The sequence below is a fragment of the Rhipicephalus microplus genome, chromosome 8, assembly GCF_043290135.1.
Source record: "Rhipicephalus microplus isolate Deutch F79 chromosome 8, USDA_Rmic, whole genome shotgun sequence".
NCBI lineage: Eukaryota > Metazoa > Arthropoda > Arachnida > Ixodida > Ixodidae > Rhipicephalus > Rhipicephalus microplus.
Window position 1 is genome coordinate 37971186 of NC_134707.1, and position 72089 is coordinate 38043274.

General features: G+C 44.2%; 3 protein-coding genes, 1 long non-coding RNA gene and 2 other non-coding genes across 7 annotated transcripts; 2 read left to right on the top strand and 4 right to left on the bottom strand.

Annotated features, from left to right (window-relative positions):
• Positions 1–5580: 5580 nt before the first annotated feature.
• On the top strand, positions 5581–5664 carry TRNAL-CAG (transfer RNA leucine (anticodon CAG)). Its single transcript has one exon. It is a non-coding gene; the product is annotated as a tRNA-Leu (tRNA).
• Positions 5665–10343: 4679 nt separating this feature from the next.
• On the bottom strand, positions 10344–14039 carry LOC119165778 (uncharacterized). Its single transcript, XR_005109004.2, has 2 exons — positions 13595–14039; positions 10344–12006 (listed from the first exon to the last, which is right to left on the bottom strand). It is a non-coding gene; the product is annotated as an uncharacterized LOC119165778 (long non-coding RNA).
• Positions 14040–14673: 634 nt separating this feature from the next.
• TRNAL-CAG (transfer RNA leucine (anticodon CAG)) lies at positions 14674–14757 on the bottom strand. Its single transcript has one exon. It is a non-coding gene; the product is annotated as a tRNA-Leu (tRNA).
• A 7442-nt stretch (positions 14758–22199) lies between these two features.
• LOC119164390 (F-box only protein 3) lies at positions 22200–44158 on the bottom strand. 2 transcript variants are annotated; one of them, XM_037416571.2, is made up of 11 exons: positions 43996–44158; positions 34186–34275; positions 31807–31967; positions 31161–31275; positions 30725–30806; positions 29670–29841; positions 28424–28508; positions 28055–28177; positions 25662–25777; positions 24918–25031; positions 22200–22687 (listed from the first exon to the last, which is right to left on the bottom strand). In XM_037416571.2, exons 1-11 carry the CDS (start codon positions 44103–44105, stop codon positions 22572–22574), a joined length of 1284 nt encoding a protein of 427 aa, XP_037272468.1. In that variant the 5' UTR covers positions 44106–44158; the 3' UTR covers positions 22200–22571. The 2 variants fall into 2 exon arrangements, with proteins under 2 accessions (XP_037272468.1, XP_037272469.1); XM_037416572.2 differs by having other exon boundaries at positions 31813–31967; positions 43996–44156.
• A 959-nt stretch (positions 44159–45117) lies between these two features.
• LOC119164392 (NADH-cytochrome b5 reductase 3) lies at positions 45118–53245 on the top strand. The gene is made up of 2 exons (XM_037416573.2): positions 45118–45831; positions 52490–53245. Exons 1-2 carry the CDS (start codon positions 45250–45252, stop codon positions 52826–52828), a joined length of 921 nt encoding a protein of 306 aa, XP_037272470.2. The 5' UTR covers positions 45118–45249; the 3' UTR covers positions 52829–53245.
• Positions 53246–60930: 7685 nt separating this feature from the next.
• Positions 60931–63402, bottom strand: LOC119165348 (neprilysin-2). Its single transcript, XM_037417527.2, has one exon. The coding sequence runs from the start codon at positions 63400–63402 to the stop codon at positions 60931–60933; it is 2472 nt and encodes an 823-aa protein (XP_037273424.2).
• Between the last annotated feature and the right edge of the window lie 8687 nt (positions 63403–72089).

Here is a 72089-nt window from a genome sequence, read left to right on the forward strand (position 1 = left end):
CGTCTGCCTTTGTGTTACAACTTTCTTCAAGCTTAGATGCCTCGACGACATCTAGGCAAGTTTTATTGGAAACCGGCTCACCAGTGCCCTTGTCGATAGTGCCCATTAGCGCCGGCAGGGGGTCGCAATAGGGGCACTTGCCCCTCTCAAGCTGCGACAGGCTACTTGCCCCCACCCAAGCTAAACCAACGCTCCGCCCCTGCCTCACCAGCAGTGCAAAACGAATTTGCACCTCTCAAAACAAAATCCTGCCCATACAGATGATAGTGCCTGCATTGTGTCTTCTTGTGTACCCGTTCAATCAGTGCTATTTCACTCGTCATGAATATGTACCAACCAGCCCAAATTTCAACAGTGTCAACTGGTTACTTCCGTTTAAACAACGATCTCGTATTTTATCGTTCGCCTGGCTTTTAAAAAAAAGCGTATTATTTCTCAAACCAAGGGCAAACCGTGGCTTCAACTTTGCCGGTGACTGTGATCTCCAGCACTGTACGAAGAGGCATCGAACCCATGATCACGCGAAGGTAAACCACCAACAAAACTTTCGCGTGCCGCTCTTAGTGGTTTTACGCTACTTCCTTGTGGGCGTCGTCATGTCAACTATTCGATCAGGTGATGTCAAGATCCACGAAATGTGCAAGTGCTGGCCACCCTCCCGGGGAACCTTCCAGAGCCTACACGGCCAGAGCACAAGGGGCAAGGTTTGTGATAAATGCCGCCAAGTTTCAGCATCCAACTGCGTCGGTTGTATGCAATTGATTAGACGCGCTACCAAGTACCGTAACAATAACCAACTTGATCGCACACAATGACAAACACCCGAGATCCACACCAGCTATGGCCATCGTGGATCATATTCCTACGTAAACAGCTATCGTGTGGTTCCAGATGGCTGTGAATCACTATACCATATTACACAATTGATACGGATAGCATGGGAGACCAATTGAAACTAGTCGCAAAGGGGACCAACTGTATCGACTGCCCACTGATCCCAGTTCAACCACATTGTGGAACTAATCCCCGTTTGACTAGTTCCATTTGTCCTCCATTGCATCAGGGCCCGATTAAGATGGGAATCGTTTCATAAACCAGTTGAGCTATAGGACATGTTGGGCCATGTGTCAACATCCGATTTCGCACAATTAAGGCTAATAACAGTTGAGACCGACTGAAACAAACTGCAATGGGAACCAACTGGGACCGTCCTAGCAAGTCCTAGTTCGACTGGATCATGCAGCTAATCCTTGCTCATGAGGTTCCACTTAAGCGATGAGTCAATATCTTGTTTTGCGCAACCGCGACCAGTATCAGGGGAGGCCAACTGGAACAAGCTGCAACGGGAACCAAATGGGACTGTCTCAAGTGAACTCAGCAAGACTGGATCATGGAATGTAGTTCCTGTTTGACTGCTTACAGTTGGTGCTCATTGCAAATGGGACCAATCACATTTGGCATTGCACCATAAACCAGTTAAAATGGGACCAGTTACACTCCCAGTTGAAAACTTGCTGTTTGCTAGTGTGATCAGTGATGGCCAGTGAAAAGATAATTTGCCGTTCGCAGAAACTGAACCTACGACTTTCTAATAACGAAGGTCACGGGTTCGGTTCCTGCCCACGGCAGATCGTCTTTTCTTCCTTCACATTTATATCACAATCATGTCTAATAACTTTCCCTATACTTTCCGATGGAGGCGGAAATGTTGTAGGCCCGTGTGCTCAGATTTGGGTGCACGTTAAAGAACCCCAGGTGGTCGAAATTTCTGGAGTCCTCCACTACGGCGTCTCTCATAATCATATGGTGGTTTTGGGACGTTAAACCCCACATATCAATCAATCAATCAATCAACCAACTTTCCCTATACTTTCCTTCCATTATTATCTCTTAGATTTCATTAGTATTGTGTCTAACAAGGAAAATAAAAACGAGCCTTTAAGTATACACTTCCTTCCTTTATTCATTGGTGAGGTCTCGTTCTGGCAGACTTGGTGCCTTTAGGTAGTATATGAGGGATTGTTGGTCAGCTCACAGTTCGCAATGATTTCACGTGTTACGTGGTGCCAAACAGGCTGATAAAGAGTGTTCGATACTCGCCGTCATCGCTACTGGTGGCACTGACTGACACTGCCACATTCAAATAAAGTGGGTGAGGCTATAGCCGCCGTGGTAGCTCAGTTGGTAGAGCATCCAATGCGTTACTCGAAGGTCGCAGGTTTGGTTCCTGCCCACGCTAAGCTATCTTTTAATACACTTTTGTTTGTTCGCATTTACATTACAATTACGTCTAATAACTTCCCCTTTACTTTCTTTGCAACTATTTGCAAGCTCTCAATAATAATAATGTTAATATATATATACTAATCCAAAATTAGATCTTACAACGTGTCAAAAACACGAAAAAACGAGCCCTTAAATATACGCTTCTTCTGAGAGAGAGAGATTGAACACGAAGCTGTAAAGTTGAATCAAAGCGGCCGCAGTCGTTCCTGTCGTAGCGCGGAGGTAATAGGGGCACAACGTCGGGGAATCCAACGACGAAAGGCCGGCAAAAGTGGAGCGCAGACGCCGCGACGGCAAAATAAAAAATATATTACTAAGAGGCCTCACAGTTCATCCCGCCCCCGCTGCACACGCAGGGTCGCGTAACGGCCAAACCGAACAAGCTGCTCAGGCCGCGCATCTGCCAAGCTGGCCGTTGGCGTTGCCTTCCTCACTTTCGTTGCCTGCCGGAGCTCAGAACTATCGACAAACAACTATTAACGGACAACTGTCGCCATCTGGCGATCATTCTGGTAAAGATCGTCACGCCGTCGCTAGCCCTACTCGCCGTCCAAACCTCTCGTCGCTTCCAAGGGCCAGCCGGCTTCAGACTCCCCTCCTCCTCGCCTTACACACTCAAAAAAAGCCTAATGTGTGCACACAGAGACACGACTCCCTCTCCACCAAGCATTCTCCACTGTCAATAGCTCCAGTCTAGCGAGATTGTTGCCAGACAAACCGGGCGATCTCTCTCCTCCCGCGCGAACGTATGCTAATAAAATAAAAATGGTGGAGGCTGCAGCAGCTACGCTTGCGTGCGTGTACAAACCATCGGAAAGTGTCTGCCCCCTGCAACTATTTTTTTTTTCTTAAGAAAGCGACTGGCGCCGGTTTATCTTTCCACCTCTCTTACCTTCTTCAGCTTCTATCTGGTCTTCCCCTCTTGGATCTCCTTCTTGCAGTCCCTCTTGTTTTCTTGCCTGTTCTGACGGCCTATTTCCCTCTCCGCGCCTGATTCTTTTCCGGTGCGCAGCGTTCCTTTCTTATTACACTTTTCTTTCTGCCTCTCTCCAAAAACTACTCCGGTAGAGCTGTAGAGCGTCGACAAAAGTACTCGGAACGCTAAGGGCAGCTGTCCTTTTTTGCCTTCTGAAACGCCGCACGTGGGCCTTCTTCCGAATGCCCCCTCGTTCTTTGAACAACTCGCCTCAACCGCTACCTCCTTTCCTTTATTTCACTAAACCACACAAGCAACGTCTGCCTACTCGCTGTAATCTTGGCTTTTTCACCTCGCCGCCGCGCGCAGCCGTTTTCGTTAGGCGCGTTTTTTTTTTTTTTTTGAACCGCCGCGCAGTGCCGAAGCGAGGAAAATGGCTTCCGCTCGACAAGCGGCACGTTTCTTTTTTATCGTCTCTTTGCCGGCGTGAAAGGTACTAGTGCGGTACATTGTCTAATCATCGCTTACAGAGAAGGTTTAGCGACGTCAACGGGCGAATCGATTACTGCTCCTTAGCGTTGCATTTGGCTGCTGCTGAAGTATTTCGGGCCCGTGCGTGACTTCTTTCATGGCTGTGCCAGCCATGCTTTGCGCGAGTTAATTATTCGTGACAATGATTCCACTCGACATGCGTAGTTATACCTAATTGGTGCAGTTTATATACGGGGCTATACCTAATTGGTCTGGTTTATTTATTATATTTTTAGGGCGTATAGCTTACGGCGAACGGTATCGACACGTGCTAAGCCTAATAGCAGTTGCGAAGGTTGTGACGGAAAACTTTAAGAAACTCAACCAACACTCATTTCCTAGCTCTTTTAAAGACAAATTCGTTTTCTAGAAGGGCGTTGATAATACGATTTCGTTGTAAGACAACGAAGGTGTGAGAAACTGAGAGGGGGTGCGTTAATTTTTCTGTTTATGTTGTCTCATCCGTTTCGAAGGAATCGACAAAACTACGGGGGGCGAGATGAAATATATCCCCCTCCATAGGAACTGTATGACTTCGAGGGGATCTGTACACATTACCTCTCTCCATATATGTATGTGTGTGCGCGTACAACATATATAACCGCATGTAAAAGCCCCCCTCCGCCCCACCATCTCACCTGTCGCACCGTCTACGCCTGAGGCTGCATGGTGGTATGACGCATGATTTCTCCATGAAATGATTGCGCACAACAAAACTAAGGCTTAAATATAAATAGGAGGTCTAAGAAAGCGCGTACGGATTTAAAAACTGTCCAGAATGCAGCAGTTCTGCGTACATGCCCAGTATTGTATTACTAAACACATAAACGGCTTAAACGCAATTTGCCTGAGGAGCGGATTATATTGAGAAGGCGTCAGGCTATCCTTACTTGACAATAAGATGAAACACTTAAACAAAATAAAAAGAATTTGCAAAAAAAAAAGAAAAAAAAATGTAGCAGAGCGTGGTTTCGATCCACGGACCTCTGGGTTATGGGCCCAGCACGCTTCCACTGCGCCACTCTGCTAAGTGGAGGATGCGGTGCATTTAAGCTTTTTTAAACAGTAGCATTACGTCTCAACCATAATTTCAAAATTTATGTGCGTGTATGCCTATGATATATTGTTATTCCACGTAAACCACTTTGTGGTTAACTCAAGTACCTCTTACTCTATATTTGGTACGCTGATGCAAGAGCGTATGACAATACCAGGAATGTATTGTCAAGGGCTTGGACCTTTCGCGCCTGCAGTATTTACTTTACCTGTGAGTATAGTCGCGAATAACTTCTGTATCACGTGGGTTTCTTCTTATCGTACGAGTTTTGCACCGTCTTGTTCTATAATCCTGGTACTAAGTCATCACACTGGGCGATTTTCAAACTAAATACGTTATGTGGCCTTCAAGACAAGCGCACATCGTGTTAACACATCAGCATCGTGCAAATGTGAACATATGCCTTTTTGAGTTGCCTTTGGATATCGCGTGTTTGAATGGTGGTACTCAATGTCCAGTTCCGTCTGTTAATCATATGTTTTGCGCGAAGCATAGTTAACTAATAATGGCTCACTAATTATTGTTGTAATTATTCACTATATGTATCAGATTTGGAATATGTACAGTCGGGTATGGCGAGTAATCTGTGCATCTTTAGCATCAACTTTTATCCATTCTTCACGTGTTTAGATTTCGCTTTTTAGGGTTACACGATGTCGTTCGTGGTAGAGTACGTGCACCAGTGGTTTATTTAGAAACAGGCTTTTATTTTTATCTTTCAGCTTGTTCATGAATGGTTTTAGTACAGCTGTTTCCTCACACGGTTTTCATGACTTTTCAGTAGCACGTTGTCAGGATGGCCGAGCGGTCCAAGGCGCTGCGTTCAGGTCGCAGTCCGGTCTTCCGGGCGTGGGTTCGAATCCCACTTCTGACACACGTTTTTTTTTATCTTTTTATGTAGGTTTTTTTTCTCTCACAAATCGAGTTTTATGATCACTCTTCTTATCTTACGCACTCAATTTGAGTACAGAGGATCTAGTGATACACGCCAAATCACGTCGCATGTATTGCCAGGCAAAACTTCTGATAGTTATAACAACAGTTGCTGATAATAATAGTAGTGCCGGATTTTTCATTTCAACAGCTAGGAGCATTTATGTTTAATAAATTTACCTGGTTACATTCTTCGTTTTTGTGGTCGTGATGAATTAATATTTAAGCGTTTAACTGTATCATCGTTTCACTACGATTGCGTGTGGACATGAGAGAAGACTAAAATGTCCCTTCAAATTTGTTCTACGGACATTTGGGATACCGCGGATGGATGGCGTTATTCGTTAAGCTAGCTGCCACGTACGTTAGCGGCCGGCACGTCAGCAGCTCGCCCGCTATTACGTCAATCGTGCTCAAGTAGGCTTCACGATGTCATCCGCGGTAGAGTATCTAATAGCATGCTTTGATCGGCAGTTTTGCGTGAAAGTGTTTGTCGCAAAATCAGGTCACGCGACAATGGGCGTGATTGTGGATTTATTGAAGGTGCAGTCAATCTGAAAAGTTTACGGGCCATGAGATCCCATTAAATGCTCAGTTCCCGAGCAGCCAGTGACTGAAGCCGGTAAAACTGAATACGATCATGTTAGCATAAAGTCGAGACCACAAATCCAAAGTGCTTCGTGACGTTATATAACGTGTTTAATCGGGCGGTTTTTCAAGCGAAGCTCTGCGCTATGTGTCTATATACGCACAATGCACGTGCCACGTTCTAGGTCCCTCTTATTCTTTTTGCTCAGATTAGTGATTATAGCTATGCGTTTATGTACTCCTGTTTTTATTCATAGTGCATGCGATTTTATATTGAAAGACATTCGGCTGCGTTTAAGAAGCATATCACGATATCACATGTAATGAATACCACGCTTAGAGGGGTTATTTTTTTTTTTTTGTCACAACTGTACGGAAATAAAAAGGCAACATAAATCACAGGAAGCAACGTGGACATTCATCGTTCTATTAATTACAAATCAGTAATTTAATTCCAGCTTGAAAAATACAATAGGACCGGAAGCTGCCGAGCTGATCAACAGCTTGGTTGAGATGCAAAACCAATATACAAGGAAACAGCAGCAGATGGTTCAACGACAAACAGATTCATAGGTCAAACAAAGAAATATTAAAATACATTGCAAAACTGACAAATAATTAGCAAATAGAGACGTCTGGTACTTCACTTACGGACGCACAGCGCAAATCACTTCATCGAACACAGTGACACACATGTGAGACCGTCATGTGCTAAGTAGAAGCGCGAAATTGAGACAGTCTGAAACATCTGATTAACGCAAATGGAGAAGAACGCTAGCCAAGACGAGAACATTTGAAGCACGTCATTTACGAACATGGATCCACGACGTGGCAGCCATTTCGGCGCCCTCTTTCAGGGGTGCTTGTGTGGCAAGATGTTTGGGCACAATCACCTCGAATCGGCCCAACCTCCTTTCGCAAGCGAGGGGCTCGAATTTAGCAGTCTTGATGTTGACAGAGACTATCGTTGGCCTGTCGCCCGCTTTTAGGCGTTGACGTGTTATTGCAACGCCATGATCTGCGTTTTTTTTAAGGCGTCTCATGTTCGGTCGCAGCCTTGATGAGATACACCATTTGTGCTGCACAGATTATTTTCGACCACTTTAGCTTCCTTTATTTAATACATTTCTACGTTAGAAAAAAAAAACATTAAAATTATGTCAGTGCTGATTGACGGTGACAGATGAATGCCTCAGTATCACTTTGATAACCAACATTAGCTAACCACGTAATTCTTCCATTCCATGATGTGAATGGATTCAGTATATCACACGTTAACAGACGCCTTCACACAATATATAACATTTTTTTGTGGTACTTCTAATGTGAACGTACTAATGACAAACTGACTCACTGGTGTCACGCTCCTCAAACTTTTTATTCTGTCATGAGAGGTATGGCTTATAGCAGCTTTGTGAGCCAATCACAGTAGACAAAAGGCGATAATCCGGACAACATGGTAGAACTTCAGACTGCCTTTCGGGCTGTTTTTCTTGACGCGTTTAAATGCTGTCATATATTTTCCAATATCGTAAAGGCACCGTTTCAAGAGAGGCCCTGCAGCAACACTCTGGCGCTGGACCTGGGTCAGTCAAAGCTGGCAAATGGCTGAATATTACAACATGGCGGAATTCGACAATGTCAATATATGCAACCAGCTCCGCATTGTCTTAATACGAGACGGTGATGATGTTCTGGATATTATGTGGCCCCTACACACTCAATGGATGATTGGCCAAGAATCGGCAAGACGTAAACTTGGTTTTGGAAAATCTCTATTAATAAACTTTGAAACTTTCGAAACCAGTTTGGAATGATATTCTGTTGTTTTGCAGTCAATTTGTATCAGGCAACGAGGAAAGTAGTACTTGGCCTATTTGAATGCATTGCGTTCATGTGGTACGATGATTTCTGGATTGTTTTCAGCTTGTCTCTAGTATAAAGCTTGATCCTAAATAACTGTTGGCCATCGGCTGGGCAAAAATATTGTCTTCGTTCTATTTCGATTCCCTGATTAAGCTGTCTACTTAGAGGTCTCTTATAAAGACAGTAACTTACCACACATATAGGCGTTTTACGAAATCACCACTTCGACTGGAACATGCATGCTCAGTGCCTGACTGAGAAGCTGTTAAAAACAAGTTATAATTTGCAAGCTAACAAAAGCTATTAAATTGATGTGTAACGATTTTAGTGCCACTGTATTTTGCATGCTATAAGCTAGAGTCCTGTTGCATACAAATTACATGCTATCATTTTGTTCAGTATTATAATCTAACCATAACGAAGGCTATGATCCAACATGTCGTTAAGCCATTGTGTAACTATATCCTGCTTCTAACTCTTTTCGTGATATAGTGGCATGGATACATAATAGCATTTTGCTAAGGTTTCAGATGCTTTTGACGTGTTTCTGCTTCCAAGGCTATGAAAACGTTAAATGCATCAAAAAATATCATCACGCCCTTTGAACGCACTGCCACGAACCAGTTGCTATAGTAACGCTTCTCCTGTCGCCTGTCAAGCGTTCGTCTTTGCTTATAGCGTTAAGATGGAGCTGCCAAGTGTTCACTCACTCGCCCATCGACAAGGTTCTATTACAACTTACCTCCTTTTCTCCTCGTTGTGGTGCAGAACTCAAGATCTGGCAGGTCTACAGGCTTGCAGAGGAAAGATCCCCGAGGCAACTTAACTTTTCATTGCGCAAGTCCTGCGGTGTATGTTCTTTTATTGACCATACTGCGGAGCCGGAAATTCCATCTATATTGCAATTATTTATACTACAGACTTCGCACATTCGCTGAACGATAAATATCACGAATTTTAGCGCACATAACGCTATCTTCACAGTGCGTCGCACTGCACAGTTAGTGTATTGTTCATCGCAAAAACACTTTGGTTTTTCTAGAGTTGGTACTGCATATATATATATATATATATATATATATATATATATATATATATATATATATATATATATATATATATATATATATATATATATATATATATATATGTGTTTAGGTGTAGAATGAAAAACAATGGAAGTGCGCAGCATGTATGCCCTTGCGTCATGTATTTGCGGCAAACGTTAAGTCGTATACAGTGCCAGCCAACAGTATGTTTCGTGTTGAAGACACTTTTACATATTGTGCAGTGTGATGTGCTCACTGTGTGCCTATATGTGCCGATATTCAGGCGGATCGACGGAACATTTATATATCACCACACTCAATGTTCAGTTGTAATTAAATTTCGTGTCAAGTAAGCTGTGGTTTCAGTATTGTCACCTTGAATGCGCTGCTGCACTGAATTACTCTACTTAACATCGTGAAATGCAGAATCACGTTTAAGCTCGCATGCTTGAACCTGGCTAATATACGCATATAACAAAATCGCCAGCTGTGGTTACTTCTACACCTAAATCACTCAACCGCAACAATATGTTTTAAGTATGCGCAGTCACACTTGCGCGCACTGATGCTTGGGTTACATTGGAAAATTACGACGACGATGATGCTACCTCTATTACGGCTCATACCCACTCAGGGGGATCTGGCGAGAATTGATTACACGAATTATTAGGCCCGTGTATTTCTTTTTCTCTAGTACAGAGGTTCCCGTGGCTAATAAAGGAAAATATATATTTTTTTAATCTGCCCGATTTCTTCATTCGGCATCCTTTCTCTGTGTAATATCCAGAACAATCCAAATAATTGCCCTAATGAAATTTTCGGCATGCCATTCTGAGGAGCGTTTTTTTTTTGTTTCAAAAATGGGCTACAACTAGCGAAACTTGCTCAAATAAGGTTGTATGGTACACACACTCTCAACTTTCTTTTGAAGTATTATTAATAAATTGATAATAAATATTAGTAATTTATTAATACTTTTTTAAACGACGTTTAAGAGTATGTATGTGCCAATAAAGCCTCATTTGAACTAGTTTCGGTTCAGGACTTGGCCCATTTTGAAAAAAAAAAAAAAAAGAAAAACTCCTCATATGTTGCTGTACGGAATAAAATTTGCATATTTCGTATAATGTTTGTATATTTTCGGTATACTTGGCACATATTATTTTTGGAAAATATACGAAAATATTAGAATGCCATACAGACTGGGCCAGTAGGGCCGAGCTGATGACCATACTATTTTTAAATTCTATATATTATACTTTACACGAACACGACTTCCTTGGGAGAAGTTCACTATCATTGAGAAAAAGTGGATCTTAGAACCTCGTATTTTGAAATTTAGCGTGTCACATGACATGACTACAAATTTATGACGTCACTATTCGCGCAAAAAGCTTCAACGGGGCGTCGCTAGCTGGCTTTAGACATATATCTACATCTTCTCTACTTTTCGCGCCGAGCTTCTACTGCTGCTAAGTGTGGCTGGTCTTTATTATAGAGCAACAATTTACTATAACGTGTAAACTTTTTTGTAGCACATTAGGCTCATGATGCAGCCATCCCAAGTGGTAGAGACAGCGTATATGCGCAATGTCTGATTATACGCCATGTCTGTGCATTGGCAGGCAACGTGACTATGTTGCCTTTTAATATAAAGTCCCCTGTAAAAGCGGCCTTGCATTCAGTGGAACCCTGCGAAACTTATGTCGTAATTTGACGAATGAATGTACGTGCCAGCCGCGCACGTGTTAGCAAAATTATTTTTTTTTTACGTTTATAAGTGCTCGCTCGTTTGCTTTCCCCAACGTGCGACAGACCTTTTCTTTGTTTAGACATTTATGTTACGGAATGAGCGAGAACTTTTAAATCTTAGCCCTATTAGTCACTGGCATAACGTGATCGAGCTTTTTTTTTTTACGTGTTGAAGAAGAAGCGAAGGTAGACATGCAGATTCCCTCACCACTTGGAATGATTGCTAAAGACACACCATTCCTGGCCCCTGAGGCCTTTAACAGCAGAAACTAGAAGCAGCGTGATTTTCAGCCTTCGTTTAGCGTCTGTTCAACGCGGACGATTTAGTGGTTTTAGTGAGTTTCGCAGCTAACCTGTTTGAGTAATCGCCACGTCGGAATTCCGGAAATGTAGACGTGAGCACCATAGATGGCAACGTCATCTCGTGGCAACACGTTATACGTCATGTATTGTGATAATTAACGAGATGTTCCACGCTTGACTTCTGGCCTAAGCGATCGCCTGGAGGGTTTTTGCATCATATACATGTGTAGACAAACTCTCTCTTTTTTTTCTACTGTACAAAGACGGCGTTGCATAAAAGAAAAAAAAAAAAACTTGTCTTGGCGGGGTTCAACGAGCTGCCACTAGATGCCGCCCCCAACGATCGCGCTGCTGTCTACGTCACCAGCCTATGCGCTCGTCAATTTCGACGGCCACTGCATACACGAGAAATTGCGAAACTACACCGTGGCGATTGTTGCAGCCCGTACCAACTTTATACGCGTCGTAGACTACTTTAGAGCACCGATGTTATTTGCACGGTCAAATGAGACGTGCCAATACTAACGCATGAAGTACGCTGCATGTAGTTACTGCCTTGAAAGTTTCATCAGTTCCAAGATTTCTGGTTTTTCCCCCTGAACGCTTAAACTATATGGTATATAAATAATATAAGTAATCTGACGACGCTCAGTCCTCGCTTCCTTGCTGTCTAACGGCTCCTGGAATCGCTGCCGGTACGGGTGAAGGCCTGGCAGTGGTGTCACCTGGATAAAAAAGAATCAAATAAATGACCGGAAAAATATTACAAACTTGAACGCTTGTACGCATGCGTGCATACTGCATGGTATTTCTCTTCAGAAGCTTTGTTAAGAAACGATTCTCTTTGACTTAGATTTTTGGTATTTGTAGAATGGTGTGAAATGACATGCGAGTATGTGTCTCGCTGATGACAAAAAAAAAAAAAGAATGAAACAGGCGCAAATAAGGAACGCTCATGTACTGCTGTCCTGTGAAAGGTGTCCCCCTTGAAAACAATGAGTATGGTTACTTTAAAATGTGGGAGGGTGTCGAATGATACTGTGGTATATGTAGACTATTTTGCTTTCAAAGCATGGGCGTCACGTGTGTGGCTATTAAACGCATGGTCTCTTATGTTTGTATGCCGTGATTGAACCTTACGGTACCTTACGAACCATTTCATGGCCTAATAAGGTCACGGACAGCCGAATTATTCACAAACCCAACCATTTCCATGCGTATGCGTCTATGGTAAGCACTGTTCATTTAGTTATTGGTAAACTTGCAAGAAAGCGACGTTAACAACCAAACATGGCGACACCGAGACCCATTCGTAAGATAGCTCGCACGTAAGTAGAGAATTCAATAAAGCAAGTTTTTTGACAAATGACGGAATGCCAGTCTATATGCAAAAATGTCACGGTATACCCCCCATTTTTTGTTTAACATTTTTCAATAGCAATTATTTCCTTCTGAACAGTTGCTAAAATTGTTAGCTCAACATGCTGGTTTGCTTGCGTGCATGGTGTGCTTGAAATATCGCGTCTTATTTATAACAAGACAGAAAAATGAAGCAGCCGCTGGCATTCTTAAAAAAAAAGAATGCAAGTTTAATTATTGAATAGTTTTACCCGCAAAACTTCATAATGCGACACGACTGCACAACCCACGCTACAGCGCTCAACAGATGTTCGAAGCAGATGCGTTACATAAGTGCAATCACTCGAGCTGCTTTACGATTCATCGAGGGAAAAAAAAATGAAAGAGCAAATAAGCTTTAAGCTATAGAAAAATGATCGAGAGGTCTCAAGAGTACTGACGATAGCGATCACAAGGGCGGCAATGTAGTAAACGTGTTAGGCCTGCTGTTCTGTGTTGCGCTCATGCATATATATCTGTGGCGCAATCCAAAGCTACACATCATAAAGGCTGTAAAGTTTTTTTTTTTTTTTTGTGCGAACCTGTCATGTGTAATATTGATTAGACCTTAGGCGCATCGTGATAGCCTGACGTGTACTTATACGTGTTAAATATATCAAAAAATACTCCTGTCAAAGACTTGGGTTGATTATCGACGTACAAAGAAGGTAACCCATGAACTACCTTTCACCCTGGCATTCTGTGGCATTCACATACGATGCGCCGTCTATCGCATTGTGAAGAATCGTATCTTCCATGCATTCGCGAGTGTACACTTAAGCCTTGCATGCAGCGTAAGTATGGCAACCGGTGGATGGCGGGAGCAAAGCGCTTCGGACAACAAGGCCAGCGCTCATATTGCCCGACAAATCAATATTTAGGGAGGAAAAACAAAAATAAAACGTGCAACTTCACCGCATTCGCGTCCGGCCAGCCAATGACGTCTTTTGTCCAGCGGAGCTTCGAAAGCGATCCGGTTTCGTTTAAACTACTGCAACTTCGACGGTTGTGTATCTAGATCCGATCCAGCTACGCTCGTTAGGCATTCGCCATTTTCATTGGTGTCGCCGCCATTGCTACGTCTCGGATGTCTGATCCCATTCGGCCGCCATTCCAATATGGCCGTTTCGCCTTCCCACGAATGCGGCCACGTTTGTTTTATGTGTCTTTGCTTCAAATCGTGGGGTCACGTGGCAGAACTTTCTGGACCGAGGACTGCGTTATCCGCAATTCACTTCACCATTAAAGCTGCGAATTTGTGATTTGAATTGTGAATTGGCGGGAAACTGGCACGAAAAACCTATTTCTCTGCTCCGGGCAGCCATCTTGAGCGTAGCAGACGACGTGGTGCCCGGATGTAGCCTCGCGAAAGGCTCGATGGCGCGCCAACGCCTAGCCTCCCATCCGGGGCTGCTTCGTCGTTTCCATGACGACGGGAACCTGCGCGTAAAAATTGAGTCGTGACGTCATGTCACGTGGGTGGTTTTGAATCTGATGTCACGAGTTGAGCGGGAGGGACGGACGAGGAGACGGAAAAAAAAAAAAAAAGATTGGAGAAAAATGCAATGCGGGGCGTGCTGCGTTGGCTAATCAATAGCGACTGTGAGGTTTGATACTCGAACCTTCGCAAACTAACCGCAACCTGTCTCGCAGTGATAAGTGCCTGTGATGCCACGCCGCTAAGTAGCGGGGTTAGGGTTAGTGCGGAAATGATGGCGCGGTAGCCTCCATGCAGCACGCATGTGGCGGATGCCGGAGCGCCAGGTTGCGTCGGCCATCTTGTGTCGACGGTGATGCCTGGGCAGTGCACCCCTCCACCTCCTGTCTGCGCGGGACTACCAGATAAACAAAGCAACAAATTCAAGCAAATGGCGGCTGCGCGCCAGATGAATGTGGGACCGGCGTGTCATGCGTTAGCGTAGTTGTTATGTAGCAGGTTGGCACATACGGACACAAATAAAACAAAAAAAATGCATGCTGAATCAAAAATCTTTTGTCAGAAGTGGGATTCGAACCCACGCCCGGAAGACCGGACTGCGACCTGAACGCAGCGCCTTGGACCGCTCGGCCATCCTGACAGACAGGAGACGTGTTTGATAAAAAATTGTTATATGCGCAAAACCACAATTTACTGAAATTTGTGTTAAATAAATGTGTTTTATTTCCAACATCCTTACGGCGTATAAACAATAGTAGCTTATTTTATTTACAACGGGGTAACAAAAAAAAAAAAAAAACTACACTAATGCATTGATCGGGCGAACAGCGATTGTAGTGACTTCTCGTGGATAGTTGCCAAAGAAAAACAAACATGGCGCACGTGGATTAAGCGCAATACTCGCGCTGCTTAAAATCGGCCTTGTACGAAGAACGGTTAGCCCATAGGTCTTTAGAGACTGAGCACAGTTCACTCTAGATATATTTAGTTTCACGCCCGATTCACTCGCGCTTCGGTCGGGATCATAGGCTACTAGAATCCTAGTAACGTTTCGACCACTTCCCAAACCCCGCGAAAAAAAAAAAAAAACAATCCCACAAGCTCAAACGCACGGCGCCCTACAGTGAAGTTGAAGAAAATGCCGAAAGGCTGCTGTGTTGCCGACTGTCCTTCGACGGAACGCACTGGCGGCAACGCAATCTCGTTCCACGAACTGCCCTCGGACTCCCTCTGTCGAGACGCCTGGGTGAAGGCGATCGCCGGCGACGACCTCGAGGAGAGGGCGCGACTCCTGAGCAACGCCCGGTCGGTCGTGTGTTCGCTGCACTTCAAGCCGACCGACTTCAAGGTTGGAATGAAGCGTCGCGTCCTGGTGACCGCGGCCGTGCCTTCAATCTTTCCCGACAAGAACTCGCTCTTGGACCCCGCAACTCCGGCGCGGAAACGTCGGCGACGTCGGACCGCGGAGCCCTACTATTACTACAACGCCCATTCCGTCACTGGCGTAGAAGACGTCGAGGATGAAGCCGCCACGGCGGGGGCGGCCGTCGACGCCAGGGCGGCGTGTCGCGCTGTGGCGGTGCCGGAGGCGACGACCATCATGATACTCCCCGGAATGGTCATCCAGCACGACAGGTAGCCTCGGAGTGGTCGTGGTCTTCTCTGGAATGGCTCTCCGCCGTGAGAAGCAGGCTTCGGTTGGTGCGTCTTGTGAGACAAATGCCGTGTTTTCTGCGGTCTTTGAATTGTGGTACAACGCCGAATGCCGGACAAGAGTCTTTGGGCTTGTATGCAGTCCAGGCTAACGGCCAACGGACAGTGCCGGCAAAGCGAAGTGGTTGGTTTGAGGCAACGTTACTAGATACAACGTTACTAGATATCTAGTAACGTTGGGTTTGAGGCGCATATGCGTGCTCATTGCAAGAAGATCCATTAGTTTGCATTTAGCCTTTCACTGAGCTTAAGCGTGCTTTAAAAAAAAAAATCTACATACACTAGGTAAAATGCACACTTACGAGTACTGTGGCACTTCAAGATTATCATGATATGGTGGAACTGTATAGAAAAAAAAAAAGTTCGTCTCGATTATCACTTTCTGTAAGGCAGTTGATCCATTAACGTTCGATGTAGTGCAGGGCAACAGTTCTTGAACTGAATGTACTTGCACACAGTTTTGGGAAAACATTGGCAAGAACGCTTTCTCTACAGCATAGAGAAATTTACAGTTGACACTGAACACTTTTGCACAGCTGGAAGTGCTGTGCTAGAGTACTGCAATGATAGTTCAATTTGATTGGCTCGTAGCTTGCCCCAGGTTTTAACAGTTTTTTAACCAGTATTGCCAGAAATTTGCTGGAAAACGTAAGCATTGCTTTGCTGGAGTAGTGTGACAAAGCTGCAATTTAATTGCCTGAAAGTTAGCTCCAGGTGACAGCACCTTTCAAAACAGTGTTGCCATCAATGTGCTGACGCATGTGTGTCCTCTTCAGTAATGCTTTTGGTTGCAAAAATGTGTAATTTCAGGAAGCTTGGGTCGCTATGGAAAGGGCTACTCAAGTAGATGCTGCAGCCATGCACGTGCAAAATGTGAAAGGCTTGCACAGTCAAGATGGCAGCCCAACCATGTTGCCACATGAATCGCACTTTGTAGCCTCATCACTGCGCTGTAAAGGAAAGTGATAGTGTCTGTACAATGCCCATGCTAAATTCATTCACTGGCGATTGCACTGCCCTTTTCATTGGAGTTTGTTTCGAAATAGCTGGACGCACTATCAGTATAAAAATTTTTTTTCCCGCGATGTTAGTTAGGGCTACTGTATATCATCCTTAACTATATTGTATAAAAAAAAGCTTTTATTGGTTAATACAGCACTAGATATAACTGTCTTGAAGTGGTTATTGTGTAACCAGAATGCACCCTCACTAAAACTCCCAGCAAGGTTCGCTTAGTTTTGCGTGTTTGCAAAAAACCTCCAGGCCTGCGCAGAACACACAGCACCATCGTCGCAGAAAAAGCTGGAAAAGCAGCCTTTCAGAGCCCTTTTTTTTTTCAATACACGGGTAACTTTACAATCACACATGCAGGGTACCCACTACACCATAAATCATACTTTCTGTGTAGTAGGAAAGCATTCATTGTTTTGTTTTTTCTTCAATCTATGGCATGTACCCACTCTAAGGGATTGTTCAAGACAGCAAATTTGAAAATTTGAACTTCACCCATGCCATTTTTCGTCATTTTTTGGGAAGCATGGTACCCGCTACCTATTCGCAAGGAATTTCGTGCGATTTTTTAGTGCTGTGGCTGGCAAAGAAGAATTGTGCTTGAAGCTTTTTTTTAACAGGTCAGAGTATTCAACGACCCCCCACTCGTTGAGCGATTCGCATTGTGTGATGCCTGGTTGTTTCTTTGCTGTTCTGAAATACTTTATTACTCACATTAACGCGGTTCCTTTCTCCGACCTCAAGCCTACCTAAGGCTAGTTTCCAACGGAATTCCATGCAGTGGCCTGGTTCTGTGGTAAAATACAGGACTGGCACACAGGGGACCTGTGTTTGAGAATCCCATTGTGTCCTAGATGTTTTCATTTACTGATTATTTTTATTTAGCGAAATAGTGGTTACGAATACTGGCGGCTGCAGACGGCTACGGCACACACGACCCTTGCTTGTTGTAATCTCTTAACAGCTTTCGCTGTAAAAATAAAAAAAAAGCCCTAGTTGAGACAACACCACTAGGTATACACAGAGTGCTGCATTCGTGGAGAAATGTGTGTGCATTAATGAATCTTGGATCTCAGCTATGAAGAATTCTGAAGGTCACTAAATAGTTCTGTTGCAGCATCTGTGGTCCGAATGGTAACTCCTAAATGCGTGCTTATCGGATGTATGTGCAAATACAAACATTTTTTTCAGAATAGGACTTAGCCTTTTCTTTCGTTACATATGTGAGACTGCAAAAAAAAAAAAAAAAAAAAAATTACAAGTGACTTCAACGTAGACATATGCTAATTATAAGGTAGGGAATTGCCGTTCTCGGCCGAAATAACCTGTTGAGAAAAGTATTGGAGAGTTGACCTCTACTAAAATGTGCTTAGATGTCGAGGCTTCTCAAGGAAACCTGCAACACAAAGGGACTCGCAGAGCAGTATTCACAAGAAATTACCCATATTGAAATGGTATCTTGCCACCGGTAAGATGCGGGTTCTTGAATCCACTTTCGAGGCATGTCCTCCATTCCTGCTCTTTTCTAAATTCTACTCGACTTTCCTTAAGGCAACTGGAAGTCAAAATAAATTTACGTTTCTATATGCGCTTTATGTTACGCATATAGTTACGTTACATGTAATTACGTTACATGGAGCAATGCTCCGGTAATGTACTGTTAGTAATCGATATGATAGCTAGAGCTTCACCTACTGGTCATGATTCACTTTGTAGAGATGCGTGGATTTTTTTCCTAATTACTGGCACTGAACTATTGTTACCTTCAAGCACTGCACCGAATCTCTCCCCATCTTGTGAAACTCTGCTTGACCCACTCATCAACAAGATATACGCAAATCTTTACTAGGATGCACCAGTAGAACACGCTTTTGTTACACAAGTTGCCGACGATTTGTTGAATTGAACTTTCGCGTGTGTACGTTTTCGGTTTGGAATACCAAGTAAACTCATCATTCAAGACTTATCTACTAGAGTTTCCCCATCAATGGAGATTCACAATAAATGAACACTTTTTACACGACATCTCAGTTGTTTTTTTTTTTGCGGTCTGAAATTATTTCATTGCGGAATCTCCTCCGCAAGTCAGTTAGATGACGTGCAAGCATTTTCAGCAACTAAGGTGCTGCTTCGTTGTTGCACGGTACTGCATTTGGCATAAACACGAGAAACGCGAAAAACAGTAGTTGAAGCAACAAAACCTTCAAGGGTCCCTGAACAAACTGCGAAACTTTTTTTAACATTTCGAGTAAATGCCAGAGTTCAGAGTGTGGGCCCCGTTTCAAGCATCGAAACGCATGCAACTCCACTATTATCCTACGATTGAGAAAATTGTTGCGGCCGTATGTTTGTTGTGAAATTGTGCACAACTGCGACACCGCAACTAAATTTTGACCTCTGGGTGGTTTAGAGGCCCTTTAATACTTTCCCTATCGAGTATCCTTTCCAGATTGCCTTGTATAAGCGGTATTTTCTGCAAACGAAGTTTGTCCACCTCTTTCATGATCGTAAAAGGGCAGCCGAGCCAGTGGGAAACAGCAGTTATGAACTGGTGAAAAAGAAATAAGCAAATATTTAATTTCCTGTCACCGAGGCTCATAATGAAAATAACTTTATATTTCACAGAAGATGGAATGAATTTTTTAAAGCTTATTAGATCCAATGCGTCGGGATATCACACGGAGACACTTGGTCGCAAGCACGAACGCACGACGTGCGACATGCATCGTAACATGTATGGCCAAGGTTGGTGCCCTTCACACATGCAAAAAGCACAGGTTAAATGGTCGGAGGGGGATGCTAGGACTTCATATATTGAGATACGCAATTTTATTTCGACTAGTTCAACTTTTCAAAGCTGGCGACACACTTTTGGTAGTACGTTTCAAAGAAAACATTAAAACAGTTTGTCAATGTCGCGTGTCTGAGAGGTGCCACCCTTTTGTTCAGAAGTCTTTAAACTTCTAACAGCCAACTTATGTAAAAAAACTGCTGTGGGCTCATGTGACAGGGGTATGAACCGCTGTTTTGCCAAATCACCTTCCACCTTGATTGGACATGCGGTTCGAAATATGCGAACTTGATGCGAGTAAAACAGGCACATTCCCAGGCTCTGTGTAAAATCCTACAAGGGTCGAGTTGGTCTTCAGGAAAAGAATTTAATACACCTGTTTTCAGACACCTTTACTTTTATTTAGGTATTTACAATGTTTCGTTGCCTTATTGGCCAGAGAGCACGAAAAAGAAAGCATCACTTAAGCCCATTTTCGCAAGTATCAAATATCTGTTGCACGAATTCTGTTGAATAGACTTTATGAATGTATTGCAGCTTTTGGAAGCTGCATTACACGTCCAGTGTGTGTTGAAATGTGCAATATATCAATGCGACTAACGGAAAAAAAAAATGCGTGCCGCAGAAAAACAATCAGAAACAATAAATGTGGCGCTCCTATTGGAGTGACAACATAGGTCACCATTAATTACTAAAGGACAAAACAAATGAGATAAACACTATGCCATTGAAGTAAGCTCGTTGGTTACAAATAGCGCCTATTATTTCTTCGAAGCGTACAAACTCACCATATCTGCACAATATCATTGCCGGAGCACTCTAGGCATTTAAGACAATTCTTTCTTGTTATGTACAAGTCTCATGCATATCTCTCGCCTTTTAACTATCAAAAACTATCAAAGATCACTGAAACTATAAACTAGAATAGTAAATTAACTAATTGAAAAAGTAATGCACGACTCGAAATGTGAGGGAAGAAAAAGAACGTCATCAAAGCAGTGTCTCCTCTGGACGTCCTGTGAAGCAAACAAATTGTAAATGCATCATCGTGACGGCGTCGTAACCAATACTCAACCCAAAAAACCCTACAGCTTTCTGACAATGAAAGTTTTGTGATGGAGGGAAAATTCATTCTGGTCCGGGATTCGAACGTAAGACCAACGTCCTGCTGGTGCGGTTAGCTCACCGCCCGTGTTGACAGTTTCAAATACACAGACTGAATATGGAATTCTTCACAAACAATTGCCACATCTAATCCATGTGCTTTGGGCTGCTCGTTACTTCACCCTTCTGCTACACAGATGGCATAGCGTCTGGCACCGAAAGCCATTGGTCCCAGGTTCGAATCTCACACGAGGACAAATTTTGTTTGTCAGCTGTTTTCTATTTCTGAAAAACTGCTACAGCTCTGCTCGTAGCTTTTTGCAACAAATTTTCTTTCTCAATCGTTCCTTCGTATTACAAACTTCGCAGAACTAACCTGCCATCAACGCAAGTTGAAAAGCACACACGGAAAAAACTTTACAAAGTGGCCGTTATGCGTTGTATAAAATATTGAAGTGCAACTGCCGTACAGCTGCTCCCTACCTTTTATCCAGTCCCAAATCTACTATGTATAATTCGAACTAAGTGGTACCGAGTACGTGTGATGCCCAAAAGCCCAATGAGACATTCTAGGTGTTCTAACCTCGTTCGAGTTGGAATTTGTATCTATAGCATACGTCAAATGTATCCAGTTGCTTCCATTCCAACATTGCTTAATTAACGATGGACCAGAATGAAGTGCGCTATTTTTTGTGAAGGTTATCTAGGTTCAAACTAGAGCACCTATGTACATGGCAGAGAAGGTCTAAATGAAATTTGATACCACTAGCTATTTCAAGTGCGTGGCTATGATTTGTGATAAATAATAAATATATTCAGGCTACAGTGTTTGCCGAAAACATGTGAAACTGTGGCTTCAATGACTGGCATTCTCTGCAGGCTCTGAGCCTAGAGTAAAACACAACATTTAGACCAGAAACACAGGATTTTATGACTAACTGTGCAGGACAAAATCTAAGCCAGGAAAAAAAAAAAGTGAATACCATTGATAGCTTGACTGCTCAGAAAAGCGTAGCTTTTATCTACAAGAGATAAGCTAAGAAAAAAAAATGTGCATTGCATCAGTTTTGCAGGTAGTGAACTGCTTGTTGTAAATGCATGTTCTTTTTATCAAAACAGTAGTGCACTACGCTCCAAAATCCTTACTGCTACAGGAACTGTTGCACCAATCATCTCACTTTGAACTATCTTGCATTTAACCTGCAAACTAAGAGAACAAAAAAAAAAAAACCTGCAGACCCTTGTCACGAAAATTATTGCCAACACAGATTTTACATGCTCCAACAACCAACTGACCTATAAAAAAAATGAGAAACAGAAAAAAATTCTATTCATATTGCAGCGTCAAGCTCATGTCACAGCCACAACGCACAAGATCACCTGTAACAGCTTCTTTCTTTTACAGTTTAGGCAGCTCGATACGCAGAGCCATCAAATGCTCTGTTACATCACTGCCGTGGCACTGGAAACCGTCGCGATAAAGTGTTTTATTGCTACATTAAAAATATTCGCTGGTGTAATAAGCGAAGTGAAACTTGTAAACTGACACTCTCGCGACAAGCGACAGAGTCGTCACAGTGACGGAGCGTGTGACGGCGGAGTTGGCGAGGCCTTGAGCTCACCGGCATGACAGTCAGCTTGCGAACTGCCCAACTGAATCACACTACAGCATTCGTTGAGACAGAATCAACTTGATGTGTGACGGTCATGTTGCGCTTTGAGATGCCGGTGCAGCAGAACGGCCTAGGGCATTTGTCGCGCCGACACTCAACCACCATAACGACAGATGGAACAAGCACAAGACGCTGAGTTGGATCAGCTCCAGGCGGAGGTCATCACTGTGCCTTCTTGACGGCATCTCGTTGACGTTTGATGGCTTCTCGCTCGGCCGACGTGACGTACGGTAGACACTTCATGTTGAATACAGGACAATGCACCTCAGTCATGTCGCCTGGAACAAAAAGTGTTGAAAACCTCAATGCAATGACAACATGTTTGCTGGCTAATTGTATTGAGGGAATGGGAGTCACACTATGTAACCACTCCTTTCTCTTGTCTTTTGTCATTTGCTGGCGCGTCACATGTTTTGATACTGCCACAAGCTCTGATGGGTAATAAGAAAGAAAATTACATACTACAAAACAAGAAATATAATGCTTCAATTTCAGGTTAGGTAAGCATAATACATTCAAACCACATTACAGAAGAGTTGCATCTTACACAAAAAAAGAGTTCTTTATATCTAAAAATTCATTATAAAGGTTTATTCCTAACACTGTATCTATGGCAAGAACATTTTATTGCGATATCAATTATATGAACACACTCTGGATTTTTCTGTCGGCGACATTGTCATTCACTGTATATGTATACGTATCCACATATATATATATCTCCGGTGTTGCGACCCTGCCTCGGTGTTTTGACGCGTCTCCATTGAGGTACGGGTGTCACCCATTTCCACTAATAATGTTACGGGTTGGTTATTTGATTAATTGGAGTACTGGGTGAACAAGATGGCAGCAGACCAACAACCAGCAACCGTCGTCGTCTTTCTCTTCCATGCAGCAAGGCTGCAGTGGCTATTCTGTATCAATATGAATTTGCAAGAAAGAAAAATAATCCCGAGAAAGACTCCGGCATGCAGAATTGAACGTCTGACCTGTCAATTGTGAGCACGAGACGTTAGCTACTGAGCCACGAAGGAGCACCTCCTTCAAGGTTCAAACGACAAGCTCTTTAATCTACCACTTAACACTGCCGATGGGCATATTGGGAAAACAATAGTGTTTTCAGCATTACCAGCGAAATGGCGCATTGAGCATGCATCGCCAGACCTTCACGACGCAGCGGCGTGCACTCTCCCATGCGTACTTTGCCCCGCGAAGAAGGGAAGTTCATGCGTTCGTTCGCATATCTCGTGGTGGAGACAATCGTACGCCTTGGGCTTTTACCGGAACGACTGTGTTGTAGTTAGCAGGTGCACAAAGGTCACTGCACTTATTGCACAGTCTCCGTTTGGGAAAAGGGCACGCTTTTCAGACACAGGGAAGTAACAACCGAAATACTTATTCACATTCATCTGTACCTGTGAGTACGTTTCGTGCTTCATTTGTGCGGGAGAAATGCTGGGCACGTTCTGATCTGCTTGCTATTCTTTGCGTGACCTTCGAATTTGTTGTTATCACGTTCACTGCTTTGCCATTGTGGCAAAGCTGTGACTTCTTTCACTTACTTCATTAGAGTCAATATTTCGTTATATCCCGTTTCATTATATTGAGGTTTATTAAGGCACTGGCAAACGTTGCTAAGATATGACCTTGTGTTGTTAACATCCAACGTCTCATTCTATGCTTTGTTGAGGTATTGCTCTTCATGAGAGAGAACCTGCGTTACCACGGATGTACAACATCGATACGATGAGATTTATAGGTATACGTGTTTTTATAGGCAAGCATTTATAACAACAGTCACACTGCGATTGCCCTGTGTTTACACAAGAAGCCAGTGTTAGGTGTGAATACTCATGCACCACAGTGTACATGATCAGGAGGCGCTGTTCTTCTTGCCGTTCATGAAAATGGCTTTTTTGTCTACGAACTGAACTGCTAGGAACTGAATGTCAACATTAGAAACTGCTTTTTTAAAATCTTTTGATAGTTTCTTGTTGCTGTTAAGTAACAACCCAGCTTAAGCAAGTGGCTCATAAACAAACCATGTGTACGAGCTACGCAGCATTATACATCTGTGGGCACCGCAACGTCACACTGACTAGCCCGGAAATTGACTACTTTCCTTTTATTGCCATAAAAATCATGTTTGCAATTATCAATGTGAACTAATCGAAGCCAAGAAAAGTATAGTGGATATTATTAGTAGTAATTATATTGTAATGTGAACAGAAAAGAGTAGATGAAAAGACAATTTGCCACTGCATCAGACGCGTTACTCGAAGCGTGCAGGTTCAGTCCCTGCTAACGGCAAGTCATCCTTTCGTTCACTTTTCTTTCTTCGTATTTAAATTACATTAACTAGTACCAATAAAATACCCTATTACTACTTTCCTTGGCATAATTGACTGCAAATCTAACTGATATCGCACCCCACAAAGAAAAACAATCCACTTCTTCCCTTCCAACCTGCAAATAGTGTGACGTGACCCCTCTACCTTCACAACTCACCGGTGTGCAAGTTGCGCATGACAAAGTGGCCCTTCATGTTGCCGAAGGTGGTGCTCAGGCTGGTGCAGCTCACCCACGAGAAGTACGCGCCGGGACTCATCACAGGGTACTCGCCTGCGTGACATGTAACACAGACAATGACGGCTTCCAAGATGGAGACCATGTGAAACCTATTCCCATAACAGGGTGTATGACAGTGGAGGAGCTTGAGCCAATTATACAGCAGAGTTTGGTTAATAAGAGCCTCCAGCAGCTCTTACAAGCTGGCCACTGTACTAATTGGACATTAATTTGAGCATAGAGGTTGTTAACCACAGCACACCAGTCTAATCTGTCACAGCACTGTTGTGATGGCAAAATGTAATGAATGAGCAGATTTCATACAGATGCGAGAACATTTTTACACAAGGTTTACTGTATGAACTCATTGTCTCACATGCCATTACAACAGCAGCTACTGTAGAATGACATCAAGAAATATTAACCCTTTGCAGTTTGTTGTCAAGCCCTTTTTGACAACACAACATGGTTGCAGAAGTTTGTGGTCGGGCAGTGCTCGTCTAGTTATGTCGTGGTCGATTAATGTGCACATTTTCTAACTGCATTATGCACAATTTCTAAACGAGAAAGTAAAGTTCTCTCACTTGAGCTTTGAAATGTCATTTTGAAGGTGGGCCAACGTTTTGGAGCAAAAAGGCTAAGCATGCGGCATAAGAAATCGCAGACTATGCATCTGTCACTCACCCACAACACCTCGACCATCAACGCGCTCCTCCAGCCCATTCTCGTCGGTGATGATCCAGTGGCGGGTTTCTAGCTGACAGCTCTCTCGGTCAGACGCGTCTTCAGACATAGACATCCTGTGTGTAAAAACTATACACTCAAACCTCATTATAACTAAGTCACTTCTTACACAAAATTAACTTCGTTATAACCAAAAATTTCGTTGATTGATTGACTGATATGCGGGGTTTAGCGTCCCAAAACCACCATATGATTATGAGAGATGCCGCAGTGAAGGGCTCCGGAAATTTCGACCACCTGGTGTTCTTTAACGTCCACCCAAACCTGAGCACACGGGCCTACAACATTCCCGCCTCCATCGGAAATGCAGCCACCGCAGCCGGGATTCGATCCCACGACCTGCGGGTCAGCAGCCGAGTACCTTAACCACTAGACTACCGTGGCAGGGCCCAAAAATTTGGTATACAGTGGACTACCATTAAACAAAACTCGGTTAAATGAAAAAGCGCATAAACGAAACTATCCAGGCACATTTGGTTGGTCTCCTATATATTTATTAATAAAGAGTTTCGGGTAATCGGAACATTCTTGTTCGCTTACGTCGGTTAAATGGAACTAAAACGGGCAAAATCCATGAATGGCGGAAGTGGCCATGGTAGCAACTATGAAACAAATGCCAATGTTGGCCTAGCATAGTCAAGCCAATCCAGCGATTGCTTATGTCCGCGTACACAGAGTAGCAATTGACGTCTCGTCGTGAACTTGACGACAGCCTTGAGGAACCTATAGCTGAAGTTCAAGGCGAGGACCTGTGCACAGGTAGTGATGAGATGGTGTGTGATCCTGAGCTCATTTCAGTGGCTGACAGTGCAGCAAGAGATGCTGTCATCTTGTTGCAGCGCTACTTTGAACACGATGGTGGCACATGGTTTCTGCCCAGCCTTTCAGCAATGCACTCCTACTATGTAAGAAAGTACTTGAACAAGGCCGAGCAAGTTGTTATCACCTCATTTTTTTGGAGTCAGCTATATTAGCAACATTTCTTTTTCTAATCAACTATAGTAGTGTTTTATACTTCAAAATCTTTTTGCTCAGTCAGCGACAGTTGGTGCTCTTGAAATAAAGTCATATTTCATTCATTTTGTAAGCTTTCCTTAAATAAAACTTCTCATAAATGGAACAAACTATCTTGTCCCTTGGAGTTCCGTAAATGCCTATTCCTAACACTATATCTATTGAAAGACTATTCTTAATCTATCGATTTATTGATATGTGGAGTTTAACGTACAAACACCACCCTATGATTATGAGAGACGCTGTAGTGGAGGGCTCCCGAAATTTTGACCACTTGGGGTTCTTAAACGTGCACCCAAATCTGAGCACACGGGCCAACAGAATTTTCATCTCCATCGAAAATGCAGCCGCCACAACCGGAATTCGATCTCGCGACTTGCGGGTCAGTAGCCGAGTACCTTAGCCACTAGACCACTGCAGCGGAGACTATTCTTAATTTACTTCGTAATAACAAATATCTCGTTTTATCCAAGTTTAAGTGTAACAGGCTTCTCAGTATTTGGTGCGTTCTGACAACACATAGCTGAGATGTCAAGTCGCTGAGTCCGAAGCCACCAAATCATCATTATCACAACTATTTAGCCATCTGTTGCAGCACAAGGTAACAAAAGTATATATATAAAAAACAGCAGCAATAATGCCATTCTTGTTTATCAATTAGCGTAGTTCCAAAACCAATGCTAAGTGCAGTTCTACTAAGTGTGCAACCTGAGGAAGTGCAACGCATGAGCACCCAGCAATACACTCTTTGTAGAGTTCTCAATGCTCCATTCGCCGAACCGTCAATGATGGCAATGTTTGACGCAAGTGCGCAGAGTTTCCCTGGCACACATAGAATCTTGTTAGGCTGACTCAGAAACTCGGTGTACGACATGTGCGCTATTTTCGATACGCTTTATCGACCTCCTAGGCAGTTGAGATACATGCTGCCTGCAGCAAGTTCCGTCAGGTTGTTTTGTCCTTCAGGTTTAGTGAAGACGCCAGAGAGAAAAACAACTGCGTGCTTGGAGAGGTGGTAGCACCCTCTTCTATGTGGCATGGGTTTCAGTCTTGAGTATATTTAGCGATATTAAGCTAAGTATGTCATTTACTTCTTGGTTTTGTTAATTACATCATTTAAGATTGTGTTTCTTTAGTTTAACACAGTTTTCAGCATTACCAACTCTGTTTCAAGCCTGTATTGACCACTTGATTTCGAGCGTGACCACGCCATGTGGGATCCACGGCTGGAGGACAAGTTGAGCGCCTTTTAGTGCCCAGAGAAAGCGAACTACAAAGCTATAAGATGGAAACGCTGGACTTCTGGTGGCCGCACTCACGTGATCCGGTACGTGTGGAAGAAGTGAGGGGGATTCACACTGCTCAGCTCGGGCATGAAGCATGTTGACACTGAGACGGTGATGTTGTCTGTCGTCAGTTCACAGCCCGGCACGTGGTAGAACCTGACGTCGAGGAATGCAGGCATATACGTGAACGGAAATAGGAAACATGTGAAATCATCTATTACTATTTATATGTATTTTTTCCATTTTATATAATTAGGTGCATTGCTTTGAAAGCTAGCAATAGATGTATTCTGATAAAATTAGGCACAGCTGATGGCGATGAGCAAACCAAGCCAAAAATACGTTACTGAAGGCTAAAAGCTAAACGCCGAAAACAATATGAACAAACAAGTGAAATGTTACCTGTAGGGTTGATTGTCGAGCACCACAAACTCTTCGTTTTCCAGCATGTCGGCGTAACCTGTGAACCACTCTTGGAAGGACCGGGCTACAAAATGGCAACCTGAATGTTAGGTTAGAACGCAAGCACTCGGAAGCAGTATGAAACAACTTATTTCACGAAAAGCAGGCTTAGCTAATGTTTTAACTTGGGTTCAGTGGAAACATTATGCTAAACTGGTTCTTAAGCATGCACCTAAAACTATCAAACAAGTGCTTTGGCATTCAACTTTCCTCCAAGATTTCTTGTTGTAGACAAAAATTGAGCTCACAATTTCGTGCGTAGAAGAAAACTGTCAAAGACAATCTTGTTACATTCTTTTGAAGTGAAGAGGGCTATGCATGCAACACATTCTTGAAGTTCGGTTAAAAAAGCTCAGCATACAGAATGCACGCATTGTGTGATGTTACATACTTAAGTTATAAGTAACTATACACACAATGCATTCTTTACTGCCACTTACTCAATGCACTTCCTTGTAATGCTTACACAATTTACTAGTGACAAATTTAGTGCCATACAACTCAGTGGTCCCAGCCGATCCCAACCTAAGCAGCAGTTTGTATGACTGCAAGCTGTGCGCTGTCAACAGAATGACTTCAGCGAGGGCAGGAACGTTCAGTACCTATCGATGTAATAGTGGAGAGGATAGAAGCAGAGCGATAGACGGCAGAGCTACTCAATATTTCTCATTTCAACATCACTTCTCCATTCACTGTCTAAAGCTAGTGCATGTGTAGTGTATGCTTCCATGCAAACATGATCTTGTGTGCACATGCTCAGATGCATATGCCTACTAGTTGGCAAGAGGAATCAGCAGCTACAGTAAGTAAAGTCTGAGAGAGAGACAGCTAAAAAACCATTAGCAGTACGATTATTACAGACCAACAGTGGCCGAACTATTTTTAAAAAGCTCACTTGCCAATGTTTTCCATAGCCTTCACTGAAGCAAACTCGCTACCAATTGTGCTGCTACACCCCTGTTTCGTGTACTGCCATCTACCATGATAAGTAGAACAATGCATTGAGTCAGAGCAAACTAAGAATAAGAAGAAAAGATGTACAGTCGACGAACCTCTCTCAGCTATATTAACCGTAACCGTACTAACTACAATGCGGTAGTTGTGAAACAAAACACCGGTGACGAAGGCGTCAAGAGGGTACTCCCTGACACCCTCTCCGTGCTACCTGACACCCTCCAGGACTCACCGGTGATGAAGGCATCGAGAGGGTGCCCCCTGACACCCTGGGTGAGGTCTTGCGAGGGGTAGAAGACGCATCCAGGTGCGTGGCCATCCGTGTCGTGGAGCGCTATAAACTGGGTCAGGCCCGAGTGTAGGCAGAACGTGAGCGGCATGCAGCCCTGTAGGCCATCCCTGCTCTGCACTCCATGAAAACAAAGATATCAATTGTTTCAGAAGGTGCAGCATGTACTGTCAGCATACGATCATACGCAAATGTGCAGTGAATCGCTCCATAATGGCCAGTAGATCGCGACGACCCGCTCATGATTCATGAATCAGAAACGTGCACTGCGAAGAGGTAAATCCTGCTCAGGAAAAAAAAAAAAAATCCTGCTCCAGGTCAATTAATGCAAAATGCCAAAAGTAACTTGTTCTCGGGCTAGTTGCTTTGAAATCTGAAGCGATTGCGATGCAAATCTAACGTAATATAAAAAAGGAAGTACGTGGCACTGAACAGTTGTAATTGAAGTAGTCAATGGCATTCGGTACACTCAAATCTCGTAATAACAAAGTTGAACTTTACATGAAAATAATTTCATTATATCCAAAAATTTGTTATACAGGTATATTCTTAATACTATATCTATTACAAAACTATTTGCCATTTACTTTCTTGTAACTAACATTTCAATATATCTGAGTTCATTGTCGTGTTATTGTTTCGTCTTTATTTGCACATCTATGACTTTGATATGTGGGGTTTAACGTCCCAAAACCATTATATGATTATGAGAGACGCCGTAGTAGAGGGCTCCGGAAATTTCGAACACTTAGGGTTCTTTAACGTGCACCCAAATCTGAGCACACGGGCCTACAACATTTCCGCCTCCATCGGAAATGCAGCCGCCGCAGCCAGGATTCGATCCCGCGACCTGCGGGTTCGCAGCCGAGTACCTTAGCCACTGAACCACCGCCGCGGGGCCATCTATGACTTTACTACATGCAGGCTGTGGTGAGCACAGACGGCTGTGTCGCTATTAGAACAGATGCTCTGCATTGCGTCAGCCATGTCTCTCTTACCTGGAAACCGGCAATGGCCGTCTCCAGGTCCAACAGGGATTCTGACCGGTAGTGCGTCGGAATGCTCATGCTGCCCATCAAACTGAAATCGGGAACCTTGTTCAGCAAGCAGCCAAGCAATACAAAAACAGACACAGAAAAAATCATCGTCACTAAAAACATCATAAACAGAAAAAAAGAGTTATGAAGTTTCGAGACTTAATGCAAAGCTCTTAACATTTTACCTGGAGTTCATTGGTTGAAATATTCACGAATACTTGAAACATACAGAGTGAAATTTTTCTAAGTATTCGTTCTTGATTGTACATTCGAAGAAGTGTATGCTACGATATTAGTAGTACAGCTTCTTTATTGGCACGGCCCTAAGGCTAGTCTACACGGCGATTTTAACAAACGCCAGGCTGTTGGTGATTGGTGAAAAGTCATCTCCACTTACCCTGGCGAGGCTAGCCGCTGACCATTGTGGATCCGATAGCAGCATCGCAGGTCATCCGGAAAGCGAACGCCCAGTTTGCGCTCAGCCGCGTCCAACTGCTCCTCCGTTGTTCCAGCTGGAAATGAATGAGAAATAGCCGCTTGAAAAATCCTGTGATGGACAGCTGCAAGGATTTCCTCAATAATACTACGCTGCAAAACTCTCCATAAGCAACTACTTGCAAGACCTGGTCACAGTAACTGGCGCACTGTGTGGAAGGGGTCTGATGGCGGCGGTAATACTAACACTAGGCAGAACCAGAGGCACATGTTTCGTTTCGTTCTTCATATACTTTAGATTGACAGGACGTGGGCAGGGGTTCTGAGGCATTTCAGGGAAGCTGTCAGAAGTTCCTCAAGGCTAAACAAATTGTGGATAGTATACTTTTTAGTATCCTGGCCACAATGCACTCTTCAACGACCACGAAGCATATCGAGATACCAGGCATTTTAAAAAGTCAATTAAAAAATGAAAACAAAAGCAATCTTACAGTGGAATGTGGGTGGGGGTCGAATGAACCGGAAAGCATGAAATTATCTCCGAGGTTATTCAAATAACAATGCGGGTCATTCTATTCATTCAGCCAATAAAGCGGTCAGGCGCACACCGTTACCCTTGATGGACTGGGCGATGACCGGGCAGTGCTTCTGCATGAAAGTCTTGATCTTCTGCCAGGCGGTCTTCATAGCCGCGTAGCAGTGCACGTACCGCCTCAGGTCGTGGTACAGCTCCTGGAAGTGTGATCGCCATGTGGCACCTTCTGGTAACCTGCAAAGGACACAATAGCGCGCGAGTGTCAAGAGAACGATGGTTGGCTGTGGCAAACAAATGCCACACACAGACCCTCTTCACAACCCTTTTTGTCAAGCAGGGACTTGTCTACACTGGTATCTACATTAGTATCTATTGGACGTGCCAAGCTAATTTGGCCTGCCTCTGGCTTGTCATGCCACTTGAAGCTTGTCAACAGAGAAATAACTCGCATAATGAGAAGTGAGCAGCCGCTGGACTTCACCTCTTAGCTACCACTACATTCTTCTCTAGTGTTACCTCCTTATCAGCACTCTATAGTCTATGAAGACTTCAATATGATGTATGCATGACATGTGCCCTGGCAGAGTGTAATGCACTACCAAGCAGGCTGAATGGGCATAGTTGGTAATATATGGTGAACATGAACAGTGCAATATGTATTTGCTTTTGAAGCATTCGTCTCGACATGTTCTTCTTCACCAACATTTCCCTCTCTTTACGTTCAGTGAAAGCCTGCTGTCAATCTGACTTCCAGAATGAAATGTGAGATGGCTGAGGGTATTGTGACTACTGGTAGCTGCTGCAACACCTAAACCTTGATACGGCCCCGCCATAAACTACCATGCATTTTAAGTTAAGGTGCGTTCAGGAAGACTGGCGAATTTTGTGGCAGAAAGTGCATCATGCAACGTGAGCGTCAGCACCGCTAGCGAACCAGCCTCACTAGGGAGGCCGGACTGAAAAGGTGGGGCAGTGCCCACCCCGCAGTGGACTGTCTCGTCAACAATCAGCGTCAAGTCTTTCAACAGCCATCGGAATAGGTCTTGCTTGCTCAGTTAGCTATCTTGAGCAAATTGCAAGCAAATAGCGTTCGCCAGATGTGCATGATGCTACTCCCTACATGTCCCTACAAAACGTGCCTCTTTATTTTATTACCTTCTTCACAACAAACTGATGTGTGATAGCTTATAGATTCACAAGATGAGCAGGATGCTTTGATGACACACACCAGAATGCCAGAGCAAAGAGTGAAAACATGAACTTTCCACAGGCATGCTTTGGTGAACACAATGTTGCCTTGAACACTGATGTCAGTGGACACAATTTTTTTAGGGGTGGGTGGGGGGGTGTTATATTATACTTTATGTATATTCATGTGTGTTTGTACATGTATCTACAAGTGTGCAGTATAGACGCAAGCAAAATTGAAAATATTACACCATCTGCCACTAAAGGGAACCATGAGTAGCATGCGAAGCAATGCATGGGTCAACTTAAAGTTCCGTTTAGCATCGGTACCTTGCCCGATGTTAACGTGTCCTTGCAAGTGGAGCACACCATGAATTCACTGTGGTTTGTGTTGCTGTTACTCCCGAGCTCTTGTTGGAGCATGCCACGTGAGTTCATCGCACATCTGCGGAATCTCGTTCTCATACGCAATCACAGATTGCTGAAAGAGTGTAAGGGGGAGAGGCCACAGCGTCTTGCTCAGCGCCTCACAAAGGCAGGAATGCGCTAGAGAGCGAGCATGTTCGGGCAGTGCCTGGGCCAGCTGTTGTGCATGCGCAGAAAGGGTGGTTACGCACACCGAATTGAACTCGGCCATAAGCTGCTTCGCATCTGATTTTCAGGAAGGGTTGAACCGCCAACATATCCCCGCGCCCCCCCTGGCTACAGCCCTGACACTTATGATGTTACTTTCAGTGCCCTTGTTGGTGAACCCAGCTTAAAATTATAAAAAAGAAATTGTGGGAATCATGTCGTACAGTTTCAAATTGATAAAAGAACAGCGGATCGCTTTGAAAAATGAGATCATGCATAGATGCACATAGGTCATTGCACTACAAAGATAGCTATAATTAATCAAAAGTTGCAGCTAGGTTCGTGTTTGCAGGGTTGTCCAAGTTGGCAAGTTGGAATTCCATTCCCGAGGCAAGCATAGCAAGATTTTCTTGGTACTGCACGCTTGAAGGATCCGATTCTCTTTAGTTCACTGTACAGTAATTTACTTTAGTATTCCTACCACCAACCATAATAGGTGACCACTTGCATAAATGGCCATCAGCCATCCAGTACACATAACTGTATCATGCGACATTACCACTGTGTTAGCCTTCGGCTGTACGGATTTATCATTAATTTAGCCATCCAGTACACATAACTGTATCATGCGACATTACCACTGTGTTAGCCTTCGGCTGTACGGATTTATTATTAATTATAGCGTCCTCACTCTGTCTCCAGCCAGTACTTCCAGCACAGACCGCGCCAATGGGGGTCGTGGGCACACACATCCCGAAGCCGACGACTGAGGCGGCTGCACCTGCAAAAGTCATTAAAGCAAAATGTCAAATGATTGAGAACAAAGGGAAAACAGCTTAAATACAAGTCACATATAAAGGTCAAAACCAGTCATAAACATCTGAATCTGTTCACTAAATCTATTTATTTCATGATACATACTACTTGCATGACAAAACAACTCCAGGACATTTGAATGAGTGCGTGCAATGAGACTTCATAAACATTCCACCGAACCTCATTGATTTTGTGGCTTATATGTTCGAACTGAGACCATTTACTCTGTACCACTGAGTTCTATTGTTAAATTCTTCAACAATGCAGTTCTTCATATCCAATAACACTCATCAACATTTTAGTAGCTTTTTTTTATCCGAAGACTTATGAGCTGGTGGCAAGAGAATGTACTGTCAAGTGAGAGAGCAAAACCTGACAAAATGTTATTTTTGTCGCATTATCATTATAATTTTTGAAAGAATTATTTGCAGTCTGCCACCAAACAAAAAACAAAATATAGCTGCTAGTGTTTGTGTGAGAGCTGCTACTATGGTATTGCAAAAGTAATTTTTATCAATATGTGATTTTTGTGAATGGTAGTCATGCCACTTCATCATTGCATCGCGTTTTTTGCACATAAGGCTAGTGAATTTAATTGATCCTTTCACCACATCTTGCTGTTGACACATACACAGAGACAATGAAATTTTTGCCCTTGATGTAAGTTTTAGGTTATCCTACCTAAACTTTTGCGATCTAGATTACATATAATTTGACGAAGCATAGTGCTGTTGTGTCTGTCATCATTCCCTTTTCATATTCCGTGCTTTTCCTGTCAGTATGCCAACCTAGTTCAATAATTCATGTTGCCATAATGCACTAGAGCTCAAACGATCATTCAGCCTGCATTTTTTAGCCAACTGTATAAAGATCTATATATATATAGAAATCGCCTGGCTCGCTCGGCTGTTTGCTCCCTGGCTACGCCTTGCCTGTTGTTGCTGCTATCCTCCTGGTCGCTGTGTACCTCAATAAACCCCCATAACAAGTGGTGGAGGTGCTGGGTAGTGACAAACTGGAACTTCACAACCGGAAACTCAAGCCAGCCTCTGCAATGCCAGATGAAGTACCAAATTAACCACAGCAACAACCTGCAGTCCTGGTGCCCACATTGGTCTGCCCTGGCCCATCGCGTCAACGCAACCCACCAATCTTCAGCGGTACAGAAGAGGAGGATGTTGAAGACTGGCTCTCCGAATACGAACGGGTAAGCGTGATCAACTGCTGGGATGACGCCGCGAAGCTCAACTACATGTCATTTTATTTGAGCGGCGTGTGACATCGAAACCACCTACATGACTTCCCGACATGGGTTGCTTTCAAAACGCACGTGACGAAAGTATTCGGGCGCCCCGCTATTCACAAGCTTTGAGCCAAGCAACGGTTGCGTGGCCGTGCGCAGTAGAATGGTGAAACATTCACCAGCTACATTGAAAACGTTGTTGATTATTTTTCACGTTCTGGGCTGGGACAAGGAAACGAGAAAGAAGAAGAGCGCGAGCAAAGGACGCGGGGACGCTCAAGTGACAGCAGAGCGCTTCCGAACGCAGTTAAATAAACAAGTATTTTTTTGCCTTATACCTTAAAGACGGAGTTGAGTCTGATCGCAGTGTCTGGAACGCCATCGTCTAAACATTGTGTGCCGAAACCTGGGACTTGTCACTGACGCAGAAGAAGGAAACACCTTTTGTCGTTGGAAAGCAGTTCCTTCTTCTGCGTCTGTGACAAGTCAGCTGTGCAGGCTTCCGATCCGTGATGGCTGGACGAGCAGAATACGCAGTTGTCCTTTTTTTCTCGTACCGAGTTGCTGTGAAGCACAGATGACGTCGGTTTCCCACGCCGAGAGTACGTCGACTGACTGGCCACGGGGAGTGTTCCATGTTCTCGTCCTTTGGCATCCTTAAAATCACTCTTCTCCAGGCTTTCCTGCTCGATACACAGGAAGTTGAGCACACGGTCCAGTCCCACGGGTGTAGCTTCAGCTCTCGAGTCATATGCCAACTGGACGGCACATGATCGATAATACTGCACGACTATATCCCGTGGAAAAGCACGCAGTAGGATGTCGCAGAACATTGTCGAAAATGACGACTTGTGCACACCCAAAGTCTCTAAGCCTCGGATATTCACGAGAACTTGGTCGTACAAGCTGCGTAGCGCTTTGGTGTCAGTCGATGAACGAACAGGGCTTAACATCCATAGCTTGGCAAAATATTCTTGCTCTAGGCGCGTCTTGTCCCCAAATCGCTTCTGTAGCATTTTGATGGCGTCACTGTAGCAACTTTCTGTCGTCGGAAGGCCCGCAATTACTGATGCAGCGTCTCATTTAAGATACAGTCGCAGGTAATGAAACTTCTCTGTGGCAGTGATGCGATTGTTACTATGAACAATTTGGTAAAATTATTCCCAAAATTCGGTCCACTTGCATAGGTCTCCAAAAAAAGGAGCTATTGTCAGTTTAGGCAATTTAACTCCAGTTCCGTCTGATGGTGCTACGACTGTCTGGGCAACTGTTTCTTGAGTTTCGGTCAATGTCCTTAGCATGCGATCTTTCTTGCTGAGAATCTCAGCGAGAATGCGCGTAGCAACGTCCTCGTATTGTAAGACAGCGTTATACTCGACCTTGGACTCCTCGTCAGGTATATGCGGCTCAATCTCGTTGTTCAGGTTTTTGAGCTCTTTGTTATTAGCCTTCAGCCTCTCATATATAGAGTTGAGCTGGTCATAGGAGGCAGAGTCGTTAGCGAGGAGCTCACTTGCCTTGTTTGTAATCCTCGTGTTCTTTGCTCGCCGCGACGTTTGCTTCGACTTCAGTCGCTCCATGCCGCTGCAGTTGACTGGTAGCCGTCCGTAGGGTCCTGGTTTTCAATCCTGGTCACGGCACCAATGTTTAGACGATGGCGTTCCAGACACTGCGATTAGACTCAACTCCGTCTTTAAGATATAAGGCAAAAAATACTTGTTTATTTAACTACGTTCGGAAGCGCTCTGCTGTCACTTGAGCGTCCCCGCGTCCCTCGCTCGCGCTCTTCTTCTTTCTCGTTTCCTTGTCCCAGCCTAGAACGTTAAAAAGTAATCAACAACGTTGTCAACCTGTGTAACTGCGTTGATGTCGCAATGGCCGATGCCGATAAGATCGGGCATATCATGAAAGGGATTGAAGATAACGCCTTTCAGATACTGCTGGCAAAAGACCCCATTCGCAGTGTCTGAACTTGTCAGTCTTTTCCAAGGTTTTGATGAGCTGCACAAACAAGGCACAGCCACGCGCCACTCCCATCCACAGGTGACTTCTATGTCAGGATTGGCTGTTGCTCCTGACAACTCATCTCTGCTGCTACAGATTAAGGATTTCGTCCATGAAGAGGTCGCTCGCCAGCTTTTGCTGATGCCGCTTGTTTACCACCAGTCAAATTCCCCGTTGGTGCCCGCTCTCCAAAACTTCATCAGGAACCAGGTTGCCAAAGAAGTCCCGCCTTCTCTCCATCAGGCTCCGACTGCTGCTCCGCTGACGTACGTTGCAGTCACTTCGAGGCCTGTGCTGCAGGGTTACAGCCCAGGTAGTCCGCCTATTTGCCCGCCAATATCGCCGCCCAGTCGTACAGTACGCACGAGCCGACGACCCTTGGCGCACGGAAGACAACCGTCCTATTTTTTTTCATTTTGGCCTTGTTGAACATGTGGCCCGTTACTGTCGCTTTCGTGCACCGCCTATTGCCATCATGGATCACGTCCACCATGGGTCAGATAACCCTGCCGCAGTTACTCAGACGACTACGGATCCGGTCCTACCTTTCGGACCCTACCCTCCTTTCGCCGCTGCTATCTTTCCCCCATGCAACGACGGCGGAGCCCTATGCGTCAGGAAAACTAAGTAGCACAGTTCAGGAGGTGAGAACTGCGGTTCTGGTGAAATGCATAAGGCCTCAAATTTCTCCCCAAAACGTTATTGAAGTCGCCATGGAAGGAAGATGAACGCTAGCCCTTGTTGACACCGGCGCTGCCTTTTCAGCAATTGATGCCCGCATTTGCCGCCATATTAGAAAAGTCACAATGCCTGTTTCTGGACTATCCCTTCGTACAGCCAACGCGCAGCACATTGAGCCATCTGGTGCTTGCACAGCCTGTGTCGTCACCCAGGATGTTTTTTATGTGATCGAATTCATTGTGTTGCCATCTTGTTCTCACAATGTCATATTAGGGTGAGATTTCCTGCCTGCACATCATGCGATCATCAATTGCATTCGTACTGAACTTGACTTTTTCCCGTTTTCGAAAGACATCACCAATGACAAAGACACATGTCGCAAAATCACAGTTTGTGGAGACACCATTGTGCCTGCCTAGTCTACTGTTCTTGTCTTTATCTCTTGTGACCCTGAAGATGGCGGCTCAATGCTTTTCGAACCGTCTGCACTTCTAGTTGGCCGCCGATCACTGCAATTGCCATTTTCCATCCTCGTGTTCCAATCAGGGGCCTCTGTGATGTACATCACCAATCCATCGCCTGAGCCAATTACTTTGCACCGCTGAGCCGAGCCGCTTTTGCTGCTATTCTCCCGGTCGCTGTGTACCTTGATAAACCCCCGTAACAATTTGTTTTCCTTCACTCAATACCAGTTCACATAGTTGGACATGCATGCAAATATGGGATGAACACAGGAAAATAGACAGAAAGATCACAAGCTATCCGCTGGTCATTCGTTCTTGAATAAACCAGCTGTTAGTTTTTCCTCTTTTTGAGTACTTCATTTTTCCAGTGTTCGTCCAATATTTGAGCACTCATCCTACAATAGGACTTGCACCAACTCGCCCAACAAGAAGTTCTAAGATATCCAGTTCACTCTTTGCACTTACAGAAAAAAGCCCTTATCTTCTAAGATCACAACTGATGCAGCAGCTATGCGAGACGGTTGCTTAGAATATGGGACACAGCTACAGAATATAGCTGCATTGTCACGAACCAACAATCGCCTTTCGTTCAGAGATAGCAGCAGAGCATTTGTCAACACATCGTCCCCAGTGGACTCGCGTGAAAGCGAAATGTGTCCGAGTTATCACTGGTGGCCTGAACAACTGAGCTACTTCCACGGAGATAACATCCTTTGGGTTCATGTCACTCACTGACACTGACCGAGAGACAGTGCAGGCTTTCGAGTATTTGTTATCAGAAGCCAGATATGACAGTCTGTATAGAAAAGCATCATGTTACGACAGTCCCTATCAAACCCTTTTTTTTTTTCTAAATCTCTCGTCAAAGTGCTAATGCACTTACTAAAACATAAGTCAACACACAGAAATCCGAATCTCCTGTGTGTTGAGATCCCTGGATACCTTTCATTTGTAACGCGGAAAACACGCAGTAATATTATGGAAGTTCATATGGTAGTCAAGAGTTCTCAAGGCTCATAAAAAAAGTACTGTCAGAGCTTTGGGCACATTGGAGTCGCTTCAATTAAGGAACACTTGCATCCTGTCTGTGTGCTTTCAAGCGCGAGCATTTCACTGTGCTAGGCCATAAATGATATTTTTTTTATTACGCTACCAGAGCATGTGGACTGAGAAGAGCAGGCCAGCTTTTGAACAGGAAATCGGAAAAAAAAAACTTTAGACAAACAAAAATGGTGTTGGTTTAAAAATACGAAATCTTCGGAAACGTAAATGCTCACACTGAGAACATGAATGGGGCAGAAAGAGCTGCTGCTTCCTTGCAGTACTAAAGTACTACATATAGAAAAAAGGACATTGTAAGTCAGCAGTCTAGGACAATTTCACAAAAACTGTATAACTTGCACAGCAAATGCCAATTTTACGAAAAAAAAAACAATGAAAATAGTTTTCTCTAACTTGATCCCTCTATTCTTCAATGGAGTAGTTTATCAAGTATTTGGCCTTCCTAATTGTGTTTGTGGGTCAATGGACTCCAACATAGATTTATTTTTGCACATACTTTCCATATCCTTATCATGCACAATAGAAACTTCATCTATGTGAAACTAAATAATAATATATGGGATTTTACATCCCGAAACCGCGATAAGATTTTGAGAGAAGCTGTAGCGGAGAGCTCCAGAAATTTAGACCATCTGGGGTTCTTTGATTTGCACTGACATCGCACAGTAGACAGGCCTCTGCCGTTTTGCGGACGGGAATCTACAAGATTAGTATTCCTTGATATTTTAGAATATCTCTATTACTTTTCCGTCGCTAACTCTTCTTTTACCACTGTCAATGAAGAGTTCTGAAAAACTGTCGTAACTGGGTTTGAAATTTTTGAATGCAAATAGCGAGCTGTGTGTACAGTAGCATATTCAAGGGCTCCTTCTAGCACCATGATGTAAGGCAATCGGGCATTGACGTCACATTCTTGTTTCTGAAACTTTTGATGCTGCAATATAAATTAGCTCTCCCACCGAATTTCTCCTACAATAGATGATGCCACAAACAAAACAGAAAGGTAGGGACAAGTTTGAGAAACATTGCGATTTGATAACAGAGCTGACACGAAATGCTGGACCGGGCATCGTTGGGGTCGATGCGATGTTCAAACAGGTAGCAACAATGTTAGCTACAGCGACGTCACGCACCATAACTACTGCTTGACCGCGGCAGACTGTACAGCAGGTTAGGAAGAATGCCGTGGCTGAGGACTCCAACAATGCCATGCATACTTTGTTTTTATTGTGAGCTACAACACGTCAAACAGATACTGCACAAACATTGTTTCATGCTATGCTCCACCCAGTGGATTTTAAACAATGGGAGTCAAACCTGCAACCTTGAATTAAGGATTGCAGTTAGGCCACACCAAGGTCTTTTTTTTATGTAATATTTGACAGTATTTTTAAATAAATGAGACCGACATCTCATTTCTTCACAGAAATGAGACAGATGGCTAATTTCTAACTAACTTTTCTCTGAGAAAGACGTCATGAATGCATGTTTTTCTGTGCAAGATGTTAGGTTTGATCATTCCTATGTTTGGCATTGTTGTTCATACGACAAACTGTCCACAGTAACTTCTAGTGCAACAAAACGACACAAAAATGACAATAGGACACAGAGCTGTCTCCTGTCACACTTATTATGCTCAAAGTTACTACGGATAGGGAGTAAATAGCATGCCAATGCATTGTGTTGTACAAGGAGTTTGAAGGCCCACTTTCGACAAAATTGAGAAAGTCTACGCCATGCGTGTACTGGCACAGTACTGTGGTTTGCAGTTGCGCCGTTGCCAGCTAATCTTTTTTGCACATTTATGTGAGATGACCATGGATGCCTTCTGGAGCGTAGAATTTGGAGGAGAAATGTCTACACAGGCACTAAGATTGCATAGCTGCCGTAGAAGTCATGGCCATTGGATGAATTTGTCCAAGCTTTGGGGTTCTTAAACAGTATTGCAGCATCACTTATTTCAGTCCACCTTTAAAGCTTTCTGTGAAATAACTTTTCTTATTAAGTGCATGAAAGCCAATAAGCCTCACTTGCTATAATGCGTTACGTTTATAGCTTAACATCTTGTTGAAAAGAATAAATTTGCAAGGCCACAAAGCAATCTTCTACACAAGCAATTAGTGCACAATGCATCAGTACTGTACATGCTCAGCCATCAAATGTGTCCTTGGACAATCGAAACACTTTGAAGTAAATTTAATATCAATCCCTGTGTTTCATTACACTGTTTGCAAACAGAAAAAAAAAACACGTATTATTTTTTTGGGCACTGCAAAGCAGCCTTTATAGACTGAAGAGGTGCATCAGTTTTGGAAAAAATGGTTTGTGGCTTATGTATATGAGAAAGAAGGGGAAGATTATACATATGTGCACTTAAAATGCTCTTTAACATCTGTCCCACATTGTAACTCTACCACTGTAAATAAATTTGCTGTACTCAGAATACCGTTGCAGCACCTCACCATTGACATACATCTACTCTTTTAGTACAAGTAATAGGCCACATCATTACCATGCCGTGTAGCATTATCTTCAAAATACAAATGAGAGGTTCTAACCTGAACGACACAGATGCCAACAGCTACAAGCCTGCAGCACCCGGTGCAACCGATCCACGCACCAAGTGTTTATGTATTCATTGTCTCCAACTGCTAAACAACGAACAAATACCAACGGAAGAACAACTGTCCCATACATAGTTCGGCGAACTCACTGGTGAGACGATTCACTTGGACTCCCTCTGACTTGGTTCGAGTCTGAGCGAGTACGGCTGGGTAATATTTTAGTGAGATTGAGTCCGAGCAAGTCCAAATCGCAAGGTACATTTCCCGAGTGAGTCTGAGTACGTTCCACTTATGTTTGCTGGCCTATGATCTTATATATAGTCATCTTCAGCATTTCTAACAGCCTTACCAAGGTTCATGTTTACACTCCCTTCTCCCCGCAAGTATTCCAAAGCAGCGTCATTCATACACCATTTCAATATTTATTGATAGAAGGTGTGAATCATGCAAAAAAAGTGCCTTGTACTCCTCCCCCTCCGCCCATGTCAAATGTTCCGGGGAAGTTTTTGATAAACATATCTCTTACGAACTGTCAGCTCTTTCAAGAAAAGTATCACCGCTGATTTGCAACCACTCACAACTCATATTAGAAGGTACTATATCAAAAGCCCCCAGGAAGAACACCGATTACGTGAGAAAGTGGTGTTAATGGGTATTGACACCGTGATCGAAAAAGCTAATCCTAGACTTACAGACTCATGAGGCGACTACCTGGGACTCGGATCGAGGCGCGAGTCTGAGTGAGTCCAGGTGAGTAATATTTTGGCGTGTTTGTCTGAGTGAGTCCTAGGCACTGTATATATTTTATGAGTGAGACCTGTGGTCCTATATCCACAGCAGTGAAGGTAATCAGGGCTCACACTACGATTGTCTGTGCGATCATCAACCAGTGTCCATTCATAAGCTTTTTAATTATGCGATTTCAAGGATATGTCTGACAAATGTAGAGTTGCAGATAGCCGCCGCTCAAAGCATGAATAGAATGATAAAAAAATTCCAACTGCCTACGGTAACAACCTCGACGTTTCTATATGTGCCGTTTCATCGCGTTGGTTTAGTTTAATCATGATCTTGTATGTTACAGAAGTAAGATCCGTTATGCAATTGTCGTTTGGAATTCGAACGGAATGGCCACTCGCCCAAAGGAAACGAACGGGCTTCGCACAGCACACAGAAACACGATAGAGGTACTTTGGCGCATGTTTACCAACACCGTAAAAGCAGCGCTCGCACGATTGCCGTCATAAAAGACGAGGCGACTTCACAGTAGAATCGAGCACACGAGCGTTAACTGGGAACGTTTGTAACTGGGAACAGACCACCAAATAAGCGCCAACATTGGTTAGAAGCGAAAGAAACAGCCAACCTTTCAGACATACGCCCGTTAACAAGCCGATGTGTCCGTACTAGCGTCCATGAACTTCACAACTGTTCCGCGAATGTCAAACGCGAATAAAACAGGACGCCTGCCGCGGGCTTGCTAACCAAAGATAGGCAATTGAGACGCTCGAAACGAAAGTACTAACGAGAATAAATTAGGATCGTTAAGAAGAGACAAGAAACACGCGGAAAGTCGGGACGCAGCACGGTAGCAGACGCTTCGTGGGCAGCTTTGAATTAGCTGCGTGAAAGGCGGCTAGCCCGTGGGCTCATACGAACGTGCGTACCGTATCAGGTCTTGGTAGTCCAGGTAGGAACATATATTTATGAGGATTTCGCAGGGCATGTCGTCCAGGCTGAGCCGATTTGGTGTTCTTCGGGCACCCGCGACCTCCATGATTGCAGCCGGTTGTTCCCAGCGGGAGAGCTCACTCCAGCGGGGGACCAGCGGAGCGACAGTAATCCCCCTTACGGCAAAATTTTTTATATTCTTAATATGGCCGTCGTGACGCCACAGATGGCTATTGCAGTCCTTAAAAAATAGCCTTCAAGACCAGTAACGCTAATGTCGTGATCGCGATTGGGTCCGATTTGGATCGAATAACTCGATCGTAATTGGCTCCTTTACACAAGCTGCAGACTGAAGCAAATCACAAAAATATAATACTTGTTGGGCTTAATAGCGATTAACTGTGCACATGATTTGAAGACGATGTGGTGACCACTGTAAATTGAAGTCCCTCTTCTATGCCTCTTTCAGTTCACTGTATGGCTACGAAGGGTGAGGCAAATTATGCAGAGCATTCTCAAAACATGCGCGACATCACGTTAAGGTAACGACATGAATTAAAAGGCCCCTTGATTTCTTATCAGCAGCCGTACCACAAAGACGCACTCTCCACCGTGCACATGCTATTGGAAACCGGCCAAGCATGCCATATGACAGAGCTCGCTGTAATAGAAAGAGAGAGTCGCAAAGAAACGCTAGAAAGCACGCGAGGTGGACGCAGCGCGAGCGACGGCTCTCAAGGACGCATTTAGGCGCGTTAGCGAGCTTGCAAAACTCGACGCAAGGCTAAAGAGAGTTGGAGGTCGCCTCGGTCGCGCTGGGAAAAACGAAACCGAGAAAAACCGTGACTGTTTTGCAATGTGGAACCATGCGTACGCTGTATGTAAACACGAACCAGCTGTGCGCCTAAACGCCGGGATTTTTGGAATCAAGGCTGGTTGATTTTAACTGCCCTCACTCCACAAGACTGCATTTTTTTTTCGTTGTAAAAGCCTGTTGTCTTACGGCGCTGCGTTCGCTGGGCGCGCTCGCAAGGTTGTCGGGAAGTCGAGTTGAACCTGGTTGGACCGAAATCGTTTGGGCTGTGTGAGGAAAAAAAATGTCTATTTCCCCTCCCCGCTAAACTCACCCAAACAACAGGTGCCGATAAAGGAAGAACCAAGCCTTACGCTGTTTCGGCTTTCCGGGTGAGAGCGCATCTACGAAAAAAAAAAAAAAAGAGTGGGCGAGAGAGGTTCCGCTCAAGTACGGCATGAGCTCGTCGCGGGTCAGAACCATGTCGTTGCTCATCGTGCTGAGTGGTATCGGTGCGGCCGTGGCCGCCGCGCTTTTGTACCGGTATCTGAACCGTCGGTACCGACCCCCCGTGCTTCTCGAAGACCCCGAGACCAAGTACACGGTCAAACTGATCGAGCGCGAGGAGATCAGCCACGATACGAGGCGTTTCCGATTCGCCCTGCCTTCTACAGAGCACGTACTGGGACTGCCCACTGGTCAGCACATCTACCTAGTCGCCACCGTCAACGGTCAGATAGTGCCCCGGCCTTACACGCCCGTGACCAGCGACAAGCATCAGGGTTACTTCGACCTCGTCGTCAAAGTGTACTTCCGTAACGTGCACCCAAAGTTTCCCGAAGGTGGCAAGATGTCTCAACACCTGGAGAGCTTGAGCGTCGGCGACGCCATACAGGTGCGCGGACCGTCGGGCTTGATACGGTACGAAGGACGAGGCAAGTTCGCCATCAAACCCGACAAGAAGTCGCCGCCCCAGAGCTATCAGGCTAACGAGATCGGTATGATCGCTGGAGGCACTGGCATCACTCCAATGCTTCAGGTAATTGGCTCATTACTGTGTTTCGTTTCAGTCCGATAAGAAGTTGAAACCGTAGTATGACCAGTGTACGGGGTATAACAGATGCTGCACAGAAAACGCAAGCTCTTAAAGGCACCCCAGATTAGGCTCAACACTAGGCAGAAACCGCGTCTTCCCGTGGCTGGCATTGTGTAGTACTTCAAATTCATCGGTAGCAAGAGACGGTAGACCGCAGCTAATCGTTGCGAAAGAGATGGAGGCGGGGGCGCCGAAATCGAATTGCCGTATCGAACGCGGCTAGCGCAAGGTCGATGATTTGTGCGACGCTCGTATCAAATCGTATCGGCTGTTTTTCAGCTTCGCGGTTTGCGATATATCTTTCCTGGGAAAAGATGTGAACTTCTCGGAAAGCTTGATCTTGGTTGCTGCTTATACGTTGCGTCCGCGCGTACTTGGTATGTACGCCGACTTTCCTTACTGCAGGAGCCGCGAGTAAACTTGCCCCTTTTTCCTTATCGGTGTCGACGGAAGGTGGATAGTTCAAAAAGGACGAAGCTGACTATATTTATGGGCGGCAGTAGTTTATATCACAGATGCTGGCACTTGTACTCGTGTTTGTATGACAGTGCATGCCAAATTGTGCCCAAATCACATAACAGGTGAGGCAGATTTATAAAGCACTTTTTCTTGGTGATTACCATGTGCCTTATTTTGCTGACAACAGAAAGAAAGCTAGGATGGCTTTGTCAAAAGTTGGTACGATCATATTTTAGTTGTAATGTTGCACTGAGAAAAACGGGCGAAACAAGTAACTTGAGACAAAAGGGCAGGATAGGTGTTGCGCAAACTTTCATCTGTTTATTGAGCTCTGCATCTGTTACTCTCAATGAAGCCGCTTTGAACACTTCGACTACTGCCAGATTAGTTATGACTACACATGCAGAAAGTCGTCAAAAGTCGCTTGTATCTTTGAACATCTATTAACGTAGTCATTGTTATCTTCAGTGTAATCATCTGTATATTTGATGTGCTATGCGAAAATAAACAGTTGAAAGTTTGCGCACCACCTGTCCTATCCTCTTGTCCTACGTTACCCATTTCGTGCATTCGCTAAACATATTATAATTATCTTTTATTATTTTTATTGCTGGCATCAGTTTCAAAGGGCTTGTCATAAGGAGAACTCATTCAGTAAGCAGGAAAGTATCGGATCAACAGCAATCGAAGGTTTGAAGTTTTGCATTCCTAGCAGGGACAGTTAATTTTGCAGACATGAACCATCTATCATTTTATGGAACTGTCAAAATAATCAGCGCACTCCGAAATTTGATGACACTGCAGTTTTGTGCAGGCATTGGAATGAAGAAGTATGTGTTCTGGTTGAGGCTCGGTATGTCATTTGCAGAAGTGCATGGACGAGTCCTCTTTTGATTACATCGCAAAACAAAACATAGTTGCATGTTTAAAACAGCCATTCTTTATAGAAGCCTGCGGATGACCCTGGTTAATGGGTGGTGCTATCATTTGCAAGCATTTGTGGGTCAATTTCTTGTGTCAACTTTCGTTTCAACAATGGTGCAGCAATCCATTGGATAGTCGATGCATGTGTTTGCCGCAGCGGCACTGTGGTTACAATGCTTGACTACTGACTCAAGAGGCACTGGTTCGGTCACTGCTGTTGTGGTCGCATCTTTACAGAAATGAACTGCCTTCCAATTCATGGCCACAACATACTGGCAGTGATGAGGCCAATGAGATTCTGCGTCCAAGCTCATTGCTTTGGCTCCCGATCACCTCAGGTGCCTGTACGTGGGAGCTCTAGAAACACTCACATGCTTAGACTTAACTCTGCATTAAAGGAGCACAGACATCAAATTTACTCATGTCAAGATTTTTGCATGAACGAGTAGCTATCGATCCCCTAGTAGCGATTCGCGGCCTAAAATGCATCTGAGTGACGAATGAGTATCTGTAATGTTGATTAATATATTCGCTATCGAATGCGGTTCAAAATGAGTGCAAAGCCCACCAAATTGTAGTGCTAGCAGCGCTACTTCGCGGCCACGTCGAGGCCGCTGCACAGCTGATGCCTCTTTCACAAAAATGGTGATGTCACATTGGCGTTTCGTCTGCCGGGAGCTCACGTACAGTCAGTCCAACTGTGTCTCTGAAGGTGTAGACATGCCTCTTTCGCCAACAACGTCGTCCTCGCCATCGTCGCGGTCAACATAGGCAAGTGATGATGACAGCGACCTGGAACTGGGTATGGCTGTGATTCACGATGATCCTTGTTTAACGAGCTCCTCACTAAATGCGATGTATTTATCAGTCCTGGCCGTACTGTCGGAGCTCGGGAACACCAACTTTGTACTTCATGTTGGGGACGTTTGGTGGTTGAATCGCTGCTTTCAGCTGCAGCAGGGAATACGGTAGGAATAGCCCTGTTCTCGAGAAGAGGCCTCGTACTGGCAGTGAAACCCAACTGGTTAGCCAACACAGTATTTATCCTGTAGCAGCTCGCCGCAAAGTGAAGGGAGCAAATGTGGCTGTTCTTCACAGCCGCCCAGTCCCTTTGTCCAACGGCGTGTACGAAGTCAACCCACTGGCTGCGTTGAGGTTCGTGGCTTGGGAAGGCATGAAACGCCTTGCACTTTCTGCTTTTTCCGTGCTTCAACGTGCAGGTTCTCACTACACGGTTTTCCGACAATCCGGCACGTATTGTCGCTCTGAATGATTGTACTCGCACGCAATGGAGCACAATGCAAATCAGTCGATGAGACACGATGAATCGCGCACACGCTTCAACAACACAGCAAGGAGAGCCACTAGTGAGAGTATGACTGAGAGTCGGCTTCAAACACACTCGGAGATCGTCGACGTCATCATTACTAGCGTATCGTCACTCAGGATTGTATTTGTGGAATGTATTGCACCGAACACGTAACACTAGCGTCAATGTCGCAGTTTTTCATTTTTTTCTCCTTAGCTTTTCCACGCTGTTTGGCGTAGAAATAAAATAACTTCAACGTGATGGACGCCAATCAAATTTGGTCAAGAAGACCTATGCATACCAAGTGATCGAATTATGGGCACATCTCGATCTTGAAGTTTTATGTCAGTGCTCCTTTAAACCTGTAAGGCATGACATATATATCTTGCCTTGCTAAGTTCGATGCCTCAAAAGTTCTGACTAAATTTCAAAGTTGGGACGTAGCACGGTAGCAGACGTTCCGTGGGTGGTTTTGACTTAGCTGCGTGAAAGGAAACTTAGTGCAAGGCAGTGCCAAAGCTTTATTGCGTTAGGGGGTCTATTCTGATGTATACACTTGAACAAATTAAATATAATCAAATCAAATTACTAAATTTAGGCTGTGGTAGCCTAAATAATACCTTCTCCACATGTATCGTATTTTTTGGTCACTTCTGGTCCCTGGGCCGGTAAAGATTACATATCTATGCTTGCATGTCAAAGAACCCAATGTGGTATAAATTATCCAGAGCCCTCCACTACAGCATCTATCATAGCCTGACTCACATTTGTACAATAACCTCTATAAACCAGCCGGTCAGTGTATATATTGTCCGTTGTCATTTCTGCTGTGGTCATGTCAATGTGCCGAACTTGTTCTACGAAACATTCTGTTATGCTTATATTGCTTAAATTTTGTGTCTAAATCTTCATAAGTGATGTCACAGATTTCAAACTATTTTTCTATTTGTATTTTCGTGATATTGACTCAATAAATTTTTTTGAAACTGGGTATGTTAAGTACGTTCCCTCTCTGCCCCCTCTAGAGATTAGTCTAGTTTATTCTTACTGATTATTAATTTTGTAGGCCCTAGTATACAGTGCCGAAATGTATGACATCATGTTGTTTGGTGCGGAAACATCAAGATGGCATCGCCTAATATTTTTTTTAATAGCAAAAGTAATTTTCGAATATGAGAAAAATGTTTTTTCCCCATTAGTGGCCCTTCAAATGAGGTCAGAGGTTGAACTCCAGAGCACTACCGGTGCCCTTACATGTGGGCTGCAATGACACTCGGATGCTTAGATTTGGCTCTGCACTAAACCTGTTGACGTGCCTGAAAAAAGAAAAGCGGGAAAAAAATAATAATATGCAGGCGTGCTTTGCTCGGTTCGGGCTGTCAAATGCACACGTGCCTGTGAAGCGGAAAAGAAACACCTGTTCGTGTGTCTCGCTGGGCCATTTTTACGTGTTACTCGCAGTTAAAAAAAAAAAATGAGGTCCAGGAGGTGCATTGCTGGCTATGTTGTGCGACAGGGAAGACTGTCTGTACGTTGAACTGCCAAATTTGTGGTGTATGTCATATTACCAATGTCGCACGGTGCATTGCCGATCACAGTTGAGCTTGGTTGGGATCAACAGTGAATGGATCTCTTATGCATATCGTAGCTAATCACAATTGAGTAACTTGATCGAGATCAGGCCCGATTATGGTAAAGAAAAAAAGGCTGTGTGAAATTGGTACAAGATCTTTTTTTTTTTTTTGGAGTGGAGGGGGACAGCATTATTCTTGTGGTCTGAAACAAGGGGCATCAGTCCGACGTTTTGTTTCTACAATTTTTCACATTTTTTGGAAAAGTATTTTTTTAGTGTTGATGAGGACTTATTACAAAAGTCTTATTTTTTAATTTAGGTCAGTGCAATGTATTGTTGTAGTACCCATTTGGATGACATTTCAAATGTAGAGCTGGTGCTAATGGTTTTTGTACTTAGTTCAGATCAACTATCACCATATTTGCTTTTCTCATTCATTACTTATCATCTATCACTCCAAGTTGCTTAACTTTTAACAGTTGCTGGCATCTAAGAAATCACGAAAAAGAAGAATGTAAACCTAAAGAACTGTTACGATATTCAGCCAGGTCGTTGAGAGTATGAATCAGCCACTTATCATTGTCTTTAGATCACCAACTCATATTCTCAGTCATCGCCTCGCCGCGGTGGTCTAGTGGCTAAGGTACTCGGCTGCTGACCGGCAGGTCGCGGGATCGAATCCCGGCTGCGGGGGCTACATTTTCGATGGAGGCAAAAATGCTGTAGGCCCGTGTGCTCAGATTTGGGTGCATGTTAAAGAACCCCAGGTGGTAAAAATTTCTGGAGCCCTTCACTACGGCGTCTCTCATATCATATGGTGGTTTTGGGATGTTAAACCCCACATATCAATCAATCAATTATTCTTGGTCATTCACACGGCATCCGCTTTCTTCAATGCTGACCTTGCCATTCGTCAGCGCAGTTGCACAGTGGTGTGCAATTAATGAAAACAACATAAAATAAGTGACAGGTAATGCGAGTTATTTCAGGCCATTCATTAAGCTGTCAAATGGGGCCACGTCTAATTGTTTTTTGATTGTTTTCACATACGACTGTGGGTCGTTCACACGACATCTAAGTCGTGCAACAGCTTTTCGCTCGTTAGTGCTATCACGCAGCTGTGCCCCGCAGCGAGCTGTGCACGTAGTTTTTATGAGCCCCTCCACAGCTGTAGCCCTGTGTAGTGGTGTTCTCAGGGATCCTTTGATTTCTTATGCATCACTGATTCTTCTTGCTTTTAGGGGCCAGGAACCTCTTAGTCTAACCTTGTCCTACGTCAGGTGTAACCGGCAGCATCAGACAGACAGACACACGGATGGATGGACGAATGGAAGCATGAAGGGAAACACAGACGGATGCATGAACAGACAGACGAAAGGTAGACAGATGAATAGACAGAGGGACAGATGCACAAACTGAAAGAGAGAGAAACGGACGCTTCGCCCCATTCATCATCATTCACTTAGTCGATATGCTGTTACTTTTTTGCTCTTCGCTATTTATGAGTCTACTGTGCACTGTCAGTGTGCTCTTCAGAGACTGTCTTATCATGGAGGACACTTGTGGGATAATGCAGTCGCTATTGACTGCACAAGTGTAGATATGTGTAGATGGAAGCTGCTGAGACATTTTCCTTAAAATTATATAGAATGGCTCTGTGAGTAAAAAAAATAGATACACTGCAATATTTAGTGCTACGGGTCATCTGAGCTGGTCCAAAGAAACATTTTTCCCAGAAGGTGCCCACAAGCTCGAATTGTTCATAGTGCTTAAAGGGGACGGTAGAGTGAAAGAATGGATTGGTTTAGATTGATAAATTGTACTCTGAGAACTCTTAATGTCAATCATTTCACTATGATATGTCTAATTATACCGGAGGAAATCAAGATTAATGTATAATTTTGAAAATTTCTACCGGAATCACCGCACAGGACATCACCGATTTGAAAGTGTATATTCTGTATTTTGGCGACATTGGGGTCACAAAATTTTCTGGAACTTGATATGTTACGTCTGTGTCTCTCTCAGAGGACAGTGTGCTACAATTTTAATAATTAGGATTTCACTGACCTTGCTTCACTATGATTATGTGCATAATAGAAAACCACATGCGGTAATAATGAATTCAGAGTTCACGTCATGACATCCTTCATAGTGCCGTGATTCTGGCATGTTCGACCCTATAATTAAATTCTTTAGGATTAATTATTTGGCTTTACATTCCTAATTAATTCATTGTGCTATAATACAATATTGAAGGTCTCACTGCAGCAAAATTCGATCTAACAATGTCTGCCCATCGGATGATCTGCATTTTCTGCATGTTCTTCATGCAGATCATCCGGCAAGTGTTCAGCGACCCGGAGGACAAGACCAACTGTGCGCTGATCTTTGCCAACCAGACCGAGGACGACATCCTTCTTCGTCCTGAACTGGAAGAAGTCCTTCGGCAGAACCCTGGCCGCTTCCGTCTCTACCTGACTGTGGATCGGCCCAAGGATGGCTGGACGCAGGGCGTAGGATTCGTCAGCGCTGACATGATTGAGCGCAACCTTCCGGCACCGTCCGACAAATCCATTATCCTCATGTGCGGCCCTCCGCCCATGATCAACTTCGCCTGCAAGCCTAACCTGGAGAAACTGGGCTACAGCCCTAAGCGATGCTTTGCCTACTAAATGCCATTTATTGCCACTGGGGTGTTGGGTAGGGGTAGGTGTCTAAGTTAAATTGTAGAGTTTTGTTTTGTACGCCTTGTTTTGTCTGTCATTGGTCGACGGTTGGCATCTTTTGACCTTACCGTAAAAAAAAATACGGAACACTGTTCCTTTGTCTTCACGCCAACACACTTCATGTCATTGGTGCTGTCCGTGTAAGAGGCCATAGCACATTTGATACGGCCAGTCACAGAGGATTAATACGTAATAGTATACCGTATTACAGTTATGCTTGCTGGTATCAGCTGGTATTGGAAAAAACAAATGAACTTCCAGCTTTGTGTGGTTCATGCTGGGTATGTCTAATATGGAGGTTTTTACAGGGCAGGTTATTTCTTAGATACTGCTTATGCAATGTTTTTCAGAGCCATCCTATGACCGCTGCTTGCCAGTGATCCTCGTAACAACATGGCATTGTAACACGTGCTTTAATATTTGTTTAGTAGCTTCTTGGTGAATTATACGCCACTTAGTTTTCACTACCTGGTGGTTTTATTGATTATTGTCTATGCCTAAACATCTACCTTTTAACCAAACTGTCTCATTGATTTTTCTTGTCATATGTTCAAGACCTGCTGGTTCCAGAAGCTCTGAAGAGTTTCTAAAACTTTTGTCTGCTGCGTATCCAATCTTATATGGCTGGACATCTACGCCCTCCTATAGTCAATGTTATTTTTATAAATACACACATATAAGGTGCTCCAACACAGCCTTTGGAGCTGCTTCAATATTGTACCGCATCCTGGACATTTCAGAACACCCAAGGTAGTAATTGCATTTATGGCTTATGCATAACGAGTCCTTAGATGAACGCTGTGGTTTGGTGATAAGGAGATGGATTGGAAAAACATAAAAGCATTCTCAGTGCTGATATATTGCTAAGTATTCTCTAGCAGTATTGAGAATATGTCGCATAGATGGTGCCATCTTGCACTTCCTTTCATGTGTGTTTAAAAGCAGGCATGCATTAGCATATGAGAAAAGAATAAAAGCAGAATGTCTTTGATTGGTTTGGGTGATGCCATCACGCGTACAGGTGACTGACAGTCTTGTTGTGACAGCCGTTTCAGGAGCTTCTAACTCTCCCAATACTGTGATTTTATGCTTTGCAGAAATTTGTCTTGTGATAGCCCCTGGCTTGATAACTCTAAGATCATTTTCTAGCTTCAACTCTGCAACCATGTATCCAGCTTGTGTGAAGTCTCATCGACTTCAGTGCCCAAAACTATGTTGTCAATATCTTGCTCAATATTTATCATCAGAATTTTTTTGCCTGGTACTGCTGAGCAGCGAAAATACCGTAGTGCTGATATCTCAAGTCAACTTTGTTCCCTGTTAACACATCATAGCCTGCTACAGCCCAGTGTATCAGTTGAGTAATCCAAGCACCGGTTACAATTTTCTATATCACATGATGGAAGCATTTTGTGGGCTGGAGTTTGTTCTTAGTTTATTCAGGTACAACATTTTAATATGCAGCATTGAGTATTTATACAATTTATGTTAATATTTAAATAATTTGACAGACAAATTTGTACACCTCATACGAAAGTATTTTGTTTGAAGTGCACCTCAAATTAACAGTTCTATGTTTCAAGAAAGTACTAGATACCACCATCATTTGGTGTACACTAAAGTCTGATTGCAATGTGTAATTGTAACCATTTTGATCATTAACACAAGCTGTGATAATTGCTGCCTTTTTTTGACCAGCTATCTTGCTGAATCGGCCTCCTTTGAGCTCATTGGCACTTTCTGTCATTTTTTTTTGTTAACTATGCTTTTTTTACAGTTGCTAATAACTTCACTCACAGAAGAAGAGGAGCTTGTCTATGTTTGTTGCATTTGGCTCAGTTGTTTATTAGAAGGTACGTGCTTTCAAAAATTGCATTCAATTTCAAAAATTGCCCAAATATTATTGTAGTTTAGTAACTATGATAACTATGACCTTGTGCATTGAATAGCAATTCAGGAATGCATCAGAGATGCTATCCTTCTGCTTTAGAATCACTATCAAGTATGCGTCACTGATTCAAGGCTCATTGCAAAGTGATTTTTTAATAAAACGGCCATGTTATGTAATCACATGCATAACGAATGCATGTGTGGTGAATGCCTTCGTGTGGGCAGTTTCAATGTGCCATCTGTGCTTGACTGGATGCATTCCTGAATCTAAATGGGGCTGACACTGTTTTGAATTTATGTAAATGTGAGTGTGATAGAACACTGTCTGCTTCAGGCAAAAGAAATGTCACTATGTCAACTGGTTAGTGACCAATATACAACAAAAGTTTGCCCATTGATATCCATACAGATAAAGTGCTCACATTCAACCTGAAGTCACCTCACTGTGAACATCTGTTCTAATAGCTGCATCACGTTTAGTAGTACTGTGCAGGATATAGAACAGAGGTAAAGTCATCTGTTTATGTGACACCTGAATTATATATGAGCAAAAGAGAAATTGTGGTGGGTTTTAAAACATGTGCCAAGCAAAAACATATTATGAGTGTTCTGGTGTACATAATATACAAAAGGTGCTATTTGGCTAATGTATCACACAATGAATGTGCTTTTTAGTGAGGGTGGCAGATTGTGCAGTAAGTGATGTGGTTAATTTATATATCGATGGAGTATCACTAGCATATGTCAATATTCTGTGTTGCCTGTGTGGGCATGTTTCTGATTTGTTTCGGATATGACTGTACCTTCTTTACGCACATTGGGTGTTCACTGAGAAGTTTTACTGCGAGTAGACGCACAAAGACTCCAGATTTATCGCTAACAACTGTTGAGATTCTGATAAAGCTTCATAGTACACTCTTGTCTACAGTCTTGTACCTGTGGTTATGGAACAATATAAGGAAGTATGAGTGTAATTGAAGTATAGGTGATGTATCTAACCATTTAGGTATAAACTTATGAGAATATGTTTTTTCCATGCCAGAGCCTGTTTGGGCCATTAGAGGTGTGATCAAAATGCTAGCGAAGTAGATTGTCGAGCTTCATATTCCTTTTTTTTTCTGTAATTCATTAGTAAACTAAGATCTCTGTATATTTTGCATTCACTGTATTGCAGATGATGTTCTGATAAATTTGCACCTTCAAGTTTTTTATTGTTGTACTTGTCCTGTTGAAAACTCTGTAAAAAGTACATTTTTATGTTTTTCAAATCATAGAAGCCATTCTTTTTAATGAGCTAAAATATTTACTTTCATTAATTGCATTGTCTTTTACACGCACAAGTAGTTGCAATTCATATTATTTCAGTGTTTTTGGTTTGCCGATGTTGTAATGTTATTGACATGTTGGAAAGTTCCCTCATTTGTTTCGCTTGTTGTTGCGTGGCCAGTAGTAGTGACGCACTAGGGGCATACGAACTGTACAGAAACATATTTTTGTGGATTGTTTGTTGATGCAGTGCGAGACTGCATACACAAGTGCACCGAAACTGCGGACCGTCCCAACCACCAGTTACTTGTGTCATGTTTAACCTAAGCCCTAACTTATTTTTGCAAGAAGGAAATGTTATGCAAATCGATGCAAACCAACACTTTTGCATTGTTATTTCTTTCCGACTGTTTCTCATGGTTGTTGTAGTGAATAAAACACACTTGCTTCACTTTGCATTGAGTGCTGTCTAAAATCCTTAGCCCATGTGGCAGCGTGACTCGTTCATTGCCATATTCCCTGGCCATATTCCCTAGCCATGGGAGCGTGTAGTAGACCCCTGAATGCCAAGAACCTTGACATGACAGAGGTTTCATTGCCTTGTGTTTTGAACATGACTAGGATTGCACATTCCATCTGCCATTTCTCAAGAACAATGATGATAAGTGCTATCGGTAGTATTGATACCATATCTTGGAACTTTAAAATGGCTGAACACTTGCACTGCTTGTGAATTTTTGGAAATTTCTGACAGTGACATAGGTGCTACTGCAGTAAAGGTAACAGTAATGAAAGCAATCGCCAAGTTCTTGAGTTAAAGCATGACACAAACTGGGAAGTTTTATTTCTGCTGGTAATGAACTCGACGTACAACAGATTACCTATTTTCTGCCTCCGTCGGAAATGCAGCCGCCGCTGCCGGGATTCGATACCGCTACCTGCGGGTCAGCAGCCGAGTACCTTAGCCACTAGACCACCGCGGCAAGGCTTCCCTACAATATCTCGTGGTGGCTATAGTGCACCAATGAGGGAAAAAGTTTAAAATGAATCCTCGGCTTTTAAGAGCACAAACTTGAAACTAAATACAAGCACACCGTAACGAGAAACTTAATTTCAACCACTTAGGGCTCAATATCAAACAACAAAATCTGAACACACGAACATTTTTTTTTTGCATCTGGCTTGCATGTAGCATTTTTTTTTGCATCTGGCTGCCTAGCGCTCGAACAAGCCTACAGCTTTGAGCTCAGCAGTCACTAGATTGCAAAAAAATAAATAAATGTGCAAATGCGAGTCGACTCGCCTATTAAAGGGGCCTGCAACACTTTTTGAGCATGATCAGAAAACGTTGCCGATTGGTAGTAGAGGCTCCCGACAACACGCGAGCCAAATATAGCGCAGCACGTGGCCTGGAATTCACAATAAATTATCAAAGTCAGCTAAAAATTGATTTCTCTTCTCTCGACAAATCACCGGATATGCCCAAAAATCGCACGTAGCAAGCCCATCTATCAGCCATTGGCTGATTTGAACACAGCGCGCTCGCTTGTTACAGAAATCGCCGCGGGAGGCCGCTACTTTTCCACGCATGCGCGCGTGATCGCACTGAGAAAGTCGCGCATTCGACGAAACAGAAAAAAAGTGCTCAAGATCACGAGGCGCGCGTGACGTTTCTCTGTGGCTCTGCCATCCCTCCCTGCTTAGCCTCCAGCGCTTTCGTCGGGACGAGAGAAAAGAGAATGCAATTGCAGCATGCGACAAACCTTTGTAACTCCAGTCGCACTGGACGGATTCTTAAAATTTCTGTGGCGTTGAATTCGTGAGAAAATAAGCTCTTCCAGTGAATTAATTACACGGTTACTTGAAAAAGTTTTCAGGCCCCTTTAAAACGTGGCAGGCATATAGGCAGCACGATTGTGGTTGTGGTTATAAAAGGGAAAAGAAAAGAAAAGTGAGCCCCGTATGTGTTTGTATCTGGTGCGACACCTCAACAGTAGTTCACAGGGGATGGGGGTAAGGAGGGATTAAAAGGATAGAATCAAAGGTATAGTGAGAGAGAGATGCGCAGGGACAGCGAATGACGACAGAAGAGAGATAGGAAAGATGAAACACGGTCACAGGAGTCCGAGGACGGGGCACCACTGGCGGGAGCTCTTGTCGGCAACAGGAGATGGCGTAGAGCTAATCCAGTCGGCTATTGCTACGCTGTCGTCGTTGTGGGGGACCAGTGGCAGGAGGTGGCGTAGGACCAACCCAGTCGGCCAGAGCTGAGCTGTCGTCGGAGATCGCGAGGGCACAACCGGTCGGCAAGGAATCCAGTGAGCGAATCCTCATAGGCAGCACATCGTGGTTCACTGCTCTGCTGCCTTCCAATGTTCACGGGCTGCATGGTGCCGTCTAGTTTGAAGAATTTTTCATTACGAGGCGTGAATATGTAGCTACAGTCGCATATATTGCCACACACTAGGGGCCGCAGTGACAAGGCAGGGATAGCGAGACAGAAAGACACGAATGTGGATGGTGAACGAAGAGCCAATACACACTTTGTCCTCTTCGCCCTTTTCGGCTGGTCGCGGATCGCCGGCTCACAACACCGGGTGGCGTTATTCCCCTATTCCCCATCCAATTAGAGCATCCACTCGATGCCCATAAGCAAGGGGACACCAGGGCCAATAAGAAAAAGAAGGAACGAGACATACAGTGCATAGGTCATTTCCATATGAAAAAAAAAAGAATGTAGTCTTTGGTCGGCCATAAGAAAAAAAATTACCACAGTTCACAATGCACAACGCAAAAAACAAACAAACAAAAATCTTTGCTGCCCTGGCACGATAAGGTGAGTATCACCACGTAAAATAAGGTTTTAGGCGAACGACATGCACCATATTCACCACTCTTGGCCGTGATAGCGATCCTAGTGAATACGTATCTATACCTACGCATCCGCCATTGATCACACGTATTGAGAGCTCCGTATGCCATTCCGATAATTCCGTATGTTTCCGTAAGATTCACACAGAAGATATATACAGAACTGAAATCACTTGAGGCACGAAGACAAAAGAACCGGTTGAAAGCTCTTTTCAGGATACTGCAACTACATCTAAAAATTAACAAAGATTTGTACTTAAAAGTGCCAGGGAAACGAAGCAGTCGGGTTAATCGAAACTGTGTTTTAGTACCGTACTCTTGTCGGAGTGATGTGTTTCGTTATTATTTTTTTCCAGCTGCGAATGAGCTTTGGAATGCATTGCCAGACATTGTAGTAAATGCAAGCGATCTTTGCAAATTCGAAAAATTGTTGGACATGTATTTGAGTGATGGAGCTGCCAGATAATAAGCCAGCATGTGTCCTTAGTTTGAGTTTTTTTGTTTTCTTTCTTCCAGCTGTGTTTATTCCTTGTAATGCGTAGCCAGGTATTGCTTTAAATGCAGGCAGTGTTTGCCAATTTGATAAAGTGTTACACATGTATTAATTTATTGCGCTACTACCTGACATAGATGTATATTGGTTGGTTTGTATTTGGTTGTACCCTCCCTGTAAGATCCTTCAAGAGAGGGCTGACAGTATTATGAAATAGATAAATAAATATGAATTCCTTAATTCCTCAAGCTAACATATGCATTATTGGAATGGCATACGGAACATATACTTGCAAGGTGAACTGGGGAACAGCTGTGATAGCACAATTACCGGTGTATTGTATGCGTAACACGAATGTTCTAGGTTCGGCTATCTTCAGTGGCAAGTCCTCACTCCTTAGCGGGGCTTCCCAGGCCTCTCTACAATGTGGCTGATACTTGGTCAGTGACGCAGTGATTTCTTACTTTGTAGCATAGAGGATAAAATCGGATTTCAGCTGACAATGAGAATTTGTTTATGAATTCCAGGCCGCATGCTGTGCTATATTATTTAACTCCTGTGTTCACAGGAGCCTCGACTGCCGATCGGCAGCCTTTTCTGATCCCAATGAAGAAAAACCGGAACGGCTGCGTGGAACGCGCACCCCTGTCATAGCGAATCTAAAAGCAGGAACAGGAGCCTTTGAGAGCCTGTTTCAAACACTCTTTGGGTAACTGCTACAAGCACACTTGCACGGCACCCTCTACGCCATTAAGCATCGCAATTTTTGTCGAGTAGGGAGGCATTCATTATCTCATCGTTCGTCATTCTTCAGAAAAGCGGGGTACCCGCCACACACTTGCAAAGAATTTTGTGCCATTTTTCATGCTGTGGCCGACAACGATGAAAAATTATGCCTGGATCTTTAGTAATGAATTGGGGCGTTCAACGACCCTATCGTTACGCAACACATTGTGATTTCATAACAGCTTTCGCTGTGAAAGATTTGCCGGGCCCCTAACGCCTATGTGTACTTGAAAACTCTCGAGTATAATAATGCCATGCTATTGCAGCCAGCTTCTTTTCTCGTGAGCAATGTAGAGAGGTGAATTTCAAAAAAAAAAAAAAAGGCTGTAATCGAGTTCGAAAAGCAGGAAAGACCTTTAAAAAGGTCTCACGCCTAACGCGGTAGCGTGGTCATGAGACCTTTTTACAGATCCTGCCTGCCTATTTACCTGTTGTGTTGACTGATTTATACAACTTGCTGCCTCGCCTTTCTTGTATTTCTGCTCGATAAGCAAGCATTGTCTTCGAAAACACTCTGCTTTGATGAAACGAATGCCATTCCAGTTAGGTGTCATTTCTTATAAACCAGTATAGTTTACATGCGAATAATAATCTGTGCACAGTACATGCTTGCCAGCACCCTTTTATTCAGATATATAAGAAAAAAAGACAATCCCTCCAACTGCGACCTCGGTGCTCCAGCAACACAAGCAAACGTGACCCCCGCTCGAATCACTGACCTGAAACCTGGAGCGAGACGCGCTCACCAGACGATGCACTTGCGGGTTGGGCTCATGGTCATGCCTGGCGCGCAGCCGAAAGCCGACGAAAATTTGGCAAAGTTCATGAGCGGAATGTTGACCCGAAGCTTGCCTGGTATCTCGCCAAACTTTAGCTTCCGCACCCAGGCATCGCGGTTCGGGTTGTCGCACAGCCCCACAGCGTACATTATGAAAAACAGTTGTTCCATGTCAAGCTGGCGATCGTCAACGGCGATCTTGAGCCTCTCGGCTCCGTCTCGAGATGTGAGAACCTTCATGTAGGTGTCGTGCAGCGGACCCATTATGGCATTGTCCGCAATGTTTTCTTCCAGCCTTGTCTTGGCCTCGAAGTTGTCCCCGATGAGCTCCCGTATCTCGACGTAGTACTGGTCTTGAAAGCACAGCTCCAGCTGCGAGAACTTGCTCATTTCATCGGTGTTCCACCACGTAGCCACTGCGAGGTTGTGGTCCACAGTAGATCCACGCCTGTCCACGGCTCCGAACATGCCTCGTAAGATTTCAGCGAGGATAAGTGGGAAGAACACCGGATCAATACTTTTGGTGATGTCATTGAGAAAGGCAATATTGGCGTGTGGAATGAAGAGAACATTGCGGCCGAAGAAGTACTCGTGTCCAGGTGTAAGGGCCGTGTGGTCGTACCTAGCATCGAGGTCGTCTTTGGGTGGCTTCGTTTCCCAGTAGACGTTCCTAGTTCCAGCCTGAAGGTCGCGAAAGCTCTCGACTAGGTGACTTGGGTCCAAAGGCTGAGCATTGAAGTTGTAGTAGCTGGCAACCGTGTTGATGTCTTCCGTGCTGCCAAGGAAAACGAGGCGCATGTTCTCAATTTTGTCGACACCAATGCCTATCGCAGAACGGTCTAGCCATGACGAAGATGACAGGAGGCGGTCGGTCATGCTACTCTTGATTTGTGGTTCGATGTTGGACATGCTGTAGTCGTAGTGCTTCAGAAGAAGCGTCGAGTTGGTCTTGCTGAAAGTCATCCGGCCGAAGAATCGCATGCCTTGCTTGTAGAGACGTTCGAGCAGATGCATGCAAGCTTGAAGCCGGTCCGGGACAAATTCTAGGTAATCGTCATGACTCAGGCGCAGCAGAGGGCTAGCAACCTTGGCTAGAATCGGGGATAGGTGCACCACGGTGCGGTAGCCAAGGTAATTCAGAAGAGTCACCGTGTCCGTTTCGTTAAGAATGACGACAAGCTTGTTGATGTACTCGTTGTTCATGATGGCTACTTGCTTGTCGTTGTCGAAAGTTTCAATGTCTTGAAAGAGTATTGCGAGGTACTCTTCCCAGTCCCACTTTCCTTTGTGGTCAAGTTGTCCGACGCGCTTGATCCGCTCCTGCAAGCCAACAAAGTGCGGCACACCGATAACGCTTTGGAGTTTCTTTTCCAGGAGGGCTATCGCTTCCGTTTGTTCTAACACGTCTTGCTTCTTGTCAAGAAGGGATAGCGCGAGTGCTACCTTCTCCGTGAAGTTCTCCGGTGAGTCGTCGAGATACGCCAGGTTGTATCTCTTGATCGTCAAGCTGGGCGCATCTATGTAGACTGTGTAGCCGCGATCATCCTCGAAGGACTTCCGCAAGAACACCTTGGCGAAAGCGAAGACACCCAGGTCGCGATCAATGAACGCCGAGGTGCTGTGGATGTTGACACCACGCGGCGCCTTTTTGTATGGCCAGCCGCCGAGGTTGTACTCCTCCAGAAGACTGCGGAGAGACGTGAGGTTCTTGTCGTTCTTCTCTTCGGACTGGCACTTGGGCAGCAGAGAGATGGCTTGATGCAGAAACACGCCGGGGTACTTGTGGTAGCGTTCCTCGTTCTCCTTGAGGTACTGCCGGAAGTACTTCTCGACGTCCGTCATCATCATGCCTACCGTTCTCTCATGGTACGCCCTCAACTGCAGGTCCAGGTCCCGTGATGTCCAGTGCCTGGAGCACACGTACGCGTAGAAGTCGGAGCATGGGTTGACACTGTAGTTGAGACGGCCCCGGAGGTAGTTCTCCACCCAGATGCACGCATCGCTCCGGCAGCTGGACTGGGTCAGAAAGAGCTTGCTCTCGTGCCTGGCGAGGTATCGGCCATCCGCGTTGGCCAGGATGGTCCCGTCGGCCGTCTCTGATCCGTTCCCGCCGCGCCGCATCATGGCCATCGTGTTGTTGAACAGCGTCATGATGGCGCCCCCCGTGTGCAGCTTATACGCGGTGGCGGCGACGCCAACGAGGACCGTGAGAAGGCCCACGCTGCATACGGCCAGGTAGGGCAGGCGGCTTGGCGAGCGCGCCACCAGGATCTGCGACCGCGACCGTGACTGGACAGTCGTGCATTTGGACTCCGGCGGTGGTGATGCTGAGCCCGAGAGGTCCTCCGAACGCGAGGAGTCCGCGACGCTGGCCTCCCCGATGTCGTCCTCTTCGAAGTCATCGTCGTCCCGGACACTCGCGGTGACGACAGACATGGCGGCGGGCTTTGCGGTGCTTTCGCAGCTGATCGTGACGCCGGGAAATCTTCTTCTGAGGCTTGCGCCACGGACACGCGCCGCACGAGGAAGAGGGGCTCTAATGATGATGCCTCGGAGATGCTTGACACCTCTTGCCCTGGGGTATTTGCTCAGGGAGATCGGCCAAGATTCGGGTGGGCAGTATTGTCTTGAAATTTTCAGTTGCTACGCGAGATTACGGCGTCAATACGAGAGAACAGCTGTTCTTACTCAATTTGATTTCAGACTAAATAAATCATGATCCCGCTGCCAGAGGCATCATGAGGCCCCATCATCGTGTCCACAAATGAGGTTTAAGGAAGACAGAGGTAATTTATTGGGAAAAACTTTTATGAGATCGGTCTGAGAGATCGGCCGATGAGGCGTCGTGCTTGCCGCTACACGTGGCAAACGTTCGCAACTAAAACGACCTGTATTACTAATCACTAATTCGAATAACCAATTCGACACGTGGAGTGAAACGAATAAACATTTCTTTTTACTTAGGCTTAGGCGCTCGCTAAAGAACCTCAGGTGGTACAAATTAACCCGGAGACTCTGGGCTTTTCGATGCGCTGTACCGCATAATCGCATCCCGATTTTGGCATATATATGAATCATTTGCTACATAATTGTCAATCGCTTTTACAACGACAGCAGGATGAAGGCCTCGCGTTATGACCTCCAACCCCACCAACAACTTGACAGTGCATCTTGAAACTTTTTGCGAAAGCACACAGGGAAACAGAAAGGAAGAAACGGGCGCCAGTTTGTCTTCTTTTTTCTGTGTCCCTGTGTGCTTGCGCAAAGAGTTTCAAGACGGATATGTCCCTACTAGGACGAATTGAAGTTTTGCTTCAATTTAATAGTGATTACTATCATCATCATCAATCATCATCATCATCATCCTGACTACGTCCGCTGCAGGACAAAGGCTTCTCCCATGTTCCACCAGTTAACCCGGTCCTGTGCTTGCTGCTGCCAATTTATACCCGCAAACTTCTTAATCTCATCTGCCCACCTAACCTTCTGTCTCCCCCTAACCCGCTTCCCTTCTCTGGGAATCCAGTTAGTTACCCTTAATGACCAGCGGATATCTTGTCTACGCGTTACATGCCCGGACCATGTCCATTTCCTCTTCTTTATTTCAACTATGATATCCTTAACCCCCGTTTGTCCCCTAATCCACTCTGCTCTCTTCTTGTCTCTTAAGGTTACACCTACCATTTTTCTTTCCATTGCTCGCTGCGTCGTCTTCAATTTAAGCTGAACCCTCTTTGTAAGTCTCCAGGTTTCTGCTCCGTAGCTAAGTACCGGCAAGATACAGCTGTTATATACCTTCCTCTTGAGGGATAGGGGAAATCTACCTGTCATAGTTTGAGAGTGCTTGCCGAATGTGCTCCACCCCATTCTTATTCTTCTAGTTACTTCAATCTCGTGGTTCGGCTCTGCGGTTATTACCTGCCCTAAGTAGACATAGTCTTTTACAACTTGAAGTGCACTATTACCTATATCGAAGCGCTGCTCTTTTCCGAGGTTGTTGTACATTAATTACTACCACATGGTTGTGAAATTGTCTCATGGAAACTCCTTCATTGTCCGTACGCGGAATAGTTAAATGATATTCATGCGCTTCTTCTTCATCAACTGGACAGCCTCGGACGTAATATGTAACGTCCGAGGCCACTGTGAACGGACCGCTGTGAACTTGGTGAGCCGATTTGAATCGGTCAGCTTGACAGGCTAGCATGATGAGGTGAAACTGCTGAACATTTGCCGATTGTCGTTTCGCGACAAAGCCACGCGAAGTCAGACCGAGCTGAAAGTACAAAGACTAGGCAAATTTGTGTACTACCCATAAATCTCGTGCTGGCTGAAGTTCTTGGTTGCAGTTCCCATAGACACTGGCGTCAGAGTTCCCTCTAGTGTATTTATTTGGAACTCGGCGATAATGATCACCCGAGGTACTCCGACATGAGGTCATGTATCTATCTACGTGACTGCACGAGTGACCAAAACGAGACCACGCTTTGCCTAACTCCAGCGTTTATAAAGCGTGCGACTTGATACAACGACAATAACGTTATATATTTGCGGTTTATGTTCCTTGCGACGGTCTCTGACTGTATGCGTGCCGGTTGGACCTTTGCTGTGGTTGCCAACATTTAACGTTATCGGTGGATTAACTCTGAACTTTCGGTCATCGTGCTCGCTTTACTCAAGCTAGGGCCTGGAAAATTTATTTTCATAAATGATGTAAGCCTGCGGTCGTTTATAGTTCTGTACACAAAATTTACCTGGCAAACCTGGCAACAGCATTTTAAATCGCAGGCACGACCTCTTAAGGGCATGACTGTACACTAACCATTTTACAGTCCCTTTTACAGTTTTTAACACTTACAATAGTTTACTGAAATAGTTTTCTTTTGTGGAGCACCGGGTTTGTCTGAAGGCATGCAGGTCTTGATGGCTATACCAGTTTGCAGCTGAGCTAAAACACGAGAACACAAGAACCACGTCATTGCGCAACAGTGTTCTTTAGGAAAGAAGGTATAGTCATCGCTTGTGTCGCCGGGTGTACGAGCTAGTGTTAAACGTTAGAACAAGCCGGACGCCCGGACTCTGGCAAAATTCCTACTCCAACGTGGTTACCTGCATGTGCTTTTGCATGCGTGATATATACAAGCACGTAAGCAAGAAAGAAAACGAAAAAAAAAAGAAACAGAAGGCAGGGAGGATAACCAGAAAAGTGTCCGGTGAGTTATCCTACGCAGTACGGGAAAGAAGAGTGCAAATGAATAATTGATTGCTTCAATTAACTGTATACTTATGATTCCTGCAGCAGTGCAAATATTCCAATGTATAACCATCTCGAGAGGCCATATTTTGTATGTTCTGAGATTTCAACTTGTGTGTCGCAAGGTTGAGTTTCGCTACATTGGGTCGCTAGTTTTTCTCGGTCCGTTACAGCTGGTTACGTTATGGGGCACGCGCAACAATGAGCCCGCGTTTTCGTATGGTCCTAATCATGTCTTAGTTAACATGCGGGATATATCCAGGAAACCACCAGAAAAATGTCCGGCTTTCTGGTTATGTCCGGCACCATAAACAGGTCCGGTCGAGAGTGACGATGTTTGCATCCGTGCAAGATTTTGAAAGAGGTGCCCGTGGCAACAAATTGAAACTTGATTCGAAGTAAAGGCAGCAGCTCAATCTTCTGGATCCCTTTTCGTGTAACACCAGAAAGCGCAATTTCATAGTATACGACAGCTCTGCAGAGACCCAAGCTGTTTTCGTGCTACCGATCTTCAAGAAGCAGTTGCCATATTCTTTATAAGATTTCCTGAACTTCTATCTTTTTTTATATGAACTAAAATTTTGCGATATGAGATAATAAGGCTGTAACACAAGAGAACACTGTCTGCATCGGATCTTACATTAGCAGTCGTTTAAGCGATCGATATTTGCCGAATCGTGGCAGGTTTCTCATCTGCCTGAACAAGGAATGTTAGTTTTATTGTTAGTTTTATTAAGGAAAGATAATGGGAATTGTACTGTAACAAAAAAAAATGCCAGTTGGTAGTAAAATCCAGTCCTCAAATAACCTTTCTGTTCGGAGTAATTTTTACTCCGAACCTCCAAAACCAACTTTCTACTCCCGCTGGCTGAATCAATTGCGTGGTGTAGCCAGAGTACTTACCACTCATAGTTCATTTCGACCGAGGGAGTAATCGTGGGGCGCCGCCGAAGTACTTTTACCGGCATATCACCCGTATATCTGCGTGGCATCTCCAGAATATGTTTCGCTGGTTTTTTTACTCGGGCTATTCGGAGTTTTCGCGTTTTGCCTACGGAGTGTTTAAGGGATGTCGTTACTTTGTCCGAACAGAATTTTAGTGAGCTGGATCAGAAGTATTTTGTTTCTTTGCTTCGCTTATTATTTATTATCTGCTGATCACCTCAGGCATTGATTGAATAAAGGAATTTTTACGAAAACACAGCAGCGTTACTGTGTATTTTTCCCACAGAGCTATAGCAGATGAAACTCAAGAAAAGACGAGATTTTGTTTGATTAACACAAAATAAGCGGCCGTGGCCGGTTGACGACCAAGCATTTGGGAAAGGAGACCACAGAAATTATACAAGCCGCCAAAGAGCAATGATGATGTTTGGTTTTTCGTGGCGCAAGGGCCATTCAGCCAAACAGCACCAGGTCACATCAAAGAGCAAGGCACAAAAAGATAGATGACATGAAATCACCAGCGCGAAATAAACCGACCGCGTGAATAAAAGAAAATCGTGAACGGCAACGAAGAAATCGCAAGCCTCCAAAGCATATAGCGTATAGCATGTGCTTCGAGATTAACAGTATAGGTGCTGGCCGTCTTCGATGTCATAACGGTCTCGGAACAAATGTTTTTCGATGCGAGAAGATGGCAGCACACCACAGGCGGGCTTGCTTGAAACGAGAAGGGGAGTGTTTGAACACGCCGCGCGGGCTTTTCTAGCGGCAATGAATTGGCTATCTTGATTATAGACACGAGGGGCCCCGCATTCTGCAATAGTTCGCATCTATCCACCATAAGCACCGTGCGATGGTTTCGAAGGATGATTTTAACACTTTATTTTTTTCTTCTGTACCGCCGCCATCTGGGGACTTGCCAACAAATGTCGATTATTTCTTTGTTCTCTTAGAACAAGCGTCGGTCATAAAAGTGAGCAGGAAAGACATATTTTCGTTGTACACATGGGCACGCTTTCTTAAGAAATGGTTACCTATATGCTGGTAACGAAGTGTAGCAATGCCATTTACGATAACGGTTAATGGTTGCCACAGCCGCCATTCCCGAGCGAAGGAAAAGTACGTTGCTGGGATAAAAACCTTGAAGAACAAAACTCGCGCCAGCAGTTACACTTGTCTCATAGCGACATCAATGATTGCATAAATAAAAAAGGGAAATAAGCAGCAAATTTAGAATACATATTTTATTAGAAATATCAGTAGCTACACCTTGAATCTCGCTACACCTTGAATCTCGATGAAAAAAATGAGACACTCGTGGGGCGTTCTTTGTACCAGTTTTCTGGCTACATAAAAGAGTGTCGTGCGCAAACAGAGAGCCGAAGCTCTCTTTGAAAGTCGTTTGCAGCTCTCAAAGAAAAATGTGGCACTCTTTCCTAAAGAGTCGTCCATGACAAATTAAAAGTTATTACGAAGCAAAGGCGGCTGCTTAATCTTCCGTGTCCCTTTTCATGTAACAAAACAAAATGCAGATTTAATAGAATGCGACACTCCAGAGACCCAAGCGCTTTCCGTGCTGCCAGTCCCCAAGAAGCGATCGCTCTATTCTCTATTAGATTTCCGCAACTTATCTCTTTCTATGCCAACTAAATTTTTGAGATAGGAGATAATAAGGTTGTAACACAAAAGAACATCGTCTGCATGGGATCTTGCATTAGCCGTCGTTTCAAAGATTTATATTTGGCAGATCGTGACAGGCCGCCTGAGCAAGGAATGTCGTCGGTCATGTTTATGTTTGTTGGTTGTTTCGAGCAGACAGGGGAAGTGCACTGTAAAAAAAAAAAAAAAGAATACCAGTAGGGAGTAAAACGCTTGTCCTCTATCAAACTCCCTGTGCGGAGTCATTTTTACTCCGAATATCGAAAGCCAAGCTACTACTCCGGCTGGCCGGAGTAATAGCGTGGCGCGGCCGGAGTAATTTTATCCGGCATCTCACTCCGGCTGACCAAAGTGGCTCTGTGTGGCGTTTACAGAGTACTTTTTGCTGGTTTTCCTGTCAGGATATACGCGGAATTTTTGCGTTTTACTTTCGGAGTGTTTTAAGATTGTTCCTACTTTGTCCGCACGGAATTTTAGTGAGCTGGTTTAGAAGTATTTCTTTATATATTTGGCGCGCTGCTTATTTATTATCTGCTGATCGCGTCATGCATTGATTAGATGAAAGAGTCTACATGGAAACACAGCATCATTACTGTCTGTTTTTTCCCCACAGAGCTGTAGGAGATGAAATTCAAGAGAATACTTTAGTTCTTGTTTGATTTCTTCAATACAAGCGACTGTTTATTTATTTATTTATTTATTTATTTATTTATTTATTTATTTATTTATTTATTTATTTATTTATATACCCTAAGGACCTGGGAGGGCATTACATAGGGACGGGGGGGATTAGGAAGATTTTCAACATGTGTAAGATACATTAAATGTTCAGAAGCATCATTATATAAAGCTTAAATGGAAAAAAAATGAAAAAAAAGAAACGTACACACAACAGTGGAGATAAGGATAACGAAAAACATATATAAAAACTCTGCAGAAGAAAAGGTACGCTAATAAAAATACAATAGGCTCCAGGTAACAAGGGTGTATTTGCGGTTGACGGCCAAGCTTTTGGGAAAGAAGTGGACGAACAAATATACAAAAAGCGAACTAACAGCAAGACACAAGAAGACAGATCACGTGAAATCAACGGCGCGAATAAAATCGACCGTGCGAATAAAAAAAAATTGTGACTGGTTACGCAGAGATGTCGTCTGGGGACTTCCCACCAAAGGTAGATTCTTTTTGTGTTCGCTGAGATCCGGTGTCGGTCCTCAATGCGGACAGGAAAGGCATACCTCTGTTGTATACATGGGCACACTTGCTTAAGAAATGGTTACCTCACAGAGCTTATACGGAAGTGTAGCAACGCCATTCACAGCTGTTAGCGTTTACCACCATCGCCTTTCTCAAGCGAAGAAAAACTACCTTGCAGGGATGGAAATCTTGAACAAGAAAAACGCAATCACACAAGCCTCATAGTGACGTCGACGGTTACATAAATATGAATTACGTTGCTTGTGGGTCGTTCAAATATCTCAACCCGGTATGAAGGTGTTGCAAAAGGCTCAGCCACAATTAATTGTCATAAGCCGCCGCATTGCCCAAGTGCTCATTATCCTTTGCAGAGGTTTAGCGGGTACCACGAACGACGCCTGATTATTTGCGTAATGGGTCTTTCCCACTTCAAAAAAAAAAAAAATTGTAGTTTCCGCCCTGCTTATGTAGAAACGCCAATCCTGCAGCTTCCTTTGTGACTCTGACCGCTTTCCGCGCCTTACTGGCGTCTTTTTTTTCCTTCGCGATCTAAACAACCTATATAGTTCCCAGAATTGCATGCGCTTCCGTTCGTTGGTGTCAGAGTGCTGTTGGCAGTAGGGCTCTACTTCTTTCCGGAAGTTGTAAAACACTGCACCCCATTTCGGAACTGGAGCGTGTACCATAGTCACGTTGATACCCGAAATGTAGCGGTTTTCATAATATTTATGTAAAGTACCCCGTCTGAAGCAGCAATTTCAGCAACGACATTACAACTCCGGTATTTTCCTTCTACTCGACTTGAAGTTTGTTCAACAAGAGAGCAATTTTGATGAGCTTTGTAAGCAACTGTACTGTCGAATTCTGCAGAAGTATGCCGTTCATTCCCGCACGCCGAACAATAAGATGGCTGTAGCTGTGTTCGAAATGTCCGGAGGCTGAGCGTCTGTGCAACGTCTCGCAGTTATTAAGGCGTAAAAGAAATAAAGAAACCATGGGAATTTTCTGATACGACCTCAGTGCGCACGAGACATGCCGTAGGGGATAGCTCCGGATTTTTCTTCCGCCCGAGTTGGTATGGTGGTCTGTAACCAGGGGGCGGGAACTTCCTATACGTCCCATGTATTCGTTCAAGGCAGCCCCGCATTTGCCACTGGCGGTTGCAGGACATCATACTAGAAATAAATCTCAGACAGGAAAATTCTTTTATGGCGTTACTAGTGACGTCACGAAATAGAGAGAAACGACGAAAGATCGAAAGGAGGAGGGTTGCCACGGAACCCCTCCTTTCCCCCTTTACATGCAAGCGGAACGCACTCGTGCCTTCTTTCCGGTACGCTGGCTACTTGGGCGATGTGGCCATTCGGGAAATTTCGTTAATATTTTTCTTTAAAATTTTGTTTGTGTTTTCTAAAGAGATGAAAGTTAAGCTGACTGATTTCTCAGCAAGACGAAGCTCGATCGGCACAATTAAAATGATTCTTTTTTATAGAACAAATTGTATAAAAAGAAGACAGACATACACGTAGTGTGAAAGTGTCAGTCTATATAGGCAGCTTTAACTTACAATTGACACACAGACATAATGAGCAAACATCGAACCCAGATTATGCGAACCAATGCGAAAATTATCAACGGCCGCGAGTAGGACACATCGTATTAGACTCAACCATGTTTGCTACGACGGCGCGCATAGTTTTCTTACAAAACTAGAGTACCAAGCGAGACTAAGTTCAAAGGCCCGAAGACGCCTGAAGCGATCAGAAGTTTTTCCGAGAAAGAACGTCGTGGGAATCAGTGTTCCGGCAAGCCTTTGTCCTCGTCAGGGCGACAGCGTTGCCTTGAGGAATAAAAGTTCACTTGTCAAAACGTTGGCTCCATCGACATTCTCTTTAAATAGTTTTCGAGGCATTTAGTACATCACGTGTATTTGAGTGACGTATACTAAGAAGTAAAAATTCACAAATTTTGAAACCGCGGCTCCAAGAATTTCGTGAGCAGGAAGCAGCCTATAATTACTTAGCATCATTTGAACTGCAAGCCGAAAGTAAAATAAACTGAAACTATG

Coding starts and splice junctions, on each gene's coding strand:
- LOC119164392 (XM_037416573.2), top strand. CDS start 45,250: ATGAGCTCGTCGCGGGTCAGAACCATGTCGTTGCTCATCGTGCTGAGT. Junction 45,832..52,489: donor GCATCACTCCAATGCTTCAG/GTAATTGGCTCA, acceptor TTCTTCATGCAG/ATCATCCGGCAAGTGTTCAG.
- LOC119164390 (XM_037416571.2), bottom strand. CDS start 44,105: ATGGAGGTCGCGGGTGCCCGAAGAACACCAAATCGGCTCAGCCTGGAC. Junction 30,807..31,160: donor CAGCGGCTAGCCTCGCCAGG/GTAAGTGGAGAT, acceptor TCCCGATTTCAG/TTTGATGGGCAGCATGAGCA. Junction 29,842..30,724: donor CGGCCATTGCCGGTTTCCAG/GTAAGAGAGACA, acceptor CATGGAGTGCAG/AGCAGGGATGGCCTACAGGG.
- LOC119165348 (XM_037417527.2), bottom strand. CDS start 63,402: ATGTCTGTCGTCACCGCGAGTGTCCGGGACGACGATGACTTCGAAGAG.